The 72,089-nt window shown below is 36.5% G+C and overlaps 2 protein-coding genes across 2 annotated transcripts; one reads left to right on the top strand and one right to left on the bottom strand.

Annotated features, from left to right (window-relative positions):
- The first annotated feature begins 31,101 nt into the window (after positions 1–31,101).
- LOC133857345 (bifunctional purple acid phosphatase 26) lies at positions 31,102–42,676 on the top strand. Its single transcript, XM_062292581.1, has 10 exons — positions 31,102–31,247; positions 32,365–32,592; positions 35,559–35,759; positions 36,588–36,699; positions 36,987–37,213; positions 37,988–38,126; positions 39,513–39,733; positions 40,370–40,491; positions 40,662–40,823; positions 42,375–42,676. Exons 2-10 carry the CDS (start codon positions 32,401–32,403, stop codon positions 42,445–42,447), a joined length of 1,449 nt encoding a protein of 482 aa, XP_062148565.1. The 5' UTR covers positions 31,102–31,247; positions 32,365–32,400; the 3' UTR covers positions 42,448–42,676.
- A 16,662-nt stretch (positions 42,677–59,338) lies between these two features.
- Positions 59,339–71,753, bottom strand: LOC133857225 (synaptotagmin-5-like). Its single transcript, XM_062292408.1, has 12 exons — positions 71,290–71,753; positions 71,126–71,171; positions 70,914–71,034; positions 70,443–70,564; positions 64,629–64,730; positions 63,963–64,037; positions 63,115–63,194; positions 62,505–62,655; positions 62,198–62,428; positions 60,825–61,121; positions 60,438–60,551; positions 59,339–59,852 (listed from the first exon to the last, which is right to left on the bottom strand). The coding sequence occupies exons 1-12, from the start codon at positions 71,502–71,504 to the stop codon at positions 59,706–59,708; spliced, it is 1,701 nt and encodes a 566-aa protein (XP_062148392.1). The 5' UTR covers positions 71,505–71,753; the 3' UTR covers positions 59,339–59,705.
- Positions 71,754–72,089: the final 336 nt, after the last annotated feature.

Here is a 72,089-nt window from a genome sequence, read left to right as displayed (position 1 = left end):
TTGTATGGTTTTTTTAAAATTAATGCATGCAATACATAATGGTCAATTATGGGTAGTTAATTCAGTACGTTCTTAGTTTTAAATTTTGTCTTCTATAATTTTGGAGAGTCGTATATTTTGAAACCATAATATTGTACATTAAAATTTTGAACTTAATAAAATCCCATATAAGGAAATTTTTTGAAATTAAAGCACAATAAATTTATTAAAATCATGGCAAAAACAGTTCAACCTTTAAAATTTACCGATTTTTTTAACTTAAAAAACCGGTTCAATATTTAAAAATTATGGGTTTACACCACGTATCATAATTCTCCATTGCACAAAAAACATTCTATGAATATATAAATCACATAAAATTTTCCTATCAAAAGAACCATAATTTTAGTTTTAATCCATATAAATTAAAACATTTAAAATGTTCTCATATGTGTAGTTTAAAATGAAAAGAAATGTAAAAAAAAAAAAATAGCAAGAGAAAAACTTGGATTTTAATTATCAAAGCTTTAATAGTAGGATAAATAGTAAAAATCTATGATATTATTAGCGTGATACGAACCTGTATATTATGTTTCAACAAAAATAAATTCCATATAACTTTGAACATTTTAAAAAAAAGAAAAAAAAGAAAGGCATTTCAAATTTAATGCTTAATTAACTCTTTAGTGTTTTAAAAGCATTTCTATTCCTTTTGTGCACAATAATCAAATAAAATTTTGCCTTTTTTGGCTTTCAAAAGGAGAATAACACTTTCAAAAAATAAGTGAAAATCGTGTAAATCATATAAAAAAAAAACAAATATCACATAAAACATTCAAATGAATTAAAATATAATACCCTATTTTTATTTTTATTCATATAAATTAAAACATGTTCAAATCTTTGTTCCCATATGTATAGTTTAGAATGAAAATAAGTATGATCGAAGAAGAAAAATAGCAAGAAGAAAACCATGATTTTGATTATCAAAGCAAAAAATAGAAAATTAGCAAGAATTTTTTTTATTGTCGATATGATACCTATTATTCTCATAAACATTCAAATGAAGAATTACTCAACCAAAAATTTTACAAAATAAATGGAAACATATTTAGATTTCAACTAAAAATATAAAATACTAAAAAACACATATCTCCACAAAAGAGTCTTACTTGTGTCATTAATTGAGAGAAGCATAAAAAATATAGATAAAAAATGAAAACTGAAAAATACTAATATAATATAATAGGGACAAAAATTTCTTATAAACTGGTTTGTAGGAAATTTTCTACAACTCACATTTAAAAAAGACACGTATCCTTTAAACATGTGAGAATCACAAGTTTTTTTTATTAATGTTATTTCGTACATCCTATTTAAATAACATGTGTTTCTCACATGCCAAAGGACACATGTCAATCTTATATGTGAGTTGTAAGAAATTTCCTACAAACCGGTTTGTAGGAAATTTTTGTCCATATAATAGTGTTATCTTTTTTGTATTACACAAAGTAATAAAAAACTACTCAATAAACATAATACGCTAAAAAATCATCATACCCCGTAAAAAAAAAACCATAGAAAACTCTCTCTCACCATCATTTTCTTGAATTTAGTGTAAAATTTATAAAAGATAAAATAAGCAATTTGAATGAAAAATAATATATAAATTACATAAAAAAAAAAAGAAAAAAAAAAGAAGGAAACGAAATAAGAGAACCATAGAAAATATAGGCAAAAAATGAAAAATAAAAAATACTAATAGAATAAAATAGAATTTTCTTTTCCATATACTTTTCCGGTTCATATGAAACCTTGAAAATCAATATTGTCTATCAATTAAGTACGTTAACAATGTGCATTATACAAGGAAAAAAAAAATTCAATGAACAATGTAAATTAAAAAATTGGCATACATCGTACTCAAAACAACAATTAATGTAAATTCTCTCTCTCTCTCTATGGTTTCCTTGAATATTTCAATGTAAAATTTAGAAAAGGAAAAAGAAAAAAAAAAGAAAAAAAAAAAGAAGCAATTTGAACAAAAAAATAATATAAATTAGGAAATAGGGACAAAAAAATGTAAAGAAATAACAAAATCAAAGAAAATGAAGTAAAAAAAAAAAAAAAACGTAAAATGATAACCACTAATATAATAGAAAATAATTATTTTTTTATATACTTTTTCCAGTTCCAAATAAATTTATAGGTATAGGAAGAAACTACAGTCATATAGATATTTTTTTAATTCAACCATCATTCTTATATACAGCGTAAAAGAAACTACTTTTTCAACAAAAATAAAAAAATAATATAAATTATCAATGCAAAAATAAGGATAGAAAATCAAATCAGAAAAACAGAATCACAGAAAATAAATACAAACATATTATTTACAATTCTATTGAACATAGCCCCGTCAAACTTGAAAGGTAAACTAAAAAGAAAGAGAGGCTATAACAGTATTACAAACAAAAAAGTTTCAACAATAGCAAAAACTTTGTTCTCTTTGCTTTGAGCACCACTCTCGGGTAATGTAAACAACATTGCAGTTTTGCATAGCTACAAACCATTACTTCTCCATATATTTATTTGAAAAAGCGAGAGATATTGGAGTGACTTTTGACATTTCCCAAAGAAAAAAAACTAACGTTTGACTCTTTAAGGTTTAGTTTATAACAGACATTTAGTGGGAGGGGAAGCGGTGTTGGAGTAAAAGATTTTACTTAAAGGAAGAGGGGTAGAAATTAGTGAGAATTTAATGACAACAAAATTAAATGTTTCTATTCATTTTCTATTCAATGGAAGAGAGTTGATTAGGAATATTTTATTTCATTTCAAAATACATGGAGCAGTTCAATTTTACTTTTTTATTTTATTTTATTTTTTTTCCAGTTTTACTTAAAGGAAGAGAAAGAGGTAGAAATTAGTGAGAATTTAATGACAAAAAAAACTTAACGTTTCTATTAATTTTTTATTCAGTATAAGAGAGTTAATTAGTCATATTAAATGCACCGTTTATTTTACTTGAAATACACAGACCGGTTTAGTTTTATTTAAATTACCAATTTTTTACTCAAATGACCGGTTCAATGTTTAAAAAGTATGGAACTCAGCTTTTATATATATATATATGATATGTTTCAATAAAAATAAAATCCATATAATTTTGAATATTAAAAAAAAAAGAAAAAGAAGCATTTCAAATTTAATGCTTAATTAACTCTTTAGTGTTTTAAAAGCATTTATATTCCTTTTTTGCACAATAATCAAATAAAATTTTGCCTTTTTCGACTTTCAAAAGCAGAATAATACTTACAAAAAATAAGTGAAAATCGTAAAAATCACATAAAAAAAAACAAATATCACATAAAATATTTAAATGAATTAATAAATAAGACCCTTATTTTTAGTTTAATTCATATAAATTAAAACGTGTTAAAATATTTGTTCCCATAGGTGTAGTTTAGAATGAAAATAAGTATGAAGAAGAAAAATAGCAAGAAGAAAACCACGATTTGATTATCAAAATATAAAATAGAAAATTAGCAAGAATTTTTTTTAATGTCGATGTGATACCTATTATATTTCAATCCTATATAATTTTGAACATTCGAAAAAGCAAATGAACAAAAAAAAAAAACTCATAAACATTCAAATGAATAATTGTTCAACCACTAATTTCACAAACAAAATGGAAACATATTTAGATTTCAACAAAAAATATAAAAATACCAAAGAGTCATACTTATATCATTAATTGAGAGAGAAAGAGAGAGAGAGAGAGAGAGAGAGAGAGGCTATTTGTATCATTAATAGAGAGAGATAGAGATTAAATAGACCGGTTCAATTTTATTTAAAAGACCGGTTCAATACTTAAAGAACCGGTTTAGTCACTAAAAAGTATGTGTTCATGTCACGTGTCACTATTCTATGTCATTCTGAGGAAGAACTCGGCTTTTATATATATATGACGCCCGGCGGATCCTCATAGCCTCACATTGTTTGGCTAGCTAGAAGCCTAGAACTATTCGAGGATGAGGGTTGCCCGACCGTGATGGAGAAGGAGTTCTTGTACATGCATTCGCCCAAGGAGATCCAAGAAGGCGTTTGGAATTTCCATTGCCACCAGTACCGGTGGATAGTCATTCTTCCAAGCCGATACTCCAGCATCAAGAACTAGGACATGAGGTTCTTCTTTGTCCCCCAGGGCTGATAGAGCCTCGAATTCCGCTGAGACGCCAGTGGGGAATACTTTTGGAGGGAGTTATGTGTTTGTTTTGCTTATGTTAGGGTTTTCTTCCTTGTCTTTTTTCTTTTTTTTTACTCTTCTTGTTTGCTTGCAGCCAAGGAGGAGCCAACCATTTCTGTCACATTTAAGGCGCGCACGGAACAAATGATTACGGTGTGCACGAGAGAATGCGACGCGCGCCCAACTTTGGGACAATATTGATTGGCTCACTTGAGATGAGCATCATTTTGAGGAGTCCCTCGGATATTGAGGACTAAGAGATCTCTCTGCGGAGGACTAGGCAGAGAGAAGGCCGGAGAAGAGTCGTGGATGCAAGGGGCAAAAACGCTTTTTTTTTTTTTTTTTTTTTTTTTTCTTTCGGAGCACGAAGCCTGGGATGCTGCTGAAGGTATGAGGTACTAAGACATCGGGACCAAAGAGATTTTCACTTTTATATCACATCAAAATATATTTTTAATAAATAAATAATACTTTTCAAAACATATTAACAAACATAAACACAGTTTCTAGCCCAAGAGCATATGCAAAAAAATGATTTCCCCATAAAATCCTACGTCACCATTTTTCTTCTTTAAGCCTTCTACTTTCCAAAACTATAACAATATTGCTAGAAAAACCTTCTCAGAAAATACAATAATCTCTTTTTTCTGTTTGATAAATTCTATAGAATATTATTATACTACTAAGACTAACACAGCTAGGGCTGGCAAAACGGGTACCCGACACGACCCGTTTATGACCCGTTAAGACCCGCGATCCGTTTAAGCTAGACCCAAACACGACCCGTTTATGTTAATGGGTCGGAGCTCCAGACACGACACGACACGGCAATTTCACGGGTCACCCGACACGACCCGTGAAACCCGTTTAGCATAACGGGTTGTATTGGGTCGGCACGACCCGACACGACCCGTTTGAACATTCAAGCCATTATCTCAAAACCAAACAATCAGCACCTCAAATTTCAACTAAATATTTCACTTTCAGCAGTCAAAACAAAATTAAATCGACAATCAAGTGATTCAGATCGCAAAATGCCAAAATCCATCAGAGATTCAGAGACTTCACCTGCTTCTTGTAGATATTGAAGTAGATGTTGAAGACAATGAAGAGGACCAAGAGGTACCACTATACCGCCGCCCACGCCTCCCCTTACCCCTACCTCCCACTGCCGCTTCCACCACCACCTCCTCAGCTACCATCTCTGCTGGCGACCTCGAAAAGCTTCAGGTTCTCGGCCACGGCAATGGTGATACCGTCTACAAGGTCCGTCATAAGCGCACCGGGGCTTTCTACGCACTCAAGGTCGTTCATGGAGAATCCGAGACTGACGTCAACCGCCAGGTCTGCCGGGAGATGGAGATCCTCCGCCGCACCGACTCCCCCCACGTGGTTCGCTGCCACGGCACCTTCGAGAAACCGTCAGGGGACATCGCGATTCTCATGGAGTACATAAACGTTGGCACGCTGGACTCGCTGCTTAAGACCCACGGGAGTCATGGGACCTTCTCCGAGCCCAAGCTCGCCGACGTGGTGCGACAGATTCTTAATGCAGCAGAGAGATGGGGAGAGGAAGAAGAAAATGGCAGAAGAAGAAAGAAGAGCAGGGGGCGGCGTGAAGAAGAAAAGATGATAGGGTTTTTTTTGTTGTGTTTTTACTTTTTACTTTTTACTGTTCAGCTAATAATAATAAATTAATAAATTAAAATTTATATATATATATATATTTTAAAATTTTTTTAAAAAAACATAATCGTGTCTAGCGGGTCACCCGCGGGTGACCCGTGACACGACCCGTCAAGCTAAGATAAACGAGTCATAAACGGGTCGACCTGTTTAAGGTAAATCCAAACCCGCTAATTTCGTGTCGTGTTCGTGTCGGATTATCGAGTCGTGTCAAAATTGACAGCCCTAAACACAGCCATCCACCCCACCAACTCTGCTACCCTTCCCACAAACAAACAGTCAAACATATGTATAAAAAAAACCAAAATAATAAATCAACTAATTATATCACTAATTTCTTTACACCACAAAATACATACATAATTTATTTATTTATTTTTTTAAAAAAAAATTCTTTCATTTCACAATCTAATTTCTGTACGATGTTCTTCGATCTGTTCAAGGCGAAGACCCCCACAAAACCTCAGCAATAATGGTGGCAGCTTCAGCATCAGAGACACAAGCCTCCCTCACTCTGACCAATATCTCCTGCTTGAAAGCTCTCCTCTCTCTCTGCCTCAGCCCCTCCCCGACCTCCAGCTGCACTGCAAACCTCGCCACACAGCTCGCAAATGGATGCCTCTCCAAGAACCTCCTCTCCCTGCTCCCCCTCTTCCCCTCAACCCCACCCACACCCACACCCACACCAACCTCTTCATTCTCTCCGCCATTACTACTTCCATACCTTCCCATATCAATCAAAGCCCCCCCCAGCTCTGATCTCTGCAGCTCCACCAGCTTCCTTATCAACCCCTCTCTAAGCATTGCTTCAATCGCTTCTTTGCGCCCGAAATACCCAATTTCCAGCACACAATCCATGGCCAACACTCGCAGCTCCTGGTCTTCAAAATCCAAGAAGCTTATGATTTTGGGTATTCCCCCATTGGACTCAATCTCGTCCACCAGCGGAGACTTTATTGACCTTATCAAAGAACATATAATTTTGATGGATGCGGAGGAAGCCATCGTTATTAACGAACCGATTGTCGGACCCATAAGTACTTGACCCACGAAAACGTCCTTGTTGAATCTGATCAATTCGGCTATCGCGAAAGCGCAACGCTCGCGTATTCGCTTTGGGGAATTTGGGTTGCATAGAATCGACTCGAGCAGGGAGAAGAGCTTGGATTTGAGGACGAGATCCTGCAACTCGTGGTTGAAGCCTTGGGAGACTCGGTCTTCGAACTGAGTGAGGAGTTTGATCAGCTCGTCCTCGTTGTCGAAGGGATGTTGTTGCTCGCGCAGGACACCGGTCAAGGTCTCGATGCACTCTCGGTCGATCCACGCTTGGATTTCGGACTCGATGGAGGCGGCGACGCGGGAGATGGAGTGGGTGGAGACCCGGCGAGTGAGGAACGATTTGAGGCCGTGGGATTTCTGGAGGGTGTCGACGAGGGCCTTGAGGTCGGAGAGATGTTGGGAGAGGGTGGAGAGGTTCGGGTCTTTGGAGAGGATTGCGTCGGACTCGGTCTCCAGCTCCAGCAGAGCATTAATGGCGGAGGACGAGTTCAACTCGTCCGATTTGGGACTCGGGTGCGCTTGTAACTGGTGCGAGGCTTGTTTTAGAGCTTCCAGGACTCTCAGGACTCGTGGGCTATCGTCCTTTGATGATGGGTCTTCCATGGCCGATAGAATTTCTGAGACTCAGAGAGAGAGAGAGAGAGAGATGGTTTTTCTAGAGAGTTTTAGTAGGAAATGAACTCAACCGCCAGTCGTCGTTTGTATACAATGGGATGATTATTGTACCAACCACACTCGCGAGAGAGGCACTTGGATTCTGAACTTTATGTTTGTTTGTATTCTATAATTACGTAAACCAGCTTCCTATGAAATAAAACAAGAAAGTTACTGTTGCTGGAAGGGCTTTTGCAGTGAGATCTCAAAACAGCCTTTTCACGAGGCTCTTTATATAGGTCGACGTTCTTTTAAGGTTTTGAGGGGTTCTCCGACCTGAAAATTCTCCCCTCAATTGAGTCATCAAAATGTATGCATTCGATTAGCTGAGCTGGTAGAGGGAGAATCGTCCGTTGCACCCAAGTCTTGGTGATTAGTCAGGCTCATGGGTGGTCGGGCCCTCAAGAGACGGGTGTGTTTTGCTTTGTTTGGAGTCGATGAACCTTTCGATGGTTAGGTCTTCCCAAGTCCGTCGGTCACAATAGCTCCAAATTTTCTTGAATAATTAGTATGCCAATTAATAAGGCAATAATTGGAAAAGTAAAGAAAGTATATATATATATATATATATGACACTGACCGACTCATAATTTATCCAGGAAAAATAAAACTACGTTCTGGTGGAAAGATATGAGTCAAGCTAGCCTGGTGGAGTCTGGAGAGATTTCAATTGGCTGCTTAGCCTCCTTTCCCCGAAAGTACCCTTGAGAAGGAAGAGCCCCCAAGTAATCAGACTCGGTCAATTTAGGCTTAAATTATGGTAATCAATACTATCCTTCAAGAACAGGACCCGCATATTCGGATCTAAGCATCAAGGCAATGGAATATGTCATTGTCACCAAAAACGAATACACAAATGGTATGGTGGTGGGGAAGCTTTGATTAGTAAGGTCCTACTACAACTTAAACAATGCTCATGAGTCAGAGCCCATGCATGACCACCATTTAATAATTTTTGTATTAAGAAATTATTATTTTTTTTTTTATTTTTTTATTTTTTTTTTCTTAGCTAAAGAAATGAAACTTAAACCCCACGTTGATTGATGTGCTTTATAAACTTTGGAGAAAACTTCACTTATCACCCATGATTTATTTTTATTTTTATTTTTACAATCATACTCTTAAAATTTTAGAAGTGTTAATTTAGAGTATTGTTTTTTCAATTTTAACATTCCGTTAGAATTTTCCGTTAAATCCTAACGAAGATGTGTCAAAATTCATCAAATAACCCCTCCTTTTTTTTTAAGAAAAAAATTGCAAGGATTAAGGCGTTGGTTAGGATTTAACAGAAATTACAAAAATATCCATGGTTGAATCTATGAAAAAAATTTCATTTTTAAAAAAAAAAAAAAAAAAAAAAAAAAAAAAAAAAAAACGAGTATTTTGAAAATTTTAACAAGATTTAATAGAAAATCTTAACGGGAGTTGAAATTGAAATAAATTTGAAAGATTGATAAACTAAATTGACATTTTTTCAAGTTCAAGGATACGATTGCAGCAGTGATGAAAAATCAAGGGTGGTAAGTAAAGTTTTTCCTAAACTTTGTAACCTCTTTTTCTGACGTCCCTTTCCCAACATGATTTGGCTAATTTTTTAAACAATTCAAATTTAATTCTATTTTTTTTTATTAGAAAAAGTGATAGTAGAATTAAATCTGAACCTTTGGATGGTACACAAAATTCTTGTTAAAATAAAATAATATTAGAAAATTATACTTTACCCCCATGAAGTTTCCCCAAAATTGCAATTTAGGCTCCAAAGAGAAAAAAAAGTTGCAATTAACCCCAATGAAGTTACAAAAATTTGCAATTTGGCCATTCTGTTAGCATTTTCCGGCTCAGCTGACGGAAACTCAAACACGTGCGTGGCACGTGCGTTTTTGAGACAAATTAAGACAAATACCCTAAAAAAGACAGTTGTTGTTTTTTTAAATAAAACACCAAATTAATGGGCGCGTGTTTTCCCTCTTAACCCATTTACACTAATACAAAACTTATTTACTCAAGTGAAAAGCCTTATTAGAAAAAGTGTGAACCGAAGGAAAAGATAGAGACCGAAGCTTCTACAAGCATCGCCCTTTCCGAAAGCATCGGCCTTTCTGGATCATCTGCATTGCCGTGTTAAACCGAAGTTGACATTTTTTTGTTTTGTTTTAAGGTATGTTAAAAAGAAGCCTATTTTAAAATTAGGGTTTTGTTCAAAATTGGGGTTTCGGGGTTTTCATTGTGTAGGGTTTATGGTCCGTCGTTTTAGGGTTAAGAAAATTCTGCTTTGTGTGACGTTGGTGCCATGTGCGTTGAAAAAACACAAATGGTCCCCAAGTTAATTTTTTATTTTTCTATAGTTGTTATTATCAATACAGTTTTCTTTGTATTTAATTTGACACCATATGTCATTTACTATATTTTACTAAATTGACTTCGTAGGATGGGATCTACCAAATTTGTGGTTGAGGTTCATTATGGGGGTAGGTTCGACAGAAGATTTCATTGTGAGTATTTGGGTGGTCAAGTTGCAGTGCATAAAGACAGTGTTGGCCCTGATAAGTTATTGATAAGCGTTGAATGTTACACATTCAAATCCCTTTAATTCGCATATGTTAAACTTTAGTTTGTGCTATAATATAATGTTTTATTATGTTTTAGTGCTTTATCTTATTTTTAGGTCCTAAGGGAAAACACAAGCAAAACCATTGAAGTTAGGCCTAAAATGCATCAAGGAAAGCTGAAGAGTATTAAGTGGATCGAGCCCTAAAATATTGAAGATCGATCACTGCAGAAATTGAAGACGATCGCGCCAAAAGGTGACAATCGAGTGCCACCGGTTCTTCCAGAAGCGTAAAAATATCTGCAGACTTCAGATGTTGACATTTAAACATAAAAATCAAATTGTGCAACTGGTAGACACTCATGGGCGCCGACTTGAACCAAATATCCTCTTCCCTTAATATTTTGCAACTCTTCTCCTCTATTAATAGAGAGGCTGAGGGAGTCAGGAGATGGATAGTTTTTAGACGCAACTTTTAGTTTAGTTTAGTTTTCCAGAGAGAGTTTTAGATGTAGTTTTTAGTTAGTTTATGTTCTAGTTTTCTTTTATCTTATTTTTATTCTGAAAGAAGGCAGGAGCATGATCCATAGTTCCAAAGTGCTCTAGGAAATGGTTAACTCTTCTTCTATAAGAGATTCCCAAATCCTTCATGAGTAACTAATTTCTTTAAGGTTTTTGATGTAGTTCTTCTAAGTACCATGGTTGGATTGTGTTTCTCCTAAGTTTTTCTAAATATATATATAATGATTGTGTAGCCTAGAGGATATCAAAAACTTTGTTAATTGTTCTTAAACTTTATATTCATTCATGAAGAGATGTTTATCTTGTCTATGAGAATTCTTTTTAGCATGAATGAAATCAATGATTCCTTTTTCTATGATTGAGGGAATGATTGCTATGCAATGATGCTATTTGACATAAATTAAAGTATGCTTATTAGAGAGATTTTATAGGGAATGCTAGGGAACGGGAACACGAATCACTCCACATCTTTGTAGTTTAGATGCATTTCATTGTAGTGTAATTTTAAGTGGATGATTAGTGCGAAACTAAGATGCCTTATCATTATTTTCTAACAAAAATATTTTCATGTCTTATGTATGCTTATTAGAGAGGTTTTATAGGGCATGCTAGGGAACATGAATCGTTTCACAAGTAGATGTTAGGTGAAAAGTTAGTGCGAAACTAAGATACCTTATCATTATTTCCAAACAAAAGTACTTTCATATTGAGGTCATCTATGGTTGACAACCACTACACGCTCATATTATGCATATAAACAGAATCCATGTGTGAGACACAGATCTGCCATTGGTATGCGTTTTGGATGAAATCAATTCCTTATATTTCTCCTTCTACCTTTATCTTTACTTTACTTGTCATTAGTTTAGGCTTAATTTAGTTTTAAAAAAAAAACAAAAAAACAAAAAAACAAAACAAATACCTTGTATGAGTTGAATTGGATAAAGTCCTGAATACTTCATAATTAAACAACCACCATAGTCCTTGAGGTTCAGCACCCTCTTTATAATCCTATTCTGCAAAGATTCATTCTATTGCGAGTGGTTATAAATTTAAAATCCACGTTATCAAATTAAATTTTGGTGATCAATTTTTTGTATATTTTGAAATTGAAGATATATGTAAAGAGTATGGCTATAGGTCAGGGGATTTAATGTACTTTAAAGACCATTTAAAGAGTTTAGTTGATGGCTTGTATTTAATAAATTCTGACCATGATGTGCTTTTTTTGTCTGCCTCTCATACCAGGTATATTATTTTAGAATTATACATTGTGTCTTTTGTAGATGGAGGAGGTGATGAGGCGGATAATGAAGAAGATGATAAATATGGAGGTAGTGTTGACTTGGATGATCATTGGTGGGCATATAAGATTAATGATGATGAAGACTTATTTGATGTTGATGTTGATGTAGGTGCTGGTCATGGTTATGGTGGGGCTGGACCTTCCAATGTAGAAGCTAAGATTTGTAGAGATGAAGAGGGTGATGAAGAGGGCAAAGATGATGGGGGTAATCACACATTAGGTGATGAGTGTGAAGGTGATGTGGACCACACTTCTAAGGGTTGGTGATGTTAGGTCTGAAAGTGGCCAAAAGTTCAAGAAATCATTTGAAGATATTGATGATGATGACTAACTCTGAGATGAGTAGAAGTGACATACTTGTCTCACCAGTAACTAGTAATGAAGATGGTGAAATGTCCTCTGCCCGAGGGTGTGAGTTCCATGCAGTTGACTTAAGGGATCCAGTCTTGGAGCTTGAGATGAAATTCCCAAACATACTGATGTTTAGGGAGGCTGTTAGGGTGTTTAATCTAAAAATAGGGAAGGATATTACATTTAAAAAATAAAAAATAAAATGAAAGAAGCAAGTGTATAAATGTGTGTAAAGATCCAAAGTGTAGGTATCGAGTATATGCTAGACAGATGCCTGATGAAGATACATTTTAGATAAGGTCTTTACAAAGTACACATGTGTGTGGCAAGTAATTTAGGAACTCAATTGTTAACTCAACCTAGATAACCAACAAACTCCTTAATAAGTTTAGAGTTCAACCCGACATGCCATTGGATGTGATACAGAATGAAGTAAAAGATAGATGGAGGATAGATGTAAATCCTAGTATGATGTATATGGCTAGGAAAAAAGCTAACAAAAAGATCTATGGCAATCATGAGGAATAGTACGAGAGGTTATAGGACTATTGTGATGCATTAAGAAGAACCAACACGGGAAGCTGTGTGGTGATGAAAGTGGACAGACCAAACCATGATATGAATCCAAGGTTTTGAAGACTGTGTTGTTCCCTGGCAGCCACGAATAAATGATTTCTGGAAGGTTGTAGGCCTGTGATAGGGGTGGATGGATGCTTCCTTAAAGGGCCATTTAAGGGGCAACTCCTCGCTGAGACTAAAGACAACTGGGTGTGGTTTTTGGAAACCCTAGTGTCAGATCTTGGAGCACATGAGCGGCATGCCAGGCCTACATTTATTTCAAATCGACAGAAAATAAGTTATGTTACATGCTTCAATTACATTCATTTTCTATAAATGTTTTACAATCTTAATGTATTATGGTTTTCCTTCTTTTTTATAAGGTCTTATGCTAGCTTTTGGGATGGTCATACCAATAGCCAATGACAAGATTTGTGTTAGGCATTTATATGCCAACTTCAAAGACGCAGTTGGGCATCGAGGAGTGGCCCTTAAGGATAAGTTATGGGCTACAACTTCTGCCTACACTGAAGTAGAGTTTACTGCCTATATGGATGAGTTGAAGAGAATGAGCAGTGATGCCCATGAATACCTGAACAAAATTAATCCTAGCGGGTGGTCCAGGGCATGGTTTAGTGTATACCCAAAGTGTGACCTTCTGGTCAACAACATATGTGAGAGTTTTGACTCTTACATTCTAAGGGCTCGTGATAAGCCTGTTTTGAACATGCTTGAGATTACAAGGAAAAAGTTGACAAGGAGATATCAAGTTAAGATGGAGGGCATTTAAAAACTGACTGAGAAGTTAACTCCTAAAATTACAAAGAAGTTGGAGGCAATTAGGTTAGAAGCGATGGACTGTGTTGCCCTATATGCTGATGATGACATGTTTGAAGTTACTAATCCAGATGGCACATAATTTGTAGTGAACTTGTGGAGAAAAACTTGTGGTTGTAGGGTATGGGAAATGACTAGAATCCCTTGTCTTCATGCATTTTTTGCTATAAGACAGTTGTAGGAATCCAGAGGATTATGTGGATGAGTTATATACTATCGAGAGGTATAAGAAAGCATATGCTCCAGTAATATACCCAATGCCTAGTGAGGAACAATGGATAAGAACCCAGCATGACAAGTTGGAACCCTTAATAGCAAGAGTGGCCCCGGGTAGATCCAATAAGTTAAGAAAGAGGGGAGTTGATGAAAGTAGAGATTCGAAAAATGCACATAGAATAAGGAAATTTGGAGCAAAGATGAAATGCTTCAAGTGTCAGGCCAAAGGGCACAATAAAAGAGCATGTCCCATGAATAGGAATGAAGCAAGTGTTCAGTTGCCTACCACGAGTGTTGAGTTGCCTACCCCACCTCCAGCAAATGTGAGTTTTTTATTTGTCTTATTGTCAAGTTATGTTATAATTTTTGATATGCCAACTTATTAAATGTCTTCAATGTTTTATTTTATTCAGATACAAGGTCTTGGTTCTAGTACCGTTATATCTACCAAATCCAAACATAGGGCCACACAAAAAGGTACTTCAATTTATTTACATATTCTTTATTAGCATATAGGCCAGAAATTGTTTTTGCTTTTTGTTTGCCTATTCTTATGTGAGTGTTTACAAATGTACTGTGTTTTTTTATTGGAATAAGGGTACAAGGACAAATCAGCCCATTGGAGCAAGTGGATTTGCTGAAAGCAGAGGACTCATACCACCTCCTATACTTGCTACAAGGATGCTCCCACCTCAGGGATAGGGCAGAGTGGCACAAATGCCAGTGATAATGAAGGCAGGACTTGCAACCAGGACTTGCAACCAGGACCTGAAAGTCAGATAGAATCAAGGGTATTTCTCGCAGTGTTCCCTTAAAACCCGGCTTCCCTATACCCATTGATCTAACTAAAAGTGCTTTAGCAAGTCATGTTGCTATTGATACAAGTGGAGGTGCTGCTACAACCAGAAATGGCCTAGCTACCAGAGGTGGCCCTACAACTAGAGTTAGCCCTGCAGCCAGAGTTGCTGGAACCAATGGGGCAGCAACTGCAACTGATTCAGCATCAAACATGAAGGGAAAACGTGTGGTTGTAATTGTTAGAAAGGGAATTGAAATTATGGAAGCTATGAGGAGAAGAATGAAGCTAGATTGGAAGCATTAATTTGATAGACAGTGCTTGAATATATTTTTTGTTGTGTATTTGATAGATAGTTAATATGCAATATTTGATAGACAATTGATTTTATTTTGTTATGTGTATGGACAAAAGTGCATACTTTTGTATGGATAGTGCATGTATATGGATATTTGACTTGGGGTGTATATTTGAATTCTTATGGATGCTTTAGTTGTATTTAACTTGTTATGTATATGGATGAAAATCAGTGTTGTAGGTGTTCATTGGAATAGGAAGAAAGTGTATGTATATGGATATTTGACTTGGGTTGAATATTTGAATTGTTATGGATGTTTGAGTTGTATTTGAATTGTTATGTATATGGATGAAAATCTGTGTTGCAGGTGTCCATTGGCATAAGAAGAAAGTGTATGTATATGGATATTTGAATTGTTTTGGAAATTTGAGTTGTAGAGAAAAGTTGGGAGTTGCCATATAGAATGTGCTGCATTTCGAGTTGTAGAGAGGTTGGGAGATGCCCTACAGAATGTGCTGTATTTTGGTATGTTTCTTTGATAAGTGATATGGTAATGTAAAAAGTTATGTCTTTACCAGATTGATTGCTTCTTTGATAAGTGATATGGTAATGTCATTGGAATCTTGGAATCTTGTATGTTCATTTCATTTGGGTCATCTACTCATCAGTCTATCAAGGTACCATTCCAATTGTCAGATTAGTTTTGCAAACCATGCTATGGTTTTGGCTTAAATCCTATCAAAACTGAAACACACATTCCCCTCTTTCCTTTGCTTAAAATAAAATATTGGAACCACAACAATACAATCAAGCTTAGGTATATGCTTTTGATTGCTGATTTCAAAACAGGGCAAATACAACTACACATTGTATCTACAAACCAGCATGTTCTAACAAAAACAACTTAAGGATCAGTATAAGAGCTTGTTTACAAATCACCAACTTAATTAAACCATCAAATAAATACAATGGGTGATTTAATGTCATAGCTATGGCCAAAAAACACAACACAAAAAGGTTGTACTAATTAGGGTGGGCAAATTATCCAACTACCGCCTACCGATCGCTTACCGAACCGATATTGATCGCCTATCAACTCTACCGACAAAAATGATTTGTGTTGCCTCCGTTATTACACCTAATAAAATGTAGTTTATTTTAAGGAATTGATGAGGCATAATTCTGGTAACAAACACTAATATTTTAATGCAGAGAAAACATGATATATTTATATATGAAAATAAGGTCATAGCTATTCTCCATATGTAACCTTTTCTCAGCAGGGTTGGTGCTGTCCCGAGGGACCTGTAATGCAATGCCGATGCCTTGGATATTGTACATATATATACCGTCATTTACTAGCAACCCGACCAAGTCCGATCTCAAGTGGCCCACGCTACTAGGAAAGCTGTAATCGAGAACCCCATTCAAATATGGTGTATCGGTCACAAAACAACCATTGAATTCAAGTCCCATCATAACATAATAAAAATATATGTGACCATAGGGTCAAGCTTGTATAGTAAGCCCACGACCGTCCTACCATGTCATCCAATGCAAATATTGTTCATTTATTAGTTATTATAAAATAAGTAATACTCATCCCAAAGCATTTATAAAAATAGTAGGCTCATGACATATCATTGATTCATTATGAAGGGTAAAGCATGCTCAACCCGCTTACATATCGCATATTAAAGTGAAACTAACTTGAAAGTATTTACTTACCTCAAACACTCATACATAGGCTCGGAAATCTCGAATTCCCTCTACTGCGAAACATACTCTAACATTAAATATAGTACAACGAGAGTACGAACCATACACGTAAAATATTAAATACGACCTTAGCACTCTAACCTACCATTAAAACCCTAATTAACCATATTTGGCCACTATAGAACATTCAGTATCAAGGTCGAGCATTCAATCAGCAAAGGTCAAACGTTTGGTCAAATTCAACGAAAGTTCGAGGGGTACCATAATGCATGAAAAACTCAAAGCTCCTACCCATACCATTTTTCATCCTATCCAAAGCTCATAATAGCTTCATAAATACATGTTAAATCATATCAACGTGAGGGTTCATGAAAATGGGGGTAAGTCCCCAACTTTTTTAGAAACTATTCATTTTTAAGATAAATAAATTATGACCATATCATGGTATGTTTTAAAGTTCATTAAAATCATGATAAATCACATGAACATAATATTAACAACATGAAAACGAGTTTAAGGTTCAAAGTTTACCTTAATGAAGGTTGGAAAACACCAAAATCACATCATTCTCTCTCTAGGATCTCTCTCACTCAAGAAATGGGGTGGCTAGGATGCATGGAGGAGTAGGAGAGCCTGAAAGGCATACGAGTGACTTAAATAGACATGGGTTTGAATGGGATAAAGCTGAATGATTTGGATAGTAGGTTAAAATTGATTTTCAGACAAGGCCGAATGTTTGGTATATTGTTTCTGAACAGGAAAATGAGTCCACATCGAAAAACACACGTTTATAATTCCATAGTTATAAAATGTTACCTAAAACTGATTGCATAAACCGGTTTTGTAAAAATTTATTTACTAAGTTGTAGACATATACAGTTACTTCTCTTCCAGTGTAAAACACATCAATGCTTTGCAGAATAGCAGGTTATTAGGCGGTTGAATGAGAAATTCGCTAGGATGAAGATGCTAAGTGGATGGCTCATATTATCAGGGTAGGTAATTAATAGTTAATGGTTATAGTAATGTCTATTTTAATGCTTTGAGTCTATAGTTGATGATACATGATTATGTCTTAAAGGTTCATTGCTAAAAGTCTAAGATCATGATTTTCGCTTTCCGTATGCTTTTACTTGGATAAGTTTATGGGTAATTCCACTAGTTAGTTACGAGTTAATTAATCTGGAAAGATCGCCAGTAACTCTCCAAGTTAAGTTAATACAATTATTTAATTTTGAGGGCGTTACACATGCAATACGTGTCAATAAGTTGTGGTGTCCTTACTCCTCTATTTGAGGAGCTGAAGGGACATTGGTCACGTCCGAGCAATGTAGATTGGCACGTTCATTGTAACCAACCTCTAGAATGCCCGGATTAAAGTGATAGATCAAAGATACCCTCTTTAATACAAGTCTATTCAATCCTTTACAGATTCTCTTGAGTTGTGATGTGGAAACTTTTGATGGTGGCCAGAGTGGACTTCAAGGTCTGATCCTTGATTGATAATAAGCCTGGATGACAAGGAGCGATGGTGGTCCTTGATCAGCGCTCGGGCATCAAGTTGGCAAATGTTGTTAATGGATTCTGATCATTGGTGATCTCTTGACTAGCTTCTCCAATTGTAACCAGGCTTATAGCACTCAGCCCAACTCCTAACAAACCTTAGAACTTATATACTATTATTCATATTCCGTGAGGGAATTGGGCATTTCATTTTATAAGACTATAACATATCAATCGTGATGATCTATCTTGATCATGGAATTGGAGACTTCCAGTTGATATGTTGGTGTGGTTACAATGCATTGAACGAATCACGTGAGTTGCATGTTATTCTATATAACTACTGTCAATATTTGAAAATAAATTTAGACTCCTAATATTAACCGCAACCAAGCATGCAACCAAATATGTAAAGCAATAAAGAGATAGACACAGATATTTGGTTACTAAGTGGAAACTCTTTGCACTAAAGACAAAAATCACTGCAGAGTAGCCAAACCAAGGAAATCAACTAACAGAAGAAATAGTTAGTTATAAGATAGTCGTACTCACAATACCTTTGCAGTAGTCGTACCTTGAACTCTAACAAGTACTTATACTTGAACGCTTCTCTACCAAACCCCGTCTGTAGGGTTCTTCAATTGATCTCTTAACTAGAGCTCCTCTCTAGTTAGACTTCAAACAGTTGGTTACAACACAAAATAAACTCTTAGAGAGATACATGTAAATTTTATGCCTAGTAAACCTTCTCTTAGCACAATGGAATTCTACTTATGAATTCTTAAAGAAACAATGCCTAGAAGCCCCTTTAAATAGGCTTCAGAAATCCTAATCAAATTTGAATTTCTACTCGGACACGTCCAGACAAGAATTTGAGCGTCCAGACGCGTAACAGCAAACCCTATGTTTTGCTGAAGAGCGTCCAGACTGCTTGGCCTAGCGTTCGGACGATTGTAAGGAAAATATTTTTCATCCGCAGTCTTCATTTTTACGTCCGGACATCCTTGCAAACAAGTGCTCTCCAGACAGGTAGCGAATAGGAGCTCTCAGTGGTTCACGTCTGATGGGCCATCCGGACAAGTATTGAACTCTGACTTTCTGTGACTGGCGTCCGGACACTACTTCTAGTCGTCTGGATGGTCTGCAGGGAAACCGACTTTGTTGAGCTGTAAAGTCTTCAAAATTTATTCTATCATTCTCTGGAAGATACATTGCCTTGTTCATCCCTTTCCTTTCTTGATCAATTGTCTTGTTAAGCCCTTTCTATTCTTGATTAAATACTCTTCAAGATGGTATTCTAGAGTTATGATGTCCCTGACAAGGCAGTGTTTTTGTCGACAGAAAGTAGCCCATAAAATAAACCAACAATATTAATAAATTGAACTCACAACAACTTGTAGTGTTGAGTCTCAATCTTGAGACGAATGTGAATTCAAATGTCTAGTGCAGGTCACTTTGATACATTTAGGAATGAAATCTTTCACGATCAAAATCTTTGTTTATTGGGTTATTACATGTAGTATTGTGGGAACACTACTCCTCGAGATAGAATCCATAATCATTTGATTTAATCAAAGTGACATGAAATATCCCCTTGAGATAAATTTAATGAAAATTGATTATTCTGAATCTCTGGCCGGAATATTTTAGTAAGGAGTTACTAAAATAAAATATACTATATAAAATATGATTTCAAGAGTACAAGAATAATCAAGAAATTAAATCTAGTACTCAAGGATGAAGAGATAGTGAATTAAACTCACAATTTAATTTGACTATGGATATTTCATCGAGACACCAATTGTAATTATAAGATGTCATTGAGAGTTTTGATTTATCAAAATAAATACTAGAGTAAAATTAAAATTTATACAATTGTTAGTGGAATAAATTGTAGTTAATAGTAACCTAGGACAAGTCATGAGATGAGAAATGTCCTAAGCTTACTGGAACTAGTTTTATTTTTCCTTTAGGTCTATTCTCAATCTAATTATTATCCCTTATTGGGGTTGACCTAATTGCACAAGGAGAAAAACTTATGGCCGTGTATTTAGTATAGATAAGGTTAGGTTTTCTAGTCTTAGTTGGGCAATGAAACCTAGTCCTACCTTCACTTGGTGGGATACAAGCCTATATAAGGGAGTCTTATGTAGACATAAGAATCCGCACTCTTGGTCTCATAATCAGAATTAGGGAGAATATTTAAGGTCTCAAAATCATAGTTCTACACATGTGGATTGAGGAGAAGCAATAGGAATCAAATTAGCCCCATCACCAAGGTAGCCGACTTTGTGCAAAGTAGTGTTCTATCCTTTGCAAATTTTTGTTTTGCATGATTTTATATTATTCTTTCATGATACTTTTCTTGAGTTTTTCCGTTGTATCTTTTAGATATATTCCCAACAAACGTCATAATTGTTAATATAAAAACTTGAACAGAGAATTTTGTGAATAGTAATAAAAACCTTATATTTCCCTTCGCGCTAATGATGAAACTCTTCCTATTCAAGGAACAAGAACAGTCACGCAACGGCTTTCATTCTAGCGTGCTTGTCCTTTGTACATGGATTCTTCTAAGCTAATCGAAATTGAGTGGGTTCCTTCACCTTGGATTCAGTAGAGACAACATTGACCGAGGGAAGGAACCGATTAGTAGTAGTTCAAGTTTGGGGAGGCGTAATCGAGAGATTGAAATGAAGAGCTTTCATGAATTAATACATATGTAACAACAATTGGAATCCAGGTCATCAACTGCTCATCCCTTTTCAAAAATAGAAAAGTGGACTACATAGTAAGGCAAAATAGGGCCACCTAGCCCATTGAGTGCCATACTTACTTTACACTGGGTTCCTATATAAATAAACTAATTAAAATAAAACAAGCTATGGGTGGCATTGAGATCGAGTGATCATCTCTAAGGGCCGCCATTGCTTCTGCTGCCTCCAACAAAAAGAGGCAATTTGTCCATGAAAGACAAAAGTCAATCGACGTCTAGAACAACGAAAGGGGCTATCAGGTAGATCCAAGAAGTTAAGAAAGATGGGAGTTGATAAAAGTAGAGATCCAAAAAATCCACATAGAATGAGGACATTTGGAGCAAAGATAAAATGCTCCAAGTGTTGGGCCAAAGGGCATAGTAAAAGAGCATGTCCCATGAATAGGAATGAAGCAAGTGTTCAGTTGCCTACCACAAGTGTTGAGTTGCCTATCCCACCTCCAGCAAGTGTGAGTCTTTTATTTGTCTTATTATCAAGTTATGTTATAATTTTTGATATGCCAACTTATTAAATGACTTTAATGTTTTATTCTATTCAAGTACAAGGTCTTGGTTCCAACACCCTTATATTTACCAAATCCAAACATAGGGCCACACAAAAGGTACTTCAATTTATTTGCATATTATTTATTAGCATATAGGTCAGAATTTGTTTTTGCTTTTTGTTTGCATATTCTTATGTGAGTGTTTACAAATGTACTATGTTTTGTTATTGGAATAAGGGTACAAAGACAAATCTGCCCATTGGAGCAAGTGGATTTGCTGATGACAGAGGACTCATACCACCTCCTATACATGCTACAAGGATGCTCCCACCTCAGGGATGGGGCAGAGTGGCACAAATGCCAGTGATAAAGAAGGCAGGACCTGCAACCAAGACCCGAAAGTCAGATAGGATACATTTCTCGCAGTGTTCCCTTAAAACTCGGCCCCCCTACACCAATTGATCTAACTGAAAGTGCTTCAGCAAGTCATGTTGGTACTAGATGTCATTGAGAGTTTTGATTTATCAAAATAAATACTAGAGTAAAATTAAAATTCATACAATTTTTAGTGGAATAAATTGTAGTTAATAGTAACCTAGGACAAGTCATGAGATGACAAATGTCCTAAGCTTATTGGAACTAGTTTTATTTTTCCTTTAGGTCTATTCTCAATCTGATTATTATCCCTTATTGGGGTTGACCTAATTGCACAAGGAGAAAACCTTATGGCCATGTATTTAGTATAGATAAGGTTAGGTTTTCTAGTCTTATTTGGGCAATGAAACCTAGTCCTACCTTCACTTGGTGGGATACAAGCCTATATAAAGGAGTCTTATGTAGACATAAGAGTCCACGCTCTTGGTCTCATAATCAAAATTGGGGAGAATATTTAAAGGTCTCAAAATCTTAGTTCTACACATGTGGATTAAGAAGAAGCAAGAGGAATCAAATTATTCCCATCACTAAGGTAGTCGACTTTGTGCAAGGTAGCTATTCCCGAACATTCAAACATTTGTCTTATGGTATAGTTGACCGTATATCAGAAAGTACAACCCATGCATTTGGTATGTATGTCATATTGTACACCGAACGTTCGCATAAACCCTAATAGTACACGAAAACATTTTAACAAAGCTATTGCCTTCTCCTTAGTTCTCAATGCTTTGTTCCAATATAAACGTTTGCTCTATGCCATTGTGTTTTGGGGGCTAATTGCAACAAATATGCAAAGACATTGTGATCAACATAATCATCAACTGATAAGAAGGAATGGAGCAACAAGAAAATGTAGATAAAGATTAACAACATTCAAATACTTAAGTTAATCATTTCATCGAATAGTTTATGTGTTATTCTTTTATCAAATTGATAGTCTTTTATCTTGAGATGTAACAAACTCTTGTACATGTATATTTCAAATTTCTATAAACACAAAGCAAGCAGGGGACTCTCCATAATGTATGAGAGAATAAAAATTTGCAAAAATTCTTAAAGCACTTATAGACTTTGGTAAAAGTTACATTTCTAAACTAATTTATGAAATAAGAAGGCTTTAATGCACACAGATTTTACAAAATGTTATAACAACTGAATTATCACATTTTACACAAACTTTCCACGGCTTGTGGGGTAATCTACAACATATCTACTACAAAAAATTCTACCACATCAGCTAAAGGATAAATTTCATATGTTTCATAAAACACGTTCGTATATAAATTGTTTAGTTTACTAAAAAAAAAGTTGTGACTTGCGAGCATTTTTTTTTTTTGGTTGGTGACTTGCGAGCAATTCATTTTTGGGTGTGGAAAATGTTTGACTTTTATGCAAGAGAACGATAAAAATCATTCTCTAATCTATCTTTCACTCATCTCTGTACAATGAATAGGTGAATCCATTGGATCCCACAAAATCAAATGGTAAATTTACAAAAGAGATGGTTGGAAGATGGGATGTTGAATGACATGTAATATGGCTCTTTATGCAAAGCATATGATATTTATCGCACTTGATATCAAAGTCCACAGTCCGAACAACTTCTATAATTGCATAAGATAACTTTTTGGCTATTATGCAACTTGGGCTGGAGTATCCGGATAGAGATTTTCAGTAGTTTTGTTGTTCGAAATTTTAGTAATTTGGATAACAACTGTGAAAGAGTCTTTATGAAGCCAAAATGTCCGAGAAAATCTTAGGCAACCCGCGCCATATGTTATGGTAGGTAGGCCCCATGGAGGCTCTTTCACATTTGCTAGGAATACAAATTTGGAGTATCCAAACTAGCGCTTGACCGTGATCCCCACCAATCTTACCCATCCATCATGTGCATTGGAAAATCGTGCCTTTCAATTAGATTGCCCAAGAGATCACGACGATGTTTGTTAAGGTTTTTTTTTTTTTTTTTTTTTTTTTTTTTTTTTTTTCTATTATAAAGATAAATACATTAACATATAACTCAAAACATGTCATATTAGAATACTTTTTCAAACAAAAAATAAAAAATACTCTCAAGAGGTCATATGTGTGATGTTGGTTCTGGTCTCTAAAACTCCAATTGCATTGATGATGTTTTTATATAATTGTATAATATTGAACATTGGACATATAAGTTAACGTTTTTTACATGTACATATATGGTTGAATATTTTCATATTATAAACGTGTAAGGTTCCTAAGTTACATTTTATTTTACTATGGTGTGAGTAATGAGATTATCACACAAACGATCATAATCATAGGTCCTTATAACTTATAAAAGATTGTTCATAGTTGTAAATGGAACTACGAAATCCATCTCGACTATAATATGTCAACCTCAACAATCTATCTTGATTAGGAGAAACGGGTAGGGTTTTGAGTTGATATGTTGGTGTAAGAACAAGGTAGTGCCATACATCAAATAGATTTCGTGTGTCATCATACTTTCAATACTGTAATAAAGAATGATACACTTGCACGAAGACTTATAACAATTACTCTAAAATTTGAAAAGATTGTGAACTCAAATGTAAAGTGTATGTCACTTTGATGTATACATGAGTGAGATCAATCATGGTTAACATCTTCGTACATTTGGTGATCGCATGTAGCATTGTGAGAATACATTCTTCAAGAAGGAATCCAAATTATTTGACAGGAACAAAGTGAAAAGGAATATTCTCATTGCTATAGATTTAATGAGAATGATTATCTTAAAGTTCAGGCCTAAGTGTTTCAGTGAGATATACTATAACTTTATTTTGTGCAAGGTGAGATGAAATCTTACAGGGTCTAAAAAGTATAATCCTATAATTAAATCAGGTTATCAAAGAAAAGAGGTAGTAAACAAAGTTACACTATATTGGCTTTGCTTCAACTATAGAATGGTTCCATGGAGTGATAATATGTGATAAATAAGTACGTCACAAGGATTATTCATTGAATCAAAAATACATATTAGAGTGTAGTCACATTTGTTTAGTGGAATCAATTGTGATTAATAATGTCACATGATATTGTCACAGACCTATTGAAGCTACTTGTATTTTTTTTCATTTAGGTTCCTCTTTGAGCTTATGTAAGTTGACTATTTGATATGGGCCTCGGTTATGCATTTATTTATTTGAATTGTTTTATTTAATAAAACATGGGCCAAAAGAATTTAATTCCTAAATGACTTATTACTTAGAGATGATTGGGCTTAGGAATTTATTTTCTAAAGGCTTAAGCCATTAAAGAGCTTTAGGCTCTTGGAATTTACTCCAATGGGCTTAAAAGGAGTTAAAGGAGCATTGAGCCTAAGGGATAAAACCCAAGCCATGCTTAAGACTGATTAGTAGTTTAACCCTAGCCCTAGGCACATGGGGAGAATAATTCTCTCCATGGCCGTGTGGTGCAGGGGCAGGGGGATTAATTTTCTCCCCTTGGCTGTGCACCCTAGGGATAAGACTAGGAGTCCTACTTCTTTATGACTCCAGTCCTAGCTCTACTATAGATCCAATCTTAGTTATACTATGACTTCGGTCCTGGTTTTACTACAATTCCAGTTTATCTTCTATCCCAATTATGATTGTAAATCCAATTCTATAAATAGAGGATCATATTGAGCATAAATTACACCTTCACTGATTGATAGAATTCATCGATTCATAAGTTGAAAAACTACGAGACTCAAGTTTCATAAATATTTTTTTGTAAAAGGCACAAGAACATGCAAGAAAGTTGTGAGAAATATTCAAGAGAGAATATTTGGTTTTCTCAAGTTTATGCATCTACCTATTCTATTGATTTGAAAATAGTTTGTGAGTCCACACTCACGGTCATAATCATTCATCAAAGAGAATATATGAAGGTTTAATCAAGAAAATCAAGAAAGTGTTATTGATCATTCAACATGCAACGAGAATCTCAATTAGAGTTATATAGCCATACATGCCTAGGAAATGCCAAATTCGATTGTAAGTATTATGAACTTGTGTATTTGTTTTATTTAGCCTTGTTTATCTTGAAGCAAAATTTTTTCTGGGATCAGTTTCCGCTGCGTGTATTTTGTATATGCATGATCCCCAACATGTAATGCAATAATAAACAAAATAAGGATGGAAAGAAAAAGGCCAATTCCTATGATAAAAATTATTAGGCCAAGTATAGCACCCTAGCTTTCAAAATAAGCCATCAATGGAATTATCAAAATTCACATGTGATACTACAACATGTAAGTAGCTTTCCAATTAGATTTTTTTTTTTCTTTTTTTTTTTTTCAAAAACTACTATTGTTATTACAACCGACTTAAAGTAAGTGAGCGATTCTAAAAACTGAGGCTTCCAGTTAGCCTCATGTACCGTAGATCGAACACTCATACAGGTCTGCATCGTCTTCCTCCTCCTCAACCGCACTTATAAAATTTATAGGTGGAAGGGTGAATTCACGAATCAACAATTTCAAGCAAATTGACTACTTATAGTTTGAGCTCTCTGTTGTTTAGAAAATATCTTATCACTAATGTTTACTAAACAGCCACATATGCGGGGTTTTCACAAATGAGTTTTAATAAACGTATAGCTAAATGGTAAACCATGTAATAGACAATTTGATATATAATAATATAACATAATTATTTTTCTTTGCATTTTCTTACTGCATAATTAACTCTACATTTCATAATATGAAGCAGTAAAACTGTTCATAGCATGATAAGTAAAACATTAGTTAAAATCAACATATTTTAAGCACATAGCATTGTAGAACATAATATATTAGCATAAGAATCAGAGAGAGAGGCACGTTAGAGGGTGAGGGATCCATGGCCACCCCAAAAAATTTCAAAACCCTTTAAAAAAAAATAAATATTTTTTATACTATAACTATATGATGGCCTCGGAAAAATTGAAAATTCATCCCCCCGCCCCCACAAAAAAATTATATTTACTCTACTAGACTACTACTACATTAATTTTTTTTCTTTAAAAAAAAAAAAAGTAGCCCTTAGTCACGATGCGCTATATCTGAATCTAATATATATATATATATATATATATATATATATATATATATATATATATATATATATATATATATATATATATATATATATATATATATATATATATATATATATATATTAAAAACCCAAGAACATAGGCGGTACGCAATAGATAGGGAAACTAAAAAACAAAAACAAAAAATGCACATAGGCTGATAGGCAGCAGATCCTCTCCAACACGATAACACAATGTCAATAAAAAAACGCACATTGCACAAGAGGAAGGGGGCAAAATTTGCTTTTCAATAACTCTCAAATTTTCCTCAATCTCACCTTGCCACCGAGCCCAAGAAAAAGAAGAAAAAAAAACTTTGTGGTTGTGGAAATACTGAAAGGTGAGAGTACTGAGATTCTTAGAAAGACTTAGAAAGCCACCATTTTTTTTTTTGTTTTTTTTTTGTTTTAGTGTTTGATTTGAGAAGTTGTGAGGACTGAGGCATGAGTGATGAATCTGTGACCGCATGATGAATGATGAAAAGTTGGAGTAAACTGTGAAACTTGAATCTGGAGGCTCAGAGAATACAAGAGCGGAATGATATGGCCATGGGAGCTTCAGAAAGATTAGGAAGATACAAAAAGAAAAAAGAAGCAAGAAAAACCTTAACCAGAATCACAAGTAAATTTAGCGAAAAGTTGGTTTGCTCTTTAAAATAAGGAAAAAAAAAAAAAAAACAAAAAAAACAAAAAAGAAGCTCCAAACGCGCTTGAGGTATTGCTTTTTATTGAATTGTTCTCCAAGATTTAAATTTTATCAATTCACTTCCGAATGTTAGAACGTTTATCAAATTGATCATTTATGCCTACATTCCGTTAAATTTCTAATGGTGTTGTCATGTCACACCCAATCAAAAGCGACATGAATCTCAAAAAAAAAAAAAAAAAAAAGTATAAAAAATTAAAAAGATTTTCTACCAGAGAGGGTGGCCAATCCACCCCTAAGCTTTTGGGGTGGTTCGACAGCATCCTCCCCACCCCCCCCAACAAATTTTTTTTTTTTTTAAAAAAAAAGTCAATTTTTTTTTTTCTTTTTAAAAAAATTAAGTTTATAATTTCTAAATTTTCCTTTTGTTTTATTTTTATTTTTTTTTAATTAAAGAGGACATGGGTCGCCTCTCTGATTGTGGTGTGACATGGCAAAATTGTTAGAAATTTAACGGAATTTGAGCAAAATGATCTATTTGATAATGATTCTAAACTTAGGGAGTGTTTATGTTTTGGGCCAAGGTTCTTAATAAGTAGGAGAGTCAAGCCCAATACTTAAGTTAGTTCAGCAAACTCTCGGCTATACGGGCAATAAGGCTAGTCGTAGGGTTAAATACATAAAAGCCCCTTAAACTACTACAATTTCTTTAAATGGCTCCTCGAATTACCAGTGCTAGCAGTCCGATCTCCCCAACTACCAATTACTTACTTTTTGGCCCTATCTGTCACTTTGTGCCGTCTAAGTGGACGAAAATCGAGTCACGTGCACGGCATGTGACTCTTTTAGCCAAAAAGCCCCAAAATACACATTCCTAAAATACAATTTAGCCCCACAAACTACTACCATTTCTCCAGATGGCCCCCCAAACTACCAAGGCTTGCACTTTGGCTCTCAAACTACCGAAACCTTTGAAAAATGCCCCTATTGACGAAGGAAGGTGTTACAAAGTACAAACACACCAACAACACACTCCTTACACACTCACCCTCTCACATGAAGTGGGATCCAACACATGTGGGCCCCACCTCATGTGAGAGGGTGAGTGTGTAAGGAGTGTGTTGTTGATTTTTTTTAGCTTTTTCCATTGGCGAAATATCCCCATAATACTCTTTCCATGTGTCATTTTTCAATTAAAAAATTCAAAAAAAATTCAAAAAAATAAAAAATAAAAAATAAAAAATAAAAAATAAAAACTAAAAAAAACTATTTTTTTTATTATTAAAAAAATATTGCGATCGACCGGAGGATGTACTGCTTCTTTCCAGCATCGTCATTGGGCACGATGCACGTCTGCAGCTCAGTGAACTCGTCCCCACCTCTCCGAATGCGGACATGACTAATTTCATATCTTTCGATGTCTATGATATTGATCTTTCAAAGGTTATGAATGATTCAAATCTGAATTTTGTTTTGTTACAAACAACGAACAAGTCTATCATCATGTTGGAAGGCTTCGATCGGTTTTTGACAGAGAAATCAACGGCCGTGACCTCAATTTTGTTTTGTTTTGTTCGTCGATGTTCATATCCATTTTCCTCTCTGTGATTTTTTGGCATTCAAAACGTTGGCCAATAGCTACCTGGGGCTCAAGGATCACAAGTTTTTCTCTCAGGTAGAGGATATTTTCCAGAGCAGGGCGAGCTTGAGCCCGACTAAGATCAGCGAGCTGATGATTGCAAATCGAAACTTACTGAGCCGAGCTGTAAAAACGATCATCGCAGTGTTGCAAACGAACAATGACCGGAGGGGTGTCGGGAAGATTGGGTCGAGGTTGGGAAATAACGCCACCCTAAACACCCATCTTTTTAAAATAAAAATAAAAATAAGAAATAAATTTTTGTTTATTTATTTTTTGAATTTTTGAATTTTTTTTTGTAGTTTGGGGGGTCAGAGTCCAAGCCTTGGTAGTTCGGGGGGCTATTTGGAAAATGACAGGTAGTTTGGAGGGCTAAATTGTTTTTCAGGAGGCATTTTCAAGTTTTTTTGCTAAAAGAGTCATGTGCCATGCACGTGACTCGGTTTCAATCCACGTAGACGGCACAAAATCATAGATGGGGCCAAAAAGTAAGCAATTGGTAGTTGGAGGGGACCGAACTGCTAGTTATTGGGGGGCTTTTATGTATTTAACCCCTAATCGTAAAATCAATGGATGCACAGATTCTCTTAGCAAGAGCGAGTGGGTCTTTACAGGTAGCCTTGAAGAATGATGAGACTGATAAAAGCATACGATGTAGTGACGAAGTGTTCAATGGTATTGTTGTGCATAAGTGGATATTAACACAGGCACATAAATAATATGAATGAAAATACTTCAAATGCTTCGTTAAACAATAATGTACATTAAACATATAGAAATTAAGGAAAGAAGAGAGTGGATAAGGGAGAGAGGATGTGACCCCGTGGTTGCGGAACAAGACCAGCTTTTCCCCGGTACAGGTACAACAATGAATTACTAATCCCTCTTCTCTCTTAGTATTGATGTTTTTCTCTGGTACTGTTTTGGATCTTGTCTTACCTTAAGTGTTTAAAGCACTTGCTTGTGCTTGGATTGTGATGTTTGGTATTATGGTAGTTTGGGGATAAAAGACCCTGCTTTTTGTTGGAATAATGTTTCCTTATATAAGTGGGTAGTGACGATGCACAAGGGCTAAGTGACATTATCTACCAACCTTGAGCAATGATTCGTGATAAGTAGGTGAAGAAAAGACTGGGTTATTTAGAAATGGTAAAACTTGAGGGTTAAGCTTCCTCCAAAAAATGTGCATCGTCGTTGACGGGGGACCAACACCACATCCGCACGTTAATGACCGATACTACTTACGAGGGAGGATTAATCATATTTTATCATGAGGATTAGCTAGATACTTCTACCGCGTCCACCTCTATCGTGTCCCCTTTATGAGAATTGTCATTGTGCCAAGCCACACAATACGTGCTCTCAATAGGCATTTCTCATAAAGGGGACACGACGGAGGTGGACGCTCATGAGTTGTCGTATTATTCATAAGAGTTGATTTTGGGTCATGTCGATGTGAATCCTTTCCTTTTTTCGGTGTTTGTTTGTATAAGGGTGGAAGCGCTGACCATTGATGCAATTACTATTTAAGAATACATTGACAATCGAGTGCTAATCTGGGAAGATATGTATACTTTTCTTAATATTATATATATATAAATAAAAATAAAAAATGTCAATTCAGCCATTATCTAATCCCTTGACATGGGCATGACTCTGTCGGTCCCGTTAACTTAGATCCACCAATGACGAACTGCCACGTTGCTCGGTGCTCAAACAGAAGAATATATTCCCTTCGCTTTAAAGCCAACTATGAGCTATGGGACAAACGGTTTTTTCTAACCCACGCCACGCCACGCCACGCCACACTCCCTGCAAACATACGCCTTTCTTCCCTTCCCTTATCTGTTTTGTTATAAAATCTCTCTATCTCTCTGTCTCTCCAGTGCAAATGCTTTAAGGTTCTCTCTCTCTCTCTCTCTGTGTATTGTTGAGAATTTCTGCATAATGCTCTGATATCATATTTGTTTGATGGTGGGGCTCAAGCTGCAAGTTGTTTTCTACTTATGTTGCGACTAACTTCTCAAATACTTTGTATGTTTATTCGACAGTCTGTATTGGTGGAACAAGGAATTCAACCCAACCGTTTTGCTTTAAGATTAAAAATATGTGAAAGATTTGAACCTCAGTTATTGATCATGCTAAATTGTGTTTGATTTTGAAGAATGAGAATCGTGCTCGAGAATAATAAGAATGTTTCGCATGTTTGGTTATTTAAAATAATTATATGTTTTGATTAAATCATCTGGGATTTTATTTATTTTTTTATGTTTATGAATAAATGGTTGTTTGTCATGTTTATGTGGTTTCGTTTTGATTGGACCATGAAGTTTCGGGGCTGAGCTTTGAGAGGTTTGCCAATTCGTTCGTGTTGATTGTTAGGGAAGATGTGAGGTGGAAACTGATTTAGGTCTGGGTTGAAATTACAGAAAGGGAAAGATAAAAACTTTATAAGAGTTGTGCAAATTAATAATCTAAAGTTGCTTGCTGAGCTCCGCTTCTGCAATTGAGGAAACTGTCTCTCTTAAAGTTAATTATGCATTGTACTTGAATTTAGACAGTTTTATGCCATTGTTCTTCTTATATTATGCAAATTATTGAAGAGAAATGGCATGGGAATGATAATAATTGTTTGGAAACAATCTCTTTCTGACTGAATGGAAGAGCCCCTTTTTTCTCTTTTTTTTTTTTTTTTTTTTTTGGGGTGGGGGGGGCGGGGTAGGTAGTCTAAGTTTCTTAGAAGTTCTACAGATTCATGTTTAATGGGCATAAAAAATTGCAAAAAAGAAAAAAAAGTCTTTCCCTCTTCTGTTTATTTTATTTACTGTTTTATCCTGTTTGATGCTTTTTATATTACCATTACTACTTAGAAAGTGCACCGGTTAGAGCAACTACTACACTGTTGTTTATTTTAGTCTGAACCAAAGCAAGTATTTCAAATAGTATAAGATGATATTCATTTATTGGTGGTTTATTTATCCTCACAACTGCTGAAGTAGTTTGTATTCTTGGATGCAGTTAATTATATTTTTTATGGGTGATTGATCAACAATCATGCCAAAGATTGCTAGGACACAGTCCTTGTTGCTTCAACTCGCTTTCACTTCCTTTTTCTTGTTGAGCTCTGTGAATGGTGGGAATGTAGGGATCACAAGTACTTTCATTCGCTCAGAGTGGCCATCTGTTGACATCCCTCTCGACAATGAGGCCTTTGTAGTTCCAAAGGGTCATAATGCACCACAACAAGTAAGGATTCATTCTTATGAATATTTGCAATAGAAAGCCCTGTAATATCGGGAGAAATATAGGTGGAAATGTGCATCTTGCATTTTGTTTGTGTATTCCCAATTACCATCTGACAACACTATGGAAAATTCATTTACTTCTACAAAAGTTGAAAAAGAGAATGTGGAAGAATTTATGCATGCAATTCGTTTTTCATATACCATGCTCTGCCACCGAGCAACGACTTTTGTTTCTATTGTGCCACTTTCTGGTTTCCATTTCCAAAGCAAATTAAAGGTGATATTTGTCACATCCCAACTCAAACCAGGCATGATGCATGCTAAAAATATCACCTCTCAAAGAATATAGAATTTAGAATGATTTGCAATTTTGCCTACATAACATGTGTGGCAGTAGTTGTATTTATAGAAAATCTGAAACATCTAGATAATAACTAGAAGTGTTTTACAAGAAATAAACTATCTAATCTGATCACATAACTCTAGAGTCCTAGTTTGTTACAACACAAATAGTCTAGAGTTTGTCTAAAGAGAAGAGTCTTTGTCTAACTCTAATGCTGTAGAAGAATCATGAGTTAAGTCTAGAGTAGTATCACTAGCCGAATAGGATTTTGATCCAATAAAGAAAACCTATAGAATTTTTTTAGAATAATAGTCCTCTAGCAAGGTAGATAATCCACCGACAATTATTGATATGGTCAGAATCCTAGGGCTTACATGGCAGTACACGTGGCAATACTGAAGCCCCAAGTTGGCAGTGAATAAGGAGTAGAATCTCCATATTTTCTTTCCCTACATGTTCTAGCTAATAAGGAATATATTTCCACTAGTTTTATTCTTTCCTAGTTAATTTTCCTGCATGATGTAAAGACGGCTAAACCTAATGGTTATGTCTTATAACCTAGCCGTCTTCTATATAAATGTAAACCCTAATGAATAAAGATCATGCTGAATTATTATCAAACCTAGAACTTTTATTGGTGTCTTGGAGGTCATGGCTCCCTCGAAGTAGCCCATATCCCTTTTTCCTTTGTTCTTTTACTATTTGATTGCATCAATTATATAGTCAACGCCCTACTTAACAAAACATAGTTAGAGTTCTAAAATATCCATAACAATCACAAATGGAAAACTTTCCATCCTCAAATAAAAAAAATGAATAAAGTCAAACATGTTCCAAATATTATAAATACCAAATCCTTTCTGATATATGTTTCCCCAGCAAGTAATATCTGGGTCCAATATACTTGAGAGTCTATAAACTCCAATTTTGTCCTCCAACAGTGTATCCAAATAAGGTTCCAACACATAACTAATAGCCAAATAAATCTCCCAATATGTACCATATTAAAACTAATACTTGCGAGGAAAGTCTCTACCTAACAATCATCCTTGATTCTTGAACTAAACCTTTACTAATGCTACATGTCAACTTAAGGGATTGCCACCCATCTTGGGAGAGATCATAATAAACTAAAGCAGATAGGAATCTAATGACATGCATGTTTTTATGCTGTTTTTTCTTGTGAGGAATATCTGTAATCAACTGGTACTGATTGAGCTCATCACAGATTCGGATCATTGACGAATATGTCTTCTCCAGATTTTTATCATCTTGCTGTAAAGAAAAATACTCACAAGAGATAAATAATTTCCAGCCCCTTTCTGCTTCTTCGGCCATGATACCTCCACAGCCAACCCCCCTTCCTCAACTGCAATACCTTAGCACGACCCCTTATCTCCTTAGTAGTCCGAACAAAAATAAAGTTAAAGAGTCATAGGCAGAAGTCAAACCAGCAGTTAAATGGCTGTCTTTTCCTTTGGCTCGCAGAAATACCTCAAGTGACCTCTTCTATTGAATGTAGTTACTTCCATTAAGCTTAATGGAAGATATCTGTACGACATGCCAGTCAGGAGGATAAGTTGTACTAGACTTTGTCTCCATAACAGCAACCAAAAACCAGCAATCAATGCCAAAACTGGCCAGAAACACAACTAGTAACCAGAACTGGCAACTGAACACAAAACCAACCACCAACCAAACCACCAGCCCAAACGAGAAACAGAAACAAAATGTGCTGAATAGGGAAGAAAAATGACTGAAAAGTACCTGGAATTGCCGATATGGCTGTAAATAGGCTTAAAAATCCTTGAACTGGACCAATCCAGATATGGCTGAGAAGTGCTTGAACCAAACCAAAACGGAGCGAATCAGATTTGAACCAGCTGAATCGACCAGGTCGAGTCGGATCTATCCAAACTGGGTGAAAAATCGGGTCAGCTTAATCTGCAATTATCTGAACGAGTTGCGAATCAAGTTGGCCTCAATTGGTCAAAATAAAATGCTATGGAGCCAGATTATCCCCACTGGGCTTAATACTAAATTCTCCCCCTTGACTTTCCACATATTCACTAATAGCCCAACCAATCAGATTCCAAGAAATTCCCAAGGGCAACTTGCATATGACTATCCCATTCTACACCATAAAATAATTTCATATTTTCCAAAATATCCTCATAGAAATTGATATTAATGTTTTGTTCCAATATCACTCGCCCAAGCAAATAATAATTATTATCCCTATCTCAATATTAAAATCCAGGAAATAAATGCTGGGTTGTTACGCTATTGATCAAGTGGAGAAACAATTTAGGAACTAACAAAAAATTTGTACATGTTGAACAAAACGACTTCTATTCCACTGATTGATTGATGTATTTATTCCTATGCTATAATTTAGTTCACTTATTGCCGGACGAACTGACGTGCACTTCTATTCTTATGAAGCAAGCCTTTTATTTTAAGATGATTGAAATTCTTGTCATGAGATGATAATGAGTGGCTGACAATCTATCCATTTGAATTCCCTTTTGTTCAAACAATTGCATGATGTATTTGTCACCATTTCCTCATTTATTCTACTTAATGGGTTATAACGTCCTTGTCTACTTATACTCTTTCATTAGGTGCATATCACCCAAGGTGACTATGATGGAAAGGCTGTAATCATCTCATGGGTGACAGCTGATGAACCAGGGCCCAGTAAAGTACAATATGGTACATCAAAGAATGGATATGACTTTATTGCCGAGGGAACAGTGACAAACTACACCTTTTACAAATATAAGTCAGGCTACACCCATCATTGTCTCGTTGATGGCCTCCAGGTAAATACCAAATTCATTGTGGAAAGTGGTATTATCATCAACAGCATAATCTTTCTCTAGGATGAAATACATTAATTGTTGTAAAAAAAAAACTATACGGTTGCATTTATTATTGCATTTTCACATATACCCCAAGTTATACTTGTCTTATGTGATGTACTAGAGTTCCTTTTTTCTTTTGATAAGTAATCGAGTTTCATTAAAAAGCGCAAGGGCGCAACCCAAGTATACAGATTAACCAAAAAAAATAAAATTCATGAAAACCCTAAATATGAAAGTGATCATAGGCCGCCACCCAATGGTACAGGGTATTAAAGAAAAAAGGCCTTTTAAGTCCATCAACCTCTCGCGGTCTTCAAAGCTACAGTTATTTCTTTTTCTTCAGATACACCACATTATGCAGGACAGAATCATCTTCCACAATGAAGCATTATGAGAACTTCCAAACTGACCTCTCCAACAAGCAAATAGATCTACCACTTGTCTAGGCATGATGGTAAGCGATAGGGGAGGTGAGGCTAGAAGAAAGGAGCAATCCGTCTCATATGCGGGTTAGGCCAGCACATAGCAATACCAGGCTAACCTAAATTGCATTAATCTGGGTATGCCAAACTGGTATAAGCCACTAATTGGTATACCTCCTTCTGGGTCCTTCCAGCAATAATTGGTGTGATGCCCAAAACACACTTTTCTGGGTATGCCAAATTGGTATAAGCCACTAATTTTGTGCTCTGTTGTTGCATATTTAGACTTGCCTTTTTTTTTTTTCTTTTTTCTTTTTTTTTTTATCTGTTTCCTTTACTAGTTAAATGATTTTCTTGTTTTCAGTATAGTACCAAGTATTATTACAAGATAGGGAGTAGTGATTCTTCTCGAGAATTTTGGTTTCAAACACCACCAAAGATTGATCCAGATGCTCCTTACAAATTCGGGATCCTTGGTGAGTTGTTTTCTTTCAATACAGGGTGTTCCAGTAGTATTTTGGTTTCATTACACTTCTTCATAATTATGCATTTCTTGGTCTTTTTTGTGCACGATCAACCATCTAAGATGACTTTTACTTAATTTTTCCTTAATTGGTGCCACTTCTAGCTTCTAGAAATTCACTTTCTTTTCTTTCTTTCTCCTTTTACTGGATACAGTTATCTTTAAGTTTCTTCCTGACATGTTTCTTCAACAATCTCAATTCAATGATTTTATTGATGAACCCTTATTCTGTATGTGCAGGTGATTTGGGTCAGACATACAATTCTCTTTCCACTCTTGAGCATTACATGCAGAGTGGAGGGCAGACTGTCTTATTTGTTGGAGATCTTTCTTACGCTGATAGATATGAGTACACTGATGTCGGTTTAAGGTGGGACACATGGGGTCGATTTGTTGAACGAAGTGTAGCATATCAGCCTTGGATTTGGTCTGCAGGAAATCATGAAATAGAGTACATGCCTTATATGGTAAAGTGTTAAAGCTTTTGTTGAGCTTTGTGAGTTGCTTCTTCGATACCCTGTGCCTATTGCAATGATACATATTGTTTATCCATTACATAAGAATATCTATTTGATGAAATAGCGAATACCCTCTGAACCATTCACAAACCTGTGTTTCATTGTTTGTATAGTGCCCCATTTTCTCATTTTTAAAAGCCTAAAACATTCTAGAGGAAGTCTATGTCCTTCTACGCTTTCTGATTATCACACCCAGCAATTTGTATTTCCATTGATCAGTTATGTACGCTGGAGTCATTTCAATTTTAACAAGTCATCATAGTTGTTGGTCTTTAGATTAAATGGCATTTCCTCTCCCCTTAACAGCAGGCAGCTTGACATGACTAGATCTCAGGTCATGGCAGGTCATTGCTCATTCTGCATGTTCAAGTTTGCCCAAATGAGTTAGGTATATTGTTTTCTTATGTTGAATATATACCACTATCTAGATTACCAGGCACACGTAGAGATATTTAGTGATGTCCAGAATTTGACAATTGCCTAGCATATATAGTTCACATAACATGTATGGTTTTGAAATTGCTACAACCTTTTATCTTCTGGTTCTTCTTCTTGTCTTTTGTTTTTTTTTTTTTGATACATTTGTTTCTGCTATCTAGTTGATTTATACATTGTCGTTTTTGCTGAAAGACTCATATTCTTATTATCACTACAACATACAAATCTTCTTGTATAAATTTTGACTTTTTAATTTTATTCTTTTTTTCGTATGCATATGTTTAGGGAGAGGTTATTCCTTTTAAATCCTATCTTCATCGATATACTACACCTTATATGGCATCCAAAAGCAGCAGTCCTCTTTGGTATGCCATCAGACGTGCTTCTGCTCATATAATTGTGCTATCTAGCTATTCACCATTTGGTAACTTTTCGATTCCTTTTCTGTTAAATTTTTATTTAGTTCTCTTATAATAAATGCAATCAAGGAAAATCTTCTCTAGCTATTTAATTACCTTCATGAATGAGTTTAAAATTTTTTTTACTATTAAGTAAATTGTCTGAGCATAGAACATGAATCTACTTGTTCCTCCCCTTTTGTCTCAATTCACTTCCGTGCATTCTTAATGTAATAGTTTATAATAATATTGGCAGCATGTATACCCAACCAGTGTGATTAAAGGCTATTCTTTAAAATAAAAACTTTAGGCACTGATAATATAGGTGAGAGTTCTAGTGTAAAGGCCATGCCGCCTTTCAGGCCTGTGACCCCAGATTAATTCATGATTTACGTGGGGAAACTTTTTAATGAGAGTTAGGAGGATAATTTTCTTTGAATCTTCAACAGTATTTCTATGTTTCAAAAAAGCTTCAAAAACACTAAGCATGTTGTTCGATGGGAAATTTAGAATATAGGGTCAGCAAAAACTTTAAAAAAATTATATGTAAAAGTAGATTCTATTGTATGATTGTCACAAGTGCGTGTCTTCAACATAAGTTAGCTTTTTATGCATTACAGTTGCATGACGATTCCTTGGGGCTTGCTTCTGGACAAGTTTTTAGGTGCTATATGCATGCTCACCAATAATGCAGGAGAAAAAGATAAACAGCTCAAACTAGTCTTAGCATTAAATTTTACGTTCTTTTGCCGCTTGAATCATCTGGTATCTTGCAACAGAGCACAATAGGACCACTGTATAATGCAGAAAAAGGAGCAAGAGCTTAAAGTTTAGTTATTGCTTTAGATTTTCCCCCACTTGAAACCAAAATTATGAGTCATCAGGTTGTCTTGTAACACAGTATTATATGACATCCAAGGGTAAATATTGTGTCTCCATTTGTTATGGGAGGTTCACATACTGGTTATCATGCACTGACTTGTACTAACTTGATTTAAGTCAGAATGCTCTATTTTTTACAGGAATATATATTATCAAAATGCAAAAGTTAGATAACCAAAGAAAGATAAGATACTGCAACAATAGGTTGTTATATTGACTTTAGTTGTGGCATAAAAGAAATTTGATTTGGAAGATAGACAATAAATCTCTTCACAAAGGAGAGATGGAATCCCAAATTGGTTCTGCAGCATGGTATTTAAAAATGATCGAGGAAAGAATGAGTTCTGGGACCCAGACAGTTGTTAGTGATCATTCGAACCTTTTGATTATATATTTAAATCAATCACCAAGGCTTGCTAAATTTTTATGAGTACATATTTTTGTTTTTCCTCTTTAGAAGGCAGATGCTACATTTCTCATGTCTGTATATTTTACATCAAGATTGATTAAAAAAAATAAAAAATTAACAGTGAAGTACACACCTCAATGGATGTGGCTCAAAGAAGAATTGAAAAGGGTTGACAGGGAGAAGACCCCTTGGCTCATTGTTCTTATGCACATTCCAATCTACAATAGCAATGAAGCACACTACATGGAGGGTGAAAGTATGCGGGCCATATTTGAGAGTTGGTTCATCCATTACAAAGTTGATGTAGTCTTTGCAGGCCATGTCCATGCTTATGAAAGATCTGTATGGTTCTTTGCCTCTATGTTTTCATGTTTTTTTTTTTTTTGCACTACATAACTTGAAGTGGATAATTTTATTATTTCGTTTTAAGATTGCTGTAGTTTTCTAGGGTCTGTCCATCTCTGTACATGCATATTATTTATTGTTGTGCTGTTTTGGTTTCAAATAGTCTATGATATTCTTAAACAACTAAGACTGTAGGTGTGAAAGTATAAGGACTTGTAATATTGGTGCATTCACTTATATGTTAAGGATTTAGACTTTGCGTGGAAATTCTAATTTTTTGAAATGAAGATCATTGTGTGGCCCAAATCCGTTGTTGGATTTGTCGTTGTGTATGAAAAACATTTTTGGATTTGTTGACATAATATGCAGTAGTTGATTTTATTTTATGCTTCAAAAAAGGTACAATATTGGAGGTTTTTATGATGCCGATAAAACACATAATATGGAATTTAGAATGTAAACACTTCGTTATAACATCAGAACTAGAAAGTAAATGGTCTAGAAACATTTTTTACTGAACTCAACTCAACAGCCTTTAATCCAACTATCACATTTCACTTTTATTTTTGTTTGTTTATTAATGTATTTTTCAGAGCAATGCCAAATTTCAGCATATTTCTTTTTTATTTTCAGTATCGAATCTCAAATATACGCTACAATGTTACAAGTGGTGACCGATACCCTGTACCAGACAAATCAGCACCTGTTTACATAACAGTTGGAGATGCAGGAAATCAGGAAGGTCTTGCTGGAAGGTGAGTTGAACTGAATGATTGAGTAAAATTTGTTTCCCTTAATTGTCTTCTTAATGATAATGATGACTCATAAAAAAAAGAGTCAAGTTCCTCTTATAGTCAACTATGAGAAATAACATTTTTTTTTTCCTGTAGCAGTCATTTTTAACAATTGTTAGTTGGTACTGCAGGTTCAGAGATCCACAACCAAATTACTCTGCATTCCGAGAAGCTAGTTATGGTCATTCTACGTTGGAGATTAAAAATAGGACGCATGCATTCTACCATTGGAACCGTAATGACGATGGGAAAAAACTGGCAACTGATTCATTCATTTTACACAACCAGTACTGGTATGTAAACCATTTTTTTTTCTTTTTTCTTTTTTCAGCTGATAAAAACCGTCAAGTCCTAGTTAACAACATAGACTTAAGCCCAGGACCTCACAAACAACCAATTTCTGATACCATTTTGAAATCCATCAGTTCCTAAAGCTTCAGCTGTTAGGAAGTGAGCCAAACTATATTGAGTTCACACACAATTAAGTCTAATGTTGACAATGTAGCAAGGAATGCCAGCATCCTAATACATGACCTGTCAGTCTCATGGAACCGCAAAGGTCCAATAGTTTAGTTGTCATTGCTTCTCTACAATTGGTGAGCCATGAAAGGTTTGGAGATCAAGCTTTCCTTCTCTGCCTCAGATGACAGTAACAGAAAAGGCAGAAACCAAATAAAAAAATCAATAAAACCAAAAAGTTAGCATTCTTGATATTGGTAAAACTAGTCACTGGCTGTGAGGACACATACACCATTTAAATTTTGCATGCCATACATATTAATAGTCAAGATAAGAGTATCATTTGCATGCAGCCTAGTCTGTTTTCATATAATACATTAGAATGTATAGCTAGCGTTTTAGTACAATTACGCACACCAAACTAGTCATGCACTCATGCATAGGTTCAGAGACACAGGGAGGGGAGGGGAGGGCCGGTATTGGCCCTGTCCCTCCTCCCCTGTTTTGAATTTTTTTTATTATTATTATTGTAGTATATAAATAGCTAATTGCATATATTTGGGCCAAAATAATTAAGCTTGGCCCCTGGCCCTATTATAACAAAAATTATTTTATACCTAAACCTTAAAAAACCCAAATCTATCTAGAGCAACAATCCAAATCTATCATTAAAAAATTAGGCATGAGCAATAGCCTCCAGAGCAATGTAAAAGAGTTTTTAACGCAACAAGGGCAGCAACATAGGCCTCTTTTTCCCGTTGCTACCGCAACTACATAAATAGCATTTTCAGCCATGAATAATGTCAAAATTAGGCTTTGCAACAAAATTGAAGATGGGTTTCTAACTGATTCTTTGATGTCGTACATCGAAAGAAAAATTGCTACGAAATTTAGTACAAATTCAATCCTAGATAATTTTCTCTTCTTTTTTTTTTTCTTTTTTTTTTTTGTAAGTTACGATTTTCAAGATGTAGAAGAATGTGGAGTTCCATTTTGGTAGGTTTTTAAATTGAAAATTGAAATATATTAAGAAAAAAATATTTTGTTTCTTTTCTTTTGTTTATTTTTTGTTACACTGAATGGATACTAATTTTATTTTTTATATATTAATTTAATCTTCAATCTTATTATGTTTCTCATTCATGCTTTGGCATCTTCTGATAAAAATTTCTGGCTTCATCTTTGCATAAGGTTTAACAAGTATTTCACTTTTTATTGCTCAACTTTTGCCAGCTGTTAATTCAATATTAATTGACCTAGATAGTTACTAGTTAATTCAAATTAATGATAAGTAAACACTCTTGTGAGTTGTGATGCTGATTTATTGTAATACATTTTTCTTGATAGAAGAGTATTTGTAACATGTTTGATTCCTGGCAATACAGGGCAAGCAATAGAAGGAGAAAATTGAAGAAGCATTATTTAAGCAGTGATGTTGGCGACATTGCCACTTATTGATAAGAGTTCAAGCATCCCAGATATGGTGGCTTGATAAGGGAATGGAGTTGCAGAGAAAGATTGGATTGACCTAGCAAATTATTTGTATTCTCTACAAAGATGCTACTGGCCTTTCTTGGCTAATGATTATGTCCTTACCAAAAAGGAGAATATTGCACATCTTAATTTTGGAACTTGTAATTATAACCATTGTGAAAGATGCATTTAGTCCATTTTTATCATTATCCAATAGCTTTGATCTAACGAAAATGTGCAATTCCTGTATAGACAAAGTCATTAAATGAGGACTAGACAAACTAGGTTGGAAGCTTCTTCAAAACCTTTATATTATGTTGTCTAAATTTAGACAATATGAGCTAAAACTCTTCTCCAACAGATTAGGTGTATTTTCACTCTTCACAAAATGTTGCCTTTGTTTATTATTGTTTCTCACACCTACTCAAGCGTCCTCTTCGTGTTTCTTCTTCGGCTCCATTAGCTTTGTCGACAAGGATCTACTCAGACGCGAATGGGATGTGAATTTCTGGTGGATTCTACGAAATGGGTATGGTTTTCGGTGGAGATGGGATGCGAATAGTTGGTGGATTTTGCGAAATGGGTATGGGTTTCTAGTGAATTTCTTTCTGAGATTAGGTGTGGATTGGCTTTGCCTGTGATTTTCAGTGGTTTCTAGAGAGCGTGTGAATTGGGTTTTGGAGAGAGAAAGAGAAGAAAAAATGAAAATAAAATATCATGAAAAAGAATGAAAAACATTATTTAGAAGAAAATAGAGAAGAGAATAAAGAATCTGTTGGAATTAGTATAGAAAAAACAGTAGTTAAAGTAAATAATTGCACTTTTTGATTAGGTATTTTAGATGATGTTGCTGGAGATGCTCTAAAGGCCTTTGGAAAGAAATCAGGAGGACTAGACGTCTAGTCCAACAGGAGGCTTGTTTCTACATAAGCTTGGGCTCCTCTTTATTTGTCTGGAACTCCCCTTGGATCCCAGCCACAACCCACAAACCTCAAGCCAGAGATTCTAGCAATGTCATGTACCCATCTCTAGTAGTCTCACACCTTACCAATCCAGCCACTGGCCCTTGAAGGTCTACCCTTGCCAACACATTGGATCCTTAATACCAGGAGAGGCTAAAGCTGCTTCTCTAGAAATTGGTCTGGAACATCCCCCCTACCAAGGTACTCCTCTCACAAACCTTCCCCTCCCAACTCCCCAATTTCTTATGCCCCTCTGCCATTTTCTATCGATATTGAGAAACAAATATTGATATGATAGAGGATAGTTTCCAGTAGAGCAGGTAGGCTTACTTAAAAGAAAAGCAACTACTTTACTAAGACCTTATTCCTACAACGAAGAAAGGCCAAGTGGAAGAGGGCAGTCAGCTGGCTGCTTTTTGGCCACTTCCTCCTACTTATAGATACGAGATACTTGATCTAAATGATCAAATAGGAAATTGTAACGATTATAGGTATAGGAACATGGGTACATGATATTGAATGTCGATCATCTAGGTCAAGGCGCAAAGCTAGCTTGAGCCGCAGGAAATTTTGTTAAAATAAAATAATGAAGGAACCAGCACCCCCTACACTCTCTCTTAGGCTTGTGCAGCCACCTTTGGGTATTGAAAAACTCATATAGATTAGTTGAAAGCTCCTTCATTTATTTCCTCCTCCTCATACTCATAACCTTACTCATACTCATCTACTGGAACTCCGGTTTGCCATTTTGATTTCTGTAATCAAAAAACCTACATTTCATGAAGAAGTTATATGAAAAAAAGAATGGAACACCAAATCCATACATCTCTATTAACTTTTTTCTTTCTGCTCGCTCATTTATGTAATCTATTACACATCTATGGCAACTCACCGCTTCATCCGTGTACAAACCATTAAGTCGACCATGGCAATTTGTCCCTTCTATTGATTTATCAATGCCTAGCACCTACCAAAGTAATGAGAAAATGACTTGTAACTATGAAACTATAAGGTTTCATACCTTCGGGATTACGAAATAACGAAAAAGTAAAAGTGACCACCTATTTGTTCATTTGCTAGTTTCGGCACGAAATCATAAATAAGCTCTATCATGGATTGCCAAGCATTTGGTACTGAGTTTCCTCCTCCGTTTTTAGTAACAAAATAAACCAGAAGTAGAACCAAATTGAGTGGAATGGAGGGACGGGCAAGCTAGCAACCTTGTGGAGCTAGAAGCACTATTAAAGTCACACTACTTCTTCCCGAGTCCTTCTTACAACCTAGGTTTCACTTTCTATGTAGCCTTCAGCTCAGCGACAAGAAGTAAGATTCCATTAGCTATTTACATAGCCTTGCTGTTTTATTTTTCAGAAACTAAAGGAGCAAGATCTAGCTACAAAAAGATCCAATCTAAGACTCTTTTTTCCCTCCTTAAAAGAAATAAAATCTTTTTCCACGGTAAAGAATTCTTCGAATAATTCCGAACCTAATCTTTTTTTAAAAAGCGGGTATAGTACTTTTTGTGTTTACGGGCCAAAGTTTCAACACACGAAAGTAGAAGTATATATTTATTCGATACATGCCCATTTTTTTTTAGGATCTACTGCAATAATGAGAAAGAACTTTGCATATACGCACAAATCGATTGATAATATCAAAATCCGATATATCGGCCCAAGTCAGCTTACTAATGGGATGCCCTAATGCGTTTAGTCGAGTGGGTCAACCCTACAGAGCTTTCAGTCTCATGTCTATATATAAGACCCTATGATCTGCTCAAGGTAAGATGACCCCAGCTACCACTAATCGAACCCTGGATGGCATTGATCTGAACACAGAGACGGAACTGGGGGGTGGCCGGTAGGGGCCATGCCCCCCCCCCCCAGTTCAGTTGAAAAAAAAAATGGTTCTTTGTTTTTATATAACGTCCATCCATAAATGGGCAAAACAAAAGATTATTTTTATATTCTTGAGTTTACTATGATGCTGGTACTATAGACGTATGGTGCAGTGAAAGAAAAGTTTTATTTGGCCAATCATATCTCTTATTAAATTATATGTGGTTTTATTAAGAGAATTAAGGTTAATTTAATCTTTTGTGTCGAGTTAATTAGGGAGCAGATTTGGTATATGTTAGACCAGTGGTATATATAATCTTAATTTAACCTACCCGATAGAAATTTTGGCCAATTTTTGCTGGTAAAGTGTAGAGGAATAAATCTTTTAAAACTTATTTGTGTCAATTGATTCTTTATGAAACAGTCTATAATTTGTGGAGAAATAGAAATCAATTAAAGTATGGGTGCAGACCTAAAACAGAGGAGCAAATTTCTCAGCGCATTTTTTTGGAATTTCGTTCTTGAGTGCTGGGAACTTGAGAAGAGGAAGATTTAAAAAAAAAAAAATCTTGAGAATATTGATCTTTGTAGGAGTTGGAACCTTAATGAAGAAATTTTGGATTAATAGGCGATTCAGGCACGCAATGAAAATTACTACTCCACCATATTGTGACTTATATTACCTGTTGAATGAAAGGAAATATTGGTTTATGTTGTAGATGATGTAGTGTAGAGTTGAAAGAGAGAGAGTGAGAAGAAAGGTATTGTAGAAAAAATGAGTTTTTTTTTTTTTTCCAAACACAGAAGAGACTCAAAATGCGTTGAAAACTTGAAGATGAAGAGATACCAAATCCACCCAGTATATTTTGTATTTATACTTTGACTATATATTTAAATTATTTTTTATTTGGCCCCCTCTCAACCAAATATCTGACTCTGTCCCTGTCTGAACACCTTAGAAAGGCCTCTATTTACATGATCAATAATATAATGAATGAATCATAGAAAGGATTAAAAGAATGAATTATACTCTTCTATTCTTTGTTAGTTCAGTTGTAGTCTGATACCTAGGAAAGAGCAAGAGATGCAATGGATTCTCTGATGCGCTTATCCGATGTAGTTGATGCCCTTGATTCTCATTCCTTTTGAGGAATCTACCCAAGGAAAGGCAATCCCAAAGAAAAGAATTATGTGTAACTCACAGGATTTATCAATCTGACTAGACAGTGGAAAGAGCCCCCTGCTGATTCTCTTGTTTTGTGTCTCTTGTACGTACTCTTACCCACCAAAAATAATCATTACATATATCTCGATGAAATCGTGCAATTCATATATCATTCTTTAACTTGTATCATCAATCTCATTTAGAGTTGTTATTAGAACTGACTAGCATCATATAATTATCATCTAAAACTATATGTTGGCCCAAAAACATATTAAATAGTATGCAGTTTGCTTTCCACATGAAAAGCATGTGTTCTTGCACCAAACTTATCTAAAATATTGTGGCAAGTCAAAAAGGGGCTAGGTAGATCAATTGACTCCTCCACTTCAGAGTAAGGATTAATAGGTTTGGATACACAGTGGTTGTGAATTGTGTCTCACACAATCTGTTGAGACTTAATCATATTATATAATCTTTCGTTTACATGATTGAATCAACAATACAAATTTATGAGTACAAAAAAAATTCTATTGAGATTGCAACATTATCGGCTTAAGCTGTCATTTCTCCTTACCATCGTCTTTATCAGCTGCATCTTTACTAATTGGTGTTTGAGGTTGAGAGTGGCTCTTGATCTCCTCCAGGAATTTCGGTTGATCAAGACTTGTGCTTGATTTGGACTATGTGCTAACATGCTCCTGCAATCTCAACGATGAGGTACGCACATTGAGAGTGGAAGCCATGGTAATAAACAACAAAGAGACTAGCCACGTGTATGAGGGTCATCCACGTTGCTAACTGCTAGTCACGTGCAGTTAGCCGCGTGGGTCCCGCGTAGTTGATCCAGTTGTTACTAAATGTCACTTAGCAACGTGTATTTTATACACATGGTCACTTAGCAACGTGTATTTTATACACGTGGTTATTTAGCCACGTGCCACTCAAAAGTGACTAAATGCATTTTTTTTTTTATTTTTTATTTTTTATTTTTTATTTTTTTTTTTATTTTTTTTTTTTATTTTTTATTTTTTTTTTTTTAAAAAGAAATGAAAAATAGGCAATTTTAGCCATGTGGAATTAACCCATGTCACTAACCACTTAAATTTTTTTGAACAAAAAAAAAAGAAGACTGTTCTTCCCAGTATTTTCTTTCTAGCCCTCGCCGGAAATTTCTTTCTTTTTTTTCCCTTGCCAGAAACTTCTTCAAGGCTGGCGAAATCTTCCCCTTCCTTCCCCCATGAAATCCAATCCAAAAAATCACCAAAAATCCTCCGTCGACCGCATTACCAAAAAATCACCAACAAAACACCAAAAAATCACCAACAAAAACCAAGAATCACCAAAATGCCCAGTCGTCGAAAATCGCCCAGTCGCCTGATTCGAACCCGGCCATCAAACCAAAACAACAAAAACAACATCCCTGCATCACCGAAACATCAAGGGATAAGAGAGAGAGAGAGAGAGAGAGAGAGAGAGAGAGAGAGAGAGAGAGAGAGAGAGAGAGAGAGAGAGAGAGACAGATCAGCACAAGAGAGAGAGTGAGAGAGATCAGCACAAGAGAGAGAGAGAGAGAGTGAGAGTGATAGAGAGGGTACCTGTGGGCGACGAAGATCAGTGGCCGGCAAGAGTGAGTCGGCCGGATCTCCTCTCTCTCTCAATCTCGATCTGTATTTCTCTGAGTCGGCCGATCTCCCCGAGTGGTGGCGTGCGGCCGGGCCAGTGGCGTGAGTGGTCGGCGAGAGAGAGAAGAGGGTAAGCCGGAATACCAGAGAGATCAACGAGAGAGAAGAGAGTTTTGGGGATTTTTGCTTTTTGATTCAGGCCAGGGGAGAAGAACGTGTGAAGAGAAGAGAGAGCTAGCATTAAACGTGAGACAGCCTTTATGGAAGAAAACAAAAATTGAAACAATTAATTGTAAAGTCAAATTTGAAATCTTAATATTTCCGCGCGCGTCCACAAGTTTTTTAATTAAATTTTTTAATCTATATAACAACTAGAGACGTGGGTTATTTGCCATGTGGCTAATTGGCAACGTGGTAAATAACCCACATGGCTAAAATTTTAATTTGTAAAAAAAAAATATAAAAATTTTAATAAATTAGCCACGTGGTTTATTTTCCACGTGGCCAACTATCGACGTGGCCAATAAGCACGTGGCTAATTTATTAAAAATTTTAAAAAAAAAAAAAATTGAAAAAAATTCAATTCCTGAACAAATTGAAAAAAAAAATATATATGAATATTTTTAGCCACGTGGATTTTTTACCACGTGGCTAAGTGGCGACGTGGAGATAATACACGTGGCTAATTGGTGACGTGTAAAAATTCATGTGACTAATTACATATGCACGTGGCTAAATCACGATGTGGATAAATACAACGCAGCGAAATAGACACATGGATACAGTAAAGGGTATTGTAGCCACGTGGCTAAACGCAAGTTTTTTTGTAGTGAGAGAACATCCGCTAGCTAATCTTTACTTAAGAGGAACTTGACTTGAAACTATTTGGTAGCAACTTTGTCACGTACAAAGTGATAGTAAATTTCAATATGTTTAGTACATGTGTGAAATGTTTAGTACTTGCAATCCATTAACTGCAAACGATTCATGCACTTGGGAGTACAATTAAAATTCACATCAATAATGAAGAGCACCAACAATGCTTCTGGATAGTGTGGGTTTTTCAAAGCTTCGCCATTAAACTTGTTAAGTGACTGGGAAGCAACCATAGGAGATGTCATAGGTTTGGCGTGAAGCATGTTAGTATGCTGGAGAACATTGTAAATATAGTTTTGCTAGGATAGTAGTAGTCCTTCGAGTATAGAAACTGCCTCGAGGCCAAGAAAGTAATCTAAGTCCCCATGTTCCTTCACTGCAAAATCATACTGTAAGTTTTGAATGAGAGAAAAAATAGCTTGAGCAATATTGGACCCGGTCACGACTATATGTCCACATATATAAGGAAGCAAATGGTAAGACTCAAAGATTTATACAAAAACAAAGATGTGCTGGATTTGCAACCAAGAAAATTGAGTTCATGAAGGTTGGAGCTCAATCGATGTAACTAAGACCTTGAGGCGGCTTACTTAAGCCCGTACAACACCTTTCAAAGCTTGCAGACATGATGAGGTAATGTGGGATGAGAGGAACCGGAGGTTTTCCAACAAGAGGAAATGGTAAGAGAGAGAGCCAGCCTTACAGTGATCGGCTTGATGACAGGTCTATATGTCTCACCGAAGTCAATCCCTTCTTGTTGGTGAAACCCCTTGGGCCTTGGCAACGAGTCTTGCCTTAAATTTGTCTACAGAGCCATCTGATTTTATCTTCACCCAAATACGTACCCACTTACAACCAACGATATAAATGTTGGTAATGGGGGAACAGATCCCATGTGTCGTTGATCATAAAAAGACAAAGGATTGAATGTGATAATTCACCTCAATGATCTTTTGGGTGTTGGCTACTCTTATTTATAATTACATCACAGAATATTGGAAGAAGAATAAATTAAATACAAACATTGAAAACAATGAAAACTTAGAGAACCAAGAACTGAAGATGGTTGGATATTCTGGATGTCGAGGTAAATTCATAGCACCTGGCTGATGACTTTTCATTTGACGAGGTGGGTGCACTTCATTTGGCTGAGGACTTTTCATTTGACGAGGTGGGTGCACTTCATTTGGCTGATCACTGTTCACGTTCAACTTTTCGTTTTCAGCAGACATGTCTTGCATTGATGCTTCAATAGCCCCCCGCAATCGCAACGTTGGAGGTGCAACGTTGAGATTGTTCCGTAATAAGCAGAAGCGCACTGTTGGGAGAGGCTTTGTGAGTATATCGGCAATTTGGTCTTTGCTGGACAGAAATCTAACTTGAAGAGTTTTCTTGGCAACACGATCACGAACAAAATGGTAATCAATTTCGATATGTTTCGTGCGAGCATGATAAACTGGGTTAGAGGACAAATAGGTGGCACCAATATTATCACAGTAAAGAGTGGGAGCTGAAGGCAGAAAAACCCCAAGGTCATGAAGAAGATATTGTACCCACAATAGTTCAGCAGATGCATTAGCCAAGGCTTTGTACTCGGATTCAGTACTAGATCGAGAGACCGTTGGTTGTTTTTTTGAGCTCCAAGAGATTAAATTGTTGCCAAGATAGATGCAATAACCAGAGGTAGACTTTCTGTCATCAGGGCAACCAGCCCAATCAGCATCAGAAAAAGCACTAAGATGCATGGAGGAGCATTTGGAAATGAATAACCCATAAGTGATTGAGTGTTTTAAGTATCGAAGGATTCGTTTAACCGCAGACCAATGATCATTCCGAGGGTCATGCATGAATTAAGCCACTTTATTGACAGCAAAGGCAATGTCTGGTCTTGTGAAAGAGAGATACTGAAGAGCTCCCACTGTGCTTCTGTACAAGGTTTTATCAGAAAATGAAGGTCCCCTGAATTTGCTGAGAGAAGTGGATGAAGACATTGGAGAGTGGACTGGTTTGGCGTGAGTCATTTTTGTGCGGTGCAAAAGATCAGAAATGTATCTCTGTTGTGAGAGAAATAGGCCTTTAGCTTGGCGAATGACCTCAACACCAAGAAAGAAGTTCAAGTTTCCCAAATCTTTGATAGGAAAATCATGGGACAATGTGGCAATAAGCTGAGATAACACATTATTGCTTGAGCCAGTAAGTATAATGTCATCAACATAAATGAGAGCAAAAATCCGAATGCCAGCAGAATTAAAAATGAATAACGAACTGTCCGTTTTGGACCCATGGAAACCAAGTTCAAGAAGTCTTGTACTCAATCGGGAGAACCAAGCACGAGGTGCTTGTTTTAGGCCATAAATGGCCTTTTGAAGCTTGCAGACTGCATGAGGATGCTGGGGATGAGAGAAGCCCGGTGGTTGGGCCATGTAAACTGTTTCAGATAGGTGACCATGGAGAAAGGCATTACTTACATCGAATTGGCGAAGTGGCCAGCCAGATGAAACCGCCAAAGAGAGCACAGTCCGAATAGTGATGGGTTTAACCACCGGACTAAATGTTTCTTCAAAATCAATGCTAAGTTGTTGATGAAAGCCCTTGGCAAAAAGACGGGCCTTATATCGTTCTACACTGCCATCAGCTTTTCTTTTAATTCTGAATATCCATTTGGAGCCAACCACATTCATTGAGGGATGATAGGGAACCAAGGACCATGTCCCATTGTGAAGGAGAGCATTAAATTCCTCTGACATGGCTTGTCGCCAAACAGCATCCTTGACAGCTGAGGTGAAGGAGGTGGGTTCTTTTTTTGAGCAAGAAAGTTCAGTGGTAAGGGCTCTGGGTAATGGATAGCAAATTGTGCCATCGGTGAACACTTTGGGTTTGGAAATATGATGCTGAGACCGGGTTTGCATGGTATGAGTACGAAGTGGAAGGGATGGGTTGTTGGGTTGTGCAAGAGCGACTGTTGAAGATAGATTATTACTTGAGTGATCTGTTGTGGAAGCAGGAGACTCTGGGACAGGGGAGGGTAAGGGATGGGGCAAATCTGAGGGAGTCGAAATATTTGGAGTTGCAGAGGAACCTGCAGGAGGAGTGGCATTAGTAGGTGGAGTGGCAAAGAGACTGCGGGTATCATGTGTCAGAGAGCTGACTAAATGTTGCGAGTGTGCTGGAGAGGCCTCAAGAGAATGGGGAGTAGATGTGGACTGTGCAAGGCGAATTTCATGAGGTAGAAGGCTGGTTGTATGGTGTGGGAGGGCTGGAGAATTTGTGAGCTGGTGCTGAAAAGGAAAAACAGATTCGTTAAAAATAACATGTGTGGCTATATAGACACGACCAGTTGAGATGTTGAGACATTTGTACCCTGAATGTGGCTTGCTGTAGCCAAGAAAAACACAGGATTGAGAGCGGAAGGAAAATTTGTGAGAATTGTAAGGCCTTAGGAGAGGCCAACACTCACAACCAAAAATTTTAAGAATGTTATAGTTAGGGCTCTTTTGGAAAAGAATTTCAAAAGGAGATTTAGAGGGATTGTTGGAAGATGGAAGCCTATTAATTAAGTAGCATGCGGTGTCAAAAGCATCATCCCAAAATTGAAAAGGCACATGAGAATGAGAAAGAAGAGCCAAACCTGTGTCAACAATGTGACGGTGCTTCCGTTCAACACTTCCATTTTGATGGTGAGTATAAGGACATGTTTGACGGTAGGAGATGCCATGTGTAGCAAGCATACGTTGGAGAGGAATAAATTCTCCACCGCCATCAGTTTGAACACTTTTGATTCGACAATTGAAGTAATTTTCAACAAGAAGTTTAAAACGAGAAAAGACAGAGGAAACATCAGATTTAGTTGTTAAGGGAAACAACCAAGAGTAGCAACTAAAATCATCAACCACACATAAATAGAATCGTTTATTAGCATTGGATTACAAGGGGGCTGGGCCCCATACATCTAAAAATAAAAGTTCCAAAGGACCATGAGAAACAGATGGTGATGGACCAAAGTGAAGGCGATGAGATTTGCCTTGTTGACATGAGGAACACACTGCCGAAGGCTTATTTGATGAGACTGGAAGATGATAACTGGAGATAACACGACGAGCGATTCTAAGTGCAGGATGACCAAGACGATAATGCCATTGATCCACCGAAACTCGCTCACCAATAAGTGCAGTAAGATTGGAGGACATGGGCTTATTTATTGGCCACGGATATAGGCCACCCCTACTCGGGCCTTGAAGGAGCAATCTCCTCGTGCGAATATCCTTGACACGAAAACATGAGGGATGAAATTCAATAAACACATTGTTATCATGAGTAAATTGATAAACAGAAATAAGATTCTTTTGAATTTCAGGGACATGTAACAGTGAGGATAATTGAAAATTGCGAGAAGGAGTAGATAAATTTTCCAAACCCGTGTGTAAAATTTTCAAACCTTGGCCATTTCCTACACGAATCACCTCATTGCCAGAGTATTCATCAGATCGGACATTCAGCTTTGCTAGATCATTAGTGAGGTGATTGGTAGACCCAGTATCTGGGTACCAATTCATATCAGGAGAGGAGGAGGGTGATGTGAGATAGGCTGCTGGAGGATAACTATCACCTTGATAGGAGTGATCAAACCGATGGTAGCATTTTGCTGCTGTATGGCCTGGCTTGTGACAGACTTGGCAATGTGGACGATTTGATGAGTTGAAGGAAAACGTAGAGGATGAGCCTCTTCCACGTCCTCTGCCACGACCACGACCTACTGGAGGACCAGAATTGCTGCGATGATTTTTGGAATAATTGGAGTTCTGACGTTGAGCCATATTGATGCTAGATTGTGAGAGATCAATGACACTATTGGCAAGTTCAAGACGTTGCTCATGAGTTAAAAGTAAACTATATAACTCATCCAGGGAAACAAGTTCAAGACGTGTTGTAATAGATGTAACAAGTGGATCATATTCAGTGCCTAGCCCAGCCAAAATGTAGGAAACAAGTTCTGTCTCTCGAAGTGCTTCATTGCTGGCAGCAAGAGTGTGGGCAAGATTTTGGGCTTTTTGATAGTAGTCAGAAACAGAGAGAGCATTCTTTTTTAGGGTGGCTAGTTGATATCTTGACTGCATAATCTTGGCTTTTGATTGGGAGGAAAACATTTTTTCTAAAGTAAACTAGACATCCCGAGAGGTTTCATGAGAAACCACATGAGTAAGAATGGGTTCAAAAGTGTGGATATTAACACACTGAGAATAAGTTTGTCTTGCTGATACCAAGCCATATAGGCTGGATTTTCAATGAGAGTTGAAGAAGAGGCATCATCTGTGATAGAGGTAATCACCTTTGGTGGGCAGGGGGTGGTGCCATCTAAATAGCCATTTATATTATGGCCTTGAAAATAAGGAAGCAGCTGGGAACGCCATGAGGGATAGTTGTCACGGGTTAACTTGATTTGAAAATTGGGATTGATATTAGAGAGAGGAACAATGACAGCAACTGGATTATTAGGAGAACTTGAATGAGTATGGGATTGAGTTTGGGAAGATGAATTGGAGGCCATGGATATAGACGATGGTCTTAATATGCTCTGATACCATAAAAAGACAAAGGATTGAATGTGATAATTCACCTCAATGATCTTTTGGGTGTTGGCTACTCTTATTTATAATTACATCACAGAATATTGGAAGAAGAATAAATTAAATACAAACATTGAAAACAATGAAAACTTAGAGAACCAAGAACTGAAGATGGTTGGCTATTCTGGATGTCGAGGTAAATTCATAGCACCTGGCTGATGACTTTTCATTTGACGAGGTGGGTGCACTTCATTTGGCTGAGGACTTTTCATTTGACGAGGTGGGTGCACTTCATTTGGCTGATCACTATTCACGTTCAACTTTTCGTTTTCAGCAGACATGTCTTGCATTGATGCTTCAATAGATCAAGTCATTTAATTTGGTAGCCATGGTAACCCTCCATGTAGGAGACTTCACAAGAGGCTAGGGTTCGATGTCACCCGGTGAGATGGAGGCAGTGAAAGCTCAAGGCACAAAATTACGGATGGTGCCGTACGTCATGGAATTGTTTGTGGGTAACAATATTATCCTTCAACCTTGTGCGCATCTGATGGCTTCGTTGAGGAGCAGAGGGTTTAGGTTGGGCAAGACAGGAGCCGGAGATTGAAGAAGAAGGCCCCAATCGCTATGGAGAGCCTTAATTTTCCTATTCAATATTAAACGTTCAAAGGAATTTTAAAATTGAATAAAAATCGTACGTAGTGACATCAAATTTGCAACACATGGGAGACAACCACGTAGAGCGACTTAAAGAATCCACAAATGAGACCAAAAAAAATTCCATCAACACAATTAACAAGGGCAGAACCCCATATATACATCTGCGAAAATAATTTTCAAAGGAAAGTGAGCCCTGGACTCGGAAGCAAAAAAAAAAAAAAAAATGCAAACGATGGCTTTTGGCCATTTGACAAGAGGGAGATAGACAAAGCCTTATTTGTGAAAGTGCATAGGAAGTTGAAACTTGACGAAGGATCCAAAGGGCAAGATTATGCCACCTGATGATGGATGGCCATGGACTTAGCCTTTTGGAAGTAATCGGTGATGGAGAGGTTGGCTTTCTTTATGTTAGCTAGCTGAAAGTACTGAATTTGCATGCAGCACTCTTGCATGGTTGTGCGAGGAGAACATTTTTTCTAGCTAGGTTGAGCCAAACATCATATCACAAGAGGTGGTGCAGCTAATAAAATGAAGTGTAAACTTCTGTATCCACCATATGGGGAAATGAAGAAATAGATCTATTCTGGAATATTTGGTAGGGATAATGTTCCAGGCTATTTTTCAAAGAAAAAAAAATTGAGTCGATCACTCAGGTTCAATTTCCAAAGAGAGGTCCAGGATTTGGGGAGGGAAAGATTGGAAGAGAGTAGTTTAAAAGCTGACTTTTTGGTGAAAAGCCCGGCCAGAGTTTGAAGCTGTCCACAAGTAACAGATGCATGGTGGGGTACTTCAAGGAGATCCTGATCGATCTTGAGAATTATGTGAATGGTGGAGAGGGTAAAAAGGGAGCGGAGGAGAGTCAGGAGACCGAGCCCAAAGAAGATGGGGAGGAAGTTAGGGGTTGAAAATTTGAGTAAAACGAGGAGTTTAAGGATGAGAGGCTTTGGGGAGAAGTTAAAGAAAGGTGGCAAAGAGCATTTTAAGCTGGATTTGTTGCAAAGGTCTGGGATCCGAAAGGCTACACGTGCGGTGGGGAATGGAAATTTTGGCTCAGTGAGAGTTGAGGGGACAAGGCGTCAGGTGGGAAAATGGGAGTCAGGATGACACATGGCTTGGGCCAGCTTGCAGGCGTGCAACCATGGGAGATGGTTTGAAGTAGACAATCTGGTTCTGATTTGAACTAGCAAGCTGCCTAGCCTCTTCATCGTCCTCGAAGTGCTCCTCAGCGGATGGCTCATGAAGATCGGGGGGTTAGGAGCCTCCATATTTTCACCTTGCATAGGAAAACCGGTCGGTCAGGGGGCGAGAGGATATACGTCGTGGCCTTCAGAGAGGTTCCATAACGATCCGCAGTTGGTGCAGTAATCCGTTAGACGCTCAAACTTGAACTGGATTCAAGCAGGGACAATGGATTTCCTAACATGCATGATGCATCAAGCTCCACATGGACACATAAGTACGTACGTACCCTCTACAGATGAGGCCAGGCGTATCAAAATCCTCCACTTCCACAAGTGTTCCTATTAGATTTATTTTTGTTGCTGGTAGTCATTATGGACCTTCATTGTACCACAAGTACATGGTGGTAAAGGCTTGTAATTGAGTAGTTCATCCCATAATCCCTTGAGGATGGTGAAATAGCTACTCACAGAAAGATTATCTTGTCTCAAGTCAGAAATGGACTTTTGAATCTGAAAGATTCTAGGTCCATTCTGTTGTGAGAACCGATCCATAAGATCGGTCCACATTGCCTCAGCGGTATCAACACAAATGATACTAACTCCAATTTCCTTAGAAACAGAATTAATGATCTAAGAAAGTACCATGTTGTTGCATCGCGTCCATGGCAAGAAATCTGGACTGGAAGGATCGGGGCTTTGGCAAACCTCCATTGATGAAAAGAACCTTGTTCTTCGCAGTCAGTGCCTTGAGCATTGATCGACTCCAAGTGTAATAATTGTCTCCAGTCAATGATTGAGAAACAAGAGGAATTCCTGGATTATCTCCGTTGTGGAGATACAATGGATTAGAAGAATCCATCGCTGAAGAAGATGAAGTGAGAGATAGGTTTTCCATAAAAAAAAATGATGAAGAACAGAGAAGAATCAAGAAAAAAAAAAACTTGATTTGAAAGGAACAATCACGAAAGAAAAATCACGAAAGCTCTGATACCATATTGAATTTCTGTTATTGAATGATTGATGAAGAACAGAAACAAACAGATGCTAGGAATTGTACGAGAGAGAGAGAAAAATGAGAGAAGAGGAATCCTCTGTTTTCTGTATTAATCAAAGTAAATTGTAAAGTTACAAGAATCTGCAGAATATATATTATATTACAAAGCTTGCTGAGCAAGTACGCTAACTGTCTATGCTAACTAACAGCTGTACAAAAAGGTCACATGTACATATGAAAAATAAATCTAATAGTTCCTTTAAAGTTTTTGCCAATACTATACGAACAGTAGCCTTGGAAGTCATACGTACCCAAGAGTGGCAGACCATTGAACTTGAACCCAAAAGGAAAATGTCCAAGCTAAGCTTTTGGGGTTGTAAACCGAACCACGTACAATGGAGGCAAGGGGTTTATGGGAGATGCATGATCGAGTTGCCCCACAAGACCATGACTTGAGAGGTTTGGATTATCCAAAGGGATAGATTCCAGTAGGGAAGCTGATCGAATCTTCCCATCCCTGTCACACGTTATTGTAATTTTAAGGGATAAAAAGGTATCAATTCTCAAGTTCACGCTATTAATTAGGAACAGTACTCAACCATTCAACTCAAATTTTCCAGCAAATCTATTGAAGGAAACTTCTTATATATATGATTTTATTTTGAAGGAGGAAACTTCTAATATGATTCTACTGCATGCCATTATTGTCTCTGTCTGATGGGCAATAACTATATATTTCCACAATAATTTCTACTACTTTTCTGTTTGAACACATGTAAATGACGTATATATGTTGATGTATCAATGGAAGGAGTAATATTAGAAATTATATTTTTATCTCAAAATGCTAATATGTTAGTTTCAACTAATCCTTGAATCAGTGGCGGAGGCAGAATTTTGGTTCAATAATGTCAAGAAATTTTATTTTTATTTTCTAATGAAAGAAAAACTAAATTTGAACAAAAATTAATTAAAAATATAATTAGCATTGTTTAAAACATATATAAATGTACATCAACACGAGCTCGTTTAGAATCATTATTGTTCTCGATAATCTTAACTAACTACAATTATATATTTCATACAATTAAAGTATGTAACAAAAACTAAATATATTCATAAGCTAGTTAATTTAAAAGAGCAATTAATCTAAATATAAAAGCTTAATCAATGTAAGAGTTTGATTACATACCTATATCATTTTAAGAAAGAAACTGAATTTGAATTATTAAAGGCTTGAAATACGAAGAAATACTATAAAAAGAAATCGCAAATTGGTGATTTGTTGAAGGGCTTCTAATTCTCTCTAATTTGTAAAATAACAGGTTACGATTTCACAAATAACCAGATCGAGGTCCAGACTTTTAAATATATACCTGGATAATGGGTTTAAATATAATAGGTAATAGGTATTATATTTATTTTAAAATATAAATATAAAATAAAATAAAATAAAGCAAGTTTAAAGTTGGTACCTTTAGTTCATGCTTTTAAAATTTTTGACTTTTGTGAAAATGGTTCACAGATGTCCCATTAAGCTTAAAGTCTTAAACATTTCTTTCTACGCTTAAGCCTTATCCACTTAAGCGAGCGTTTTCAACATTAGTGAAACGACTCGTTTTGGTAAACAAAAGATAAGCCTAACGGTGCGTTTTGGCCACCAAAAAAAAAAAAAAACCACCCCAACCCAGGGCATCTAAAAAATTAAACCATGAGAAAAAATTTTGGAAGGCGAAGGCGGGCATTTAACCACTCAGGACCTCCCCCCCTCCCTCCGCTCCTGTCCTGAATCAAGTTTTGTTATAAAAAAAATAAGAATATAAAGATTGGTTAGTACTATCACATCAGTATTATCAGATAAAAATGTGGAACATAGCATTACTCAAAAAATAAAATTATTTTTGCTTCCCGTCTCCTTTCTTCTTTCAACTTAATCATCTAGTTACAAGATCCACCTGAAGTAGAGCCTTCAATCGGATGAGAAGAAGCCGATATCAAAGAACCAACTTGCAAATGCAAAAAAGAGATCACTTGATAAAAAGGGAAGAAAAAAACAGAATTTCCCAAACCAGAAGACTGCTAGCATGTAAAAGGCTGACCATGTAGCAATCTCATACAATAATTAGGCCACTTATTTCAATCCATAATTGCATCATCTTCAAACTTCACTAGCTTACGTTTAGCCTTAAGTTAATAAACAACTATGTACATTGTTCTACTTTGTACTCGAAAATACACGGTGCAATGTTTATTAATCAATTAATTTGAATGTGCCGTACATCCTCTTTGATTTACTCGCAAGCTCTATAGACAAAAACCTCTGTTTTCTAACGCAATTCCAAGCAGGCTCTGAGTCACTGTCAGCTACACAACAAGTGCACTCAAGAATCACGGTAAATTGGTTGCGGCATCCACTTGAGATGCAAATTCAATTTCCCTGATTTTGCTTCATCTAGCTGGAACTGTTCTTTGTATTCCCCTTCCAATATAACCCTAGTGAGTGTCAAGATGCATCTCCCCATATAATCCTGCATGATTTAAAGATAAGTGTTAGCACACATTATACATGTACCCACATAAAAAAAAAAAAAAAAACCACCATAAGCAAGTTCTAAGCAGCAATCTTAACATTAAACATGTCGGGACAAATTTCTGTTTTTTAATCTTTAAAGGTAGAAATCACGGCCAATTGCATACATTAAACAACCTCTTTAATGGTTTAAGTAGAACAATTTTTTTTTTTCTTCTGAGCAATGGTTTTAAGTAGCATAGAATTATATTCAAGCAACTTCAAGCATAAAAGAATACACAAAGACATGCATGCATATAAACACTTTGTTTTTCTTTATGCTGGGATACTGAAACGTATGCATGCATATTGGCAAATGTCTACTAATCTTTCTTCATTATATGGGAAATATGCAACATTAGTTAGGATTTCCAGTCCACAGACCCCATACAAGAGCCAAGGCCAACACAGTTTAATACCCCGCATTGATTAATGCAGGAACTCCAAAGTAAACAAGAAGTGCATCTTGACAACAACAAAAAAAAAAAAAAAAAAAAAGAGTACAAAAATTACTAAAAAAAAATTAAATAGTAAATGTTTCTACCTTTCCAAATGTGTCATGGTCCCAGACTTCGAGGATTAACATATCATGTAATCCATCCTCAACAACAAAGTCAAAAGTTTGATTCCAAACCGGATTCAAGCTGTCATTCACAACCTGAGAAGCAAAAGGACATTTAAGGATCAAGTGAATTTATAACCTGTGTAATTAGAGATGGCTGCACTCTGCCCCCAAGAATCTAGAGAGAACTGATGGACATGCAAGTGGCTAGGAATCCACTAAAGATACAAAACAAAACAAAAAACACGCACACAAAAGGCAACAAGCGAAAGGGGGGAAGAAAAAAGAAGGCAAGCATTTTTAATTTACAATAACAGGAATTCTTAAGGATTTCCAATCATTGAGAGAAAAAAATGCTACAAAACTAACCCTAGTTTTGTTTCTTGTTTCTGATTTCTTCAAGGTGAGTACAACATAGGGATCAGCCTTCCCCATCAGATCCACCGCTGGCAATTCTTCAGCAGATATCACGGTAACAGAAAAAACTCCTCTAACAATAACCTCCTTTTTCTTCTGTATGACTGCTTTCTCATTTCCAAGAGCTTCTGTTCCATTCACCCCACTATTGAGAAACTTCTCCAAGGAGGTCAATGAAACATTAGGGGCAAAAGGATTGGTAAATCCGTTCTCCATGCCAGAAGGACAGTACAAAAGCTCCAAATGCACCTAAAGCACAAAGAAGAAAGAAATTTACTATGATTAAAATGAACATAAATATCCATGTAGCAAAAGAACAATAAAAAAAGAAATAGAACACCAAGTATATAATGGAGCAACATATAAAAGAAAGAGATGATGTAAATTTAGTTTGACATATTGTTCTGGGTTCAAATACCATGAACTATTCTCTGGAAATATTTTGTGAGCACTTGTATATATTTCTCCTACAACAAAAGGGCCCAACTGCCTGAAAGACAGACCCCAAGTTGTCCACAAAATAGTCAAGCACATGGATCGTGAAGGTCGGTTTCCATGATTTCTAACTGGAGCCTTCTTTCACACACACGAGAGTATACAAAATATCATATTGAGATAAGAATATTACTGTTTGAAACTTCAGCAGTATGGCATTGTTATAGTTGGCTTCTTTTCTTTCAACAGAAATTATTTCGAGAAAATATACCTCTCAAGGGAATATAGATTTACTTCTGAAGAAATATTATCCACAACACTAAATTGATAAGAAATCTTATATCTCAAGCTTCCAAATGAAAAATTCACGAGAATACTGAAGCCTCTGGCAAAAAGAAATCATTAAATTATTGTCAGCACTCTATCCTCTACAAGATAAAGATGGGTAGAGGAGGGTGTGGGTTTTGGGACTGTTTTAGGAAGAGAATAAAACAATGAAGATATTAATATAGATAGGACATTATGATGTCTTATAAATCTCATCAGGGGCCAGCTCATATAAACCATTGGCCTAGTACCATTGGGGGTACCACTGCCATCCAAGCTGGGGAGCCAATCTGATTTTTCAAGAAGCTATTGCTAGAACTAGAAGACAAAGCTTGGCAAGCCTATGATACATCCCAGAAAGCATTTATAGGACATGCAGGAAGTACCCTTCGTTTAAGAAGAAAGGCACAGACATCGTGGAAGTTAGATAATATAGCACATCTAAGGACAGAATATGCAATCTCTCGAAATTAACTAAAACAAAGATTTGCCAACTGAAAAAGAAAGGTAGATCAAAATCAATAACAATATAAAGATCCAAAGGAAGGATATTGTGTTCTCACCTGCCCCCTGTTTTTATTATCTCTCTGGACCTCCAAATCTTTAACAAGCTTCAACCAGACATCCTTCACTTTACCAGGTTGAAGTTCACTTAGCTGTATTCTAGCACACCCAATGAGCTCAGATGCCTGAACCCCCTCATTATCAAAAATTTTTACCACCAAATGTTGAGTGGATGCATCTTCAACAATAAATTCGAAGTGTTCGTTCCAGATCGGGTTTAGATCATTGTTCTGAAGAAAAAATATGGGGATCTCTTTCAAACCCAAGTGAATAAAACAGAAATAAAGGAAAAGCAGCAGAACTTACAATTGTTTTGCTAGTTTTCATTCTGTCACGTAAAGGCCGTACATACAATTCAGCATAGGGATCTGACTTTCCAATGATATCTTTATTCGTTAGCCCCTTCGCTTGCACAAGCTTCACCTCTAATATCCCAACAGGCTTCAACTCCAGGTCACTAAAGAACAAAAACACCGACTATCAATTTACAATATGAATCAATGAGCAAAGACCACCATTCATCACACATCTCTCTTAATTGAGTCACTCAATGCATGTATAACAAGGCAGCCACTTAATAATGACAACAATCAATGAGTAATGACCACCTCCTCTCTTAACACCTTAATTTAGTCACTCATGGCATGTATGATAAGGCTGCTGATATATGATAACAATTATCATTAATGAGCAAAGACCACCACCAGCATCACTTCTGTGCGTGTGTGCGAGTATGCAAGGCTTGTGTATATCACGACTAAGCCATTTAGAGGCATCAGCATGCCTCTCCAATGCATTCATGGTATGCACAATGATGCCATTGTTGTTTGGTATGCACAATGATGCCATTGGTAACAACAACGTCAACAGCAAAGGTCAAAAGCTTAGTCATATCCTTGTCTATGTGTAAGCGTACCTATAATCCCCAGGCAAAATAGGTACAACTTTCCGAGCGGGCCACATAAGAGTATCTTCTATAGCATCCCGTATTGTCCCCTGTATAAACATATATACCTCTTTGTTACACCGAGATTTTATAATAATGCAAACCTAACATGTAAGATCAGATATACCTACCCATAGTGTTGAAAGACTAAAACCACGTGAATGGCATTACTTAGCCTAAAATAAAATAAAATGCCATGCCAACCATGACACAGCCAGAAGCAAACATTAATTTGCACCAGAACACATGTAAATCAATGCATATACTCAACAAATACAACGTACAATTACACAATCTTCAAATTACCAAATCTATATTCATCAACTAATTCCTCCGATGATGCAAACAAAGTTCAAATCCTAGATAAATTTGACACTTCATATAAACATACAAGAATTAGTTCCAATCCGCAAACTGAATATAGCCAATAACTATAGTTTAAAACCTTGACACCAACTGTACGTCACTCTGCAACAATGGACTCTCTTTATATCACCAAAACTGAGGTTAGTCAAAACCTCCAGGAAACATGAAGCAGTGCCAATTAGTTTCAATGGAGTCAAGTTCATGAATTAGATTGTGAACTTGAGCTGGTGCTTTTGCTCATAAGTACGTACCAAATTCAACCCAAACTTTAAATTTGAAAACACAATATTAAAAAAGCACACTCAGAATCTTCTGATTTTTGTTTGACTAACCTAATACGTTCAAAAGCACATTAAGCTTGAGTAGAAATTGTCAAGTAGGGTGTGAAACATACTCTATAACAATCACGCAAAAATGGAAGAATAGTGACAAATGATGGAATTTGCTCAAACCTCTATTGCATCGTAAAGCCCAGGAATCGCTGATATGTCGCCACCAATAACTTTAAGTGTAAAATCCAAATCTTTCTGCACGAGAAAAATTAAATGTTCACAAAACCTATGCATTTCTTATGGGTGTGTGCATCTGTGCGCGCGCGCGCGCGAGAGAGAGAGAGAGAGAGAGAGAGAGAGAGAGAGAGAGAGGCATTCCCTGGAGTCTGTCAACTAATTAAAACGCTGCTGAATACTCGAACCCCCCCCCCCCCCAACCCACCCACCCTCCTTTTCCTTGAAAAATAAAGATCCAAACGAGGTATGTCTTTTGAATGAATTAAATCAATTATAGATATTGTTAGTAAAGATAACTAAGAAAACCTAAAACTACGCATAGAATCTAATCCATCACCTAAAGCTCGGTATTTTCCAGATATTGGATAGTATATATTACAGTTGAGTTGCAGTCAGACTAATACATTACCCATTGAGAAGATAGATGCTTGCTTCAATCATTACAGATCTACATTACTACACATATATGTGTCAAGAGGCACACCTGTGCTAACATTCCTGTAAATCTTCATTTCTGTCAAACACTCTTTCGATATCTATAATATGTGTGCATATAACTTCCGTACTCCTAATATCTTAAAAGGATGGCTTTAGAAGGAGATACAGTACCTTTTCTCTTAGAGAACAACAAACAGCTCCAAAACATGGAAACTCATCAACCAGTGGCTTAAAAATCAACCTGAAAACCCCAGTGAATCCGATATTTTTCACCTAGCAGAGGAAAGAAAAATTAATAAAATCAAAGCATTCAGGTAGGACGCTTAATAAGAGACAATGGTGCACATAACAAGTAAACCATTTCAGAACATTCCAGTGAGCCCTCAGTGACAAGCACTCCATTAAATCTCTTTGCAGATTTTACGCATGAAAGAGGACGAGAAAAATCATTTTTGTGATTACTCATTTGGTCAGCACAAGATTTTTTTTTTTATGTACAAGTAAGAAAATTCATTAAAAGCGCAAAGGGCGCAACCCAAGTACGCAGGACATATAAAAGAGAAAAACCCCCAACAAGATCAAGGAGGAAAGAGAGCACAAAAATCTAGAAAGTTCAAAATATTGAGATGGGCATTAACATAGATCCACTCAAAGAGGAATTTAATAAAACAAAGTTGTAGATCTGAACTCGTCTTCTCGCATTCATCAAAACTTCGAGCATTCCTTTCTCTCAGAATGCACCGCTAGAAGGGATTAAATTCCAAACAATATTAAAATCATTCCAACTACACCTTCATTTCCAACACGCCAAGAGCTCCACCCCCCATCTTATGCATAACCCATTATACTCCAAACATCTAAAAAACTAAATTTTACAAATCTCTCGCAATATCACAATGAAGAAAGAGGTGATCAAGAGTTTCCCCACTCTTTTTACACATACAACGCCAATCCATCACTATGATGTGACGCTTGAGAAGATTATCCATAGTGACATATTTTCCTAAAGATGGTGTTCAAATGAAGAAAGCTACCCTCAGAGGAGCCTTAAGACTTTCAGATGCTCTTCCAAGGGAATGAGTCAACTTTGGGAAGGAGAACTTGTAAAAAGTCTTGACCTCAAAAGATCGCCTTTTCGAAGGAAACTAGGAACTTATCTTCACCTCCCCGACCCGTCCTAACAGAATACAATGCATTGAAAATAGAAGATACAAAGTCCACCTCCCAATCATGCACCTCACCATTGTGAACAAACATATGGCCAGCCACTAGAGCATCCTTATCCCTTGCAATGCAAAATAACTCCAAAAAGGGAAACCTCACATAACGATCCCACACCAAACGTCATGCTAAGATCTGGTCCGAAAGCCACCGTCCACCTCTATACTAACAAATCTAGGGAAGGCATCCTAGCCTCTCCTAATATGTTTCCATAGACTCACCCCATATGGCCCAGTGACACTATTAGAGCACTAACCACCTGCCAAACTACCATATTTTTATCCACTACCTGTCACTAAAAAGCCTCTCGCTCCACAGCATACCTCCATAACCACTTTCCCAAAAGAGCCTAATCGAAAGTGAGCAACCTCCTAATCCCCAAACCTCCAAGATGAAGAAGAGTACAAACCCGCTTCCAACTAACAAGATAGAACTTAAGACTCCCTATCCAAACCAACCCACAAGAAATCCCTCTATAATTTTTCTATCTGATTACTAACACCTACCAGGAGAGAGAAGAGAGAAAGGAAATATGTAGAAAGATTGGAAAGTGTGCTCTTGATCAACGTTAACTGACAACCCTTAGATAAATAGAGCCTTTTCCTACTCACTAACCTTCTCTCAATTTTCTCTATAATTGTATCCCAAATAAATTTAGCCTTGAATTGAGCACTCAGAGGGAGGCCCAAGTATTTCAACGGGAAAGACAAAAACCCTACACCCTAGAATACGAGCCAAACCACTCACATTCAACACATTACCAACATGAACCAATTCAGATTTAGCCATATTAATCTTCAACCCTTGAACAACTTCAAAACAAAGGAGAACACATCACAGATACCAAAAATAATCCAGTGCAATCCCACAGAAAATAAGGATATCTTTCGCAAAAAGGAGTTGAAAGACAGATAGACATTATTTGAGACCCCATAGTGCATTCCCCTACATAGTTTGTAGAGTAATTTTTCACTAAGAAGGATTGCAATATAAAGAAGATAATTCCATATTGAAGATCTCTTGACCCACATACAATCCAATTCTACATCTTAGCGTTGAACTAATGAATAGATATTGAGCTTCACTTCGCGAGTCGGGAATGGCATCATTTATTAAAAAGTGCTAGTGTTGACAAGAGATGAGCTAAAGAGGTGGTCCGGCAGTTAACCAGACCCTGCCACATATAGACAGTAAGCAAGAGCTGTGCCGGCTTATCCGGAAAATGAAATTCTTGTCACCCCAAATGATACTACCTCTTTGCTAAGCACATGAATGCTTGATCGAGAAAAGCAAGCAAAGAAGCAGCAAATGAATTGTCATTCCTAGCCCTCACCAAAAACCAGAAATAAAACCCCTACTCACAGTGGTTGACATCATTTGATTCAAAGCTTCCATAACAATCATAAAAAGGAGGGAGGACAGAAGGTCACCTTGTCTCAGACCACAAAAGCTATTGAAAAAAATGCTAGGAGTACTATTAATTAGATTAGAGAGCTGAACAGTGGAATACAGTACGCAATCCAACTCTATCATTTCTCCCCAAAGCCACATCTCCTTAACATGTATAATAAAAAATCCTAGCTAACGTGGTCATATGCCTTCTCTAAGTCAAATTTACATAAAACTCCCGACTCGCCACATTTGAGACAATTATCTATACATTCATTGGTGATGAGAACAAAATATAAAATCTAACGACCTCTGGTAAAAGCATTCTGAGTTTTCAAAATTATGTTCTCCAAAACAGTTTCAATCAGAGAAACTCATGCTTCCGAGAAAAATTGAAGTTTCTGAAGTATTTTGGAAAAACAAATGGTGGTGGAAACTGCAAGAAATACAGCCACAATTATTTTGCAATTCCTCACCACATTCAAATTGGAGAAAATATAGCAAACCTAAAAGCTGCTACTTCAATTTTCACCTTCAAGGAATCTCATCCTTGATTAGAAAATAAAGGTTGGACATACATGCCCAAGCCATCCATCTACAACAACATAGACTATCATTCCCTACAACATAGACTACTTCAAACACCTCGACCCTGCCACTCATCTCAATACTAACCATCTGCCAAGCTACCATATTTTCATCGACTACCTATCACCAAAAAGCCTCTCACTCCACAGCATATCTCGATAACCACTTTCTCAAAACAGCCTAATTAAAAGTGAGCAAAATCCTAATCCCCAAACCTCCAAGATGAAGGAGAGTATAAACCTTCTTCCAATTAACATGAACTTAGACTCATTATACAAACCACCCCACAAGAAATTCCTTTACAATTTTCCTATCCGATTAGCAACACCTACTGGGATAGGGAAGAGAGAAAGGAAATATGTAGAAAAATTGAAAAGCGTGCTCTTGATCAACGTTAACCGACCACCCTTAGATAAATAAAGCCTTTTCCAACCCGCTAATCTTCTCTCCATTTTCTCAATAATTGTATCCCAAATAAATTTAGCCTTGAAAGGAGCACTTAGAGGGAGGTCAAAGCATTTCAATGGTAAAGACAAAAAAACCCTACAACCTATAATACGAGCCAAACTGGCATTCGGCACATTACCAACAAGAACCAATTCAGATTTAGCCAAATTAATCTTCAACTTTGAAACAACTTCAAAACAAAGGAGAACACATCTCAGATACCAAAAATAATCCAATGCAATCCCACAGAAAATAAGGGTATCATCCACAAAAAGGAGATGAGAGACGGATAATGAATTGTCATTCCTAGCCCTCACCAAAAAACCAAAAAATAAAACCCCCCAGTGGCTGCCATCAATCGATTCAGAGCTTCCATAACAATTACAAAAATGAGGGAGGAGAAAAGGTCACCTTGTCTCAGTCCACAAAAGCTATTGAAAAAAAATCACTAGGAATACTATTAATTAGAATAGAGATCCGAACAACAGAATGTAGTGCGCAGTCAAACTTTGTCATTTCTCCTCAAAGCCACATCTCCTTAACATGTATAACAAAAAATAAAATAAAATAAAAAATAATCATAGCGGACGTGGTCATAAGCCTTCTCTGAGACTCACCATATTTGAGACAACTATCTATACATTCATTGGCGAAGAGAACAAAATCTAAAATCTGATGACCTTTGATAAAAGCCTTCTGAGTCCTCGAAATGATGTTCTCCAAAACAGTTTTCAATCAGAGAAACTCATGCCCTAGAAAAGTTGAAGTTTCTGAAGTACTTAGGAAAAACAAATGGTGGTGGAAGCTGCTGGAAATAGAGCCACAATTGCTTTGCAGTTCCTCACCACATTCAAATTGCAGAAAATCTAGCATAACGTAAAAGCTGCTACTTCTATTTTCAACTTCAAGAAATCTCATCCTAGATTAGAAATAAAGGTTGCACATACATCTGCAACAACACCCCCCCCCCCCCCCCCCCCTCCTTTTTTCCCAAGGCCAAAAACACTTAAAGAGCAGTTTAACCTATTGCTTAGAGCATCCGTAGTAGCATCATGTAAAATACCTAACCAAAAGCACTTTGCTCTATTTTACTTACTCTTTTTTTAATACAAACTCTAACAGATTTTCTATTTCATTCTCTATTTTCTTTAAATTTTTTTTTTCTCTTTTTTTATTATTTTCTGAAGGGAGAGGAACCCCGAGAGAGAGAGAGAGAGAGAGATAATCAAAGATAAAGGAGAGTTTAGGGACTGAGAGTGAGTGGTGAAGAAAATCTTACCTATGCACACATGCCGACCCCAAGGTACAGAATTTCCTCTCGGCACTTTCCGTTTAGTTGCCGAGAAAATTGAATTAGAAGGAATGGAAAATTCTAAGTAGTTTTGATAGGCTTTAAAGTTTTTCACTCACTTTCTAGGAAGAGCAAGTGGATGAAGGCAATTTCGAAACTTTTCCCTGACTATCTATTTGATTGTAGAGAAGGTGAAGGAAAAGAGGGGAAAGTGAAAGTTTTGGGCTTCATATTGTAGGGGTTTCTCAGTTAATGGTAGAATTACCTTTCTTGAGTTCAACTTAGGGTTGCTAGTGGTTACCTTTCTCTTCGATTCAACGATGGTGGGACTACAGAGGTTGAGCGTTGAGCGACCGAGGGAGAGAGATAGATAGTGGGAGAGAGAAGATGAAAGAGAAAAGATTAAAAATTAGAACCTTTTGCTACAGAAATTAGCTAGAGGTTGCTAATTATTGTAGCAAAAAATGTCTTTTACATGCTTTGAAGATAATCTGTGGGAGATGCTCTTACATCAGTATCCAAATGAAAAGGTCCAGATTTCAATACAAAAAATCAGCAAAACATTATAGAAGACCACATTGACAGGATATACAGTAGATATTAAATCATGTGACATCTGAATATTAGGATTAAGTTTTATCAGTTCATTTGTTTTGCACTTTCAGATCTATAAATGAGGCCTCTGGTAGCAATTATTTACAAAGTAATAAGAATACATAAAAGAACAAAAAGAAAAAGTAAGTAAACGATTGAATTTTGGGACAACCACATAGCAAATGGTCTCAAAAAGCTTTATGATGACGTGAAATGGATAGGGTAAGAATGAGTTGATGAAATTCGCAGAGATGGAGCTTAAATATAGGTTTAACAGTCCTTCAGTTGGATTGAAAAAGCAGAGTTTTGACAGTATTGGAATGGAAATCTCAATTCCCAGAAGAAGATGCAGTGCTTTAAGCCTAATAATCCAAAACATGAGAAAAATACTGGGCCATCAAAGGCAATCAAATCAGTTGCTAGTGAGCAGAAGTAGGCAGCAAGTTTCACATTACCTGCACTGGAAGTGCTAAACCAACTCTGGTCTTAATATCCAGTACTATACTCGGGTTCCCATCCCAGTTCATCTCCAATTCCATGGTGACACCTTCTTCTTCATTCTCAACAATAGAAACTCCTGAAGAGCAACATATTTTCGTAAAAAACTCAAGATAAAGGCAACAGTGATACTATAGAGCACAAGTCTATGTACTTAGTTGTATAACAGACAAGCATGCTCAAATGGACCGTCATTCATTTTGGTAAACAAAAAAGGCAATCAATACCTAGTTCATAACTTCATAGGACACAATTATAAGGTTTCTCACAATGGGCTCTCGTGGGAAAGTTGCAAATATTAGAAATTTGTGTCATTAACTAGATGTGATGAAACTAACAAATAAAAACGGCAACAGAATTGTGTGTATCCGTCATACAAATACAAACTTCAAATTAAAATCATATATACTAGACTGAATGTAGCTAACCTGTAAATTGTGGTGCCACAGTACCAAGAGTGAACTTGGAAAATTTGAGCGCGGACAATATCATCGGTCTATATTGTTCCAGAACCGGCTCAACCGAAGTCTTTATCAGCTCAGACGCTGCCTACAAATACCAAGTTCACGTAAATGATTCTCACTAATAACAAAACAAAAGCACAAATATTCGCAACTGCAACTAAAATAAAAAGTCAAACCTCATTAACATAGGGCCAGATCTTTGTAAGATGAAGATTAAGCCAAGTCAACTGTACCCAAAAAGAAAAGAAAACAAAAACATCAGCCTCTATATCAACGACAAAAGACTTGGAAAACCGTGAACGAGAGAGAGAGAGAGAGAGAGAGAGAGAGAGCGTGAGAGCTCAACTTCTGGCGCTGAGAGAAGACGACCCAAGACGGGTAGCGGTCGGGAGAGAGGATCTTTCTGGAGTCTTCAACGGAAATCCTGGCAAAAGCGGCTATGGTGGTGGCCAGTTGGGTCCGGCGGTTGGACCGCACGTTCTCGTACCGGACGAACCCCACTATCAGCGCCAGTCCCACGGCGAGTCCCAGTATCAGCCCCACAAAGAACCCCATTTTCCGTCTTCTTCGTCTTCACTGATCCGATCAGAGCAGAAAGAGGCTTCTGCTGAATGACAAAGAAGCACTGTGCGATTAGATTTTAGTGGCGATTAGGATTCTCGTTGGAATCAACATTTGGGCGGACTAAATCGCTTTGGACTTTTATCCTTCTCCTCCAGGTGTCGGAACTCGGAAAGGAAGCGAAGGGCTCTGCCGACATAGAAAGGAAAGGAAAAAAGGGAACCTTTTCATTTGGGCGTTGGCGGTGGCCAATCGAATTTCAACACGTCGGCACCCGGGGGATTTTGAGATGGATTTGGTTTTCTAACTTTTCTTGGCTTAAAAGTTTGGCGGAAGAGGATCCTGTTCATTTACCGGTACAATCAAAGCCATTATGAAATGTAATTCTTAACAATAATGTGTTATATGAGTCAATTTTGTGTAAGATTTTGAGAGAAAATTAACTTAGGAACATAAAAAGAATCACAAAACACTTACCACTAAGTGCTTAAATTGAAGAACTAAGATTGAACATATGTGAATTTGTTGAATCTCATGACCCTCACACAATTTCTATACGGAAAATGATGGATAAAGTTT

Source organism: Alnus glutinosa, chromosome 14 (genome assembly GCF_958979055.1).
Source record: "Alnus glutinosa chromosome 14, dhAlnGlut1.1, whole genome shotgun sequence".
In the NCBI taxonomy this organism is placed as follows: Eukaryota; Viridiplantae; Streptophyta; class Magnoliopsida; order Fagales; family Betulaceae; genus Alnus; species Alnus glutinosa.
Note: the sequence above shows the minus strand (reverse complement) of the source record. Positions and strands in the feature narration are given on the sequence as shown.

What these genes read in the sequence shown, in the direction of transcription:
- LOC133857345 (XM_062292581.1), top strand. Translation starts at nt 32,401, where the DNA reads ATGCCAAAGATTGCTAGGACACAGTCCTTGTTGCTTCAACTCGCTTTC. An exon ending in TAGAGTACATGCCTTATATG is followed by an intron (nt 37,214 to 37,987) that starts GTAAAGTGTTAA and finishes GCATATGTTTAG; the next exon opens with GGAGAGGTTATTCCTTTTAA. An exon ending in ATTTTACACAACCAGTACTG is followed by an intron (nt 40,824 to 42,374) that starts GTATGTAAACCA and finishes CTGGCAATACAG; the next exon opens with GGCAAGCAATAGAAGGAGAA.
- LOC133857225 (XM_062292408.1), bottom strand. Translation starts at nt 71,504, where the DNA reads ATGGGGTTCTTTGTGGGGCTGATACTGGGACTCGCCGTGGGACTGGCG. An exon ending in ATTTTGCCTGGGGATTATAG is followed by an intron (nt 62,656 to 63,114) that starts GTACGCTTACAC and finishes TTTGTTCTTTAG; the next exon opens with TGACCTGGAGTTGAAGCCTG. An exon ending in ATAATAAAAACAGGGGGCAG is followed by an intron (nt 61,122 to 62,197) that starts GTGAGAACACAA and finishes TTTGTGCTTTAG; the next exon opens with GTGCATTTGGAGCTTTTGTA.